Source organism: Scomber scombrus, chromosome 22, assembly GCF_963691925.1.
Source record: "Scomber scombrus chromosome 22, fScoSco1.1, whole genome shotgun sequence".
Lineage (NCBI taxonomy): Eukaryota > Metazoa > Chordata > Actinopteri > Scombriformes > Scombridae > Scomber > Scomber scombrus.
The window spans coordinates 287,348-350,431 of NC_084991.1; the positions used below are offsets into that span (position 1 = coordinate 287,348).

General features: G+C 39.3%; 2 protein-coding genes across 5 annotated transcripts in view; both read left to right on the top strand.

Moving 5' to 3' along the window:
• Positions 1-9,263, top strand: part of lemd3 (LEM domain containing 3) — a 23,445-nt gene extending 14,182 nt beyond the window's left edge. Inside the window, exons 8-13 of the mRNA XM_062443758.1 lie at positions 1,264-1,366; positions 3,727-3,905; positions 4,618-4,699; positions 4,805-4,910; positions 5,006-5,084; positions 6,772-9,263. Of these exons, the coding sequence (XP_062299742.1) occupies positions 1,264-1,366; positions 3,727-3,905; positions 4,618-4,699; positions 4,805-4,910; positions 5,006-5,084; positions 6,772-6,950 (728 nt within the window). The 3' untranslated portion in view covers positions 6,951-9,263. The remainder of the gene's footprint in view (positions 1-1,263; positions 1,367-3,726; positions 3,906-4,617; positions 4,700-4,804; positions 4,911-5,005; positions 5,085-6,771) is intronic.
• A 1,920-nt stretch (positions 9,264-11,183) lies between these two features.
• Positions 11,184-32,289, top strand: msrb3 (methionine sulfoxide reductase B3). 4 transcript variants are annotated; one of them, XM_062443384.1, is made up of 7 exons: positions 11,184-11,415; positions 18,877-18,992; positions 26,379-26,487; positions 26,700-26,777; positions 27,297-27,325; positions 31,011-31,108; positions 31,677-32,289. In XM_062443384.1, exons 2-7 carry the CDS (start codon positions 18,893-18,895, stop codon positions 31,854-31,856), a joined length of 594 nt encoding a protein of 197 aa, XP_062299368.1. In that variant the 5' UTR covers positions 11,184-11,415; positions 18,877-18,892; the 3' UTR covers positions 31,857-32,289. The 4 variants fall into 4 exon arrangements, with proteins under 4 accessions (XP_062299368.1, XP_062299369.1, XP_062299367.1 ...); XM_062443385.1 differs by lacking the exon at positions 18,877-18,992 and adding an exon at positions 22,990-23,139; XM_062443386.1 differs by lacking the exon at positions 11,184-11,415 and adding an exon at positions 22,990-23,139.
• Positions 32,290-63,084: the final 30,795 nt, after the last annotated feature.

The following is a 63,084-nucleotide window of genomic DNA, read 5'->3' on the forward strand; positions in this document are numbered from 1 at the left end:
AACTGAGAACTTAAACTATGGACCTAACGTGTTAGATTACTCGTTATATCAAAAAAGTAATCTAAGTCTGACGAGATATCTTACCACGAGATCTTTCGAGATTAAAAAGTGATGATATTTCTCGTCAAGGTGAATGTTAGCAATATTAAGGGCACACACAAAAAAAAGAAATAAAAAAAGTTTTTCTATTGCCTTCTTTTTATAATGTCACGTGTGACCATTAACCATGTTACAGCTATTTTAGGAAATTAAGGAAAAATGCAGAGGAGGAAAATGAAACTGAAACTAAGAGCTTAGGCTCCTCAGTCAACTGTTGGGTTTGTGATAATTACATAAAACTTTATTTTTCTCATTAACTGCATTTGTTCGTGCTGCTTTCTGTTCGTTGACTTTCTCGACCACCACCACCCACTCTCGCTCTCATGCTCTGTCTCTTTTTCTCTCACTCTTTTTAAAAAGAGTTGGTAAGCCGACAACAAAACCGAACCACCTAACTGTATACAATGAGTTGCTGTCCCATGAGTGGTTGATTCGATAATATTTGCTTTAAAGCTGCAGTATTTAGTTATGAGAAAAAAGTGGACTTAGCCAGAAAATTAGAACGAGTACAACTTCCAGGTCCCTCCTTCTGCCTCTCTGCTGCACTACATCCCTGCCTTCAAAGCCCCTCCCCACAGAGGAACCTGCCATGTGCCATGCCCGCACATGAAGGCTTGTCACCACAGTAACAGAGGAAGACTGTTCGATCAAGTGAAAGCACAGCAGGCGCTGTGTGGGGGAGGGGCGCTGCTGAGTGACAGTACACGCTGTGCGGGGGAGGGGGGGGCTGCCAGCAGTTAGTGTACGAGCGTCATTGACACTCCTGCCGACTCTGATTGATTGTTTTGATCCGGGAGCGGTGGATTCTTGCACATCACATTACGACCACTGGAAGGACCCAAAGACAGTGGATTTTGTCACAGTTTATCTGTATCTTATTCTACTGTCAGAACATAATGAACATTTTAGCAAATATAACACAGAAATAGTTACAGACTGCAGCTTTAACAAGCAGGTGCACATGTGTTTCTGATAAAGTGGCCACTGAAAGTGTAAAGTTATGGACATGTATCCAGTATGTACTGTGTATCATACGTGATTATGTACATGAGGTCCAAATGATTTGTGCTAGTCAATCACTTACTTGGAGGTTGTCTTTTGGGTGCTGTATTTTCTCCTTATGCTGTAAACCTTCATTACTCTAACTGTGCTGCTGTCTTTCAGATGTGTTGAGGAGCCACAGTGAGGCTTGCCAAGAGAACCAGGACCTGCAGCCCTACCTGCCGATCCCCCATGTCAGGGACTCCCTGGTACAGCCTCAGGACCGGTCAGTACACAGCTGATCTTAAATATTTCACATTAGAACATTTAAAAAGGTTAAGAAAATATATTAGGGTGTGAAATTAACAGCTGCTGTAGCACATATGTATTTTAACATCACCTACACCACTGGCTGGTGATTTTTTCTTTTCTTTTTTCAAACCAACTTATTTAGAAATAAATATCTGACAAACATCCAAAGCTTACGTCTATAATGACTATGGTACAAATGTGTATTAGTTATTTTGAACAGCTAAAGAGGTGTAGCTTATGAAATGAAGGTGGTGGCTTTTAAGGACTTAACCGTACATCTCATACTACCATAACTATACAGGGAAACTTTCCACAGTGACTCTGTTCAGACATAACAGGACTGTTACAGAGAGAAACAAGTCTTATGCCATGTTTGGTACCTTGTACACAAAGGGATACTGCAAAAGTCCCATTTCCTTCTTCTGTGGTAGCGTCACTGTTTGAGAACAGTAGGAATCAGCTTTCAGCAGTAATCAAGGCTGAATCACTGATGGATTTTGAAACTTTTTATCAGGTGAATGACTTTGTTTATCATCTAATCTGTTTAGTGCTGCAGCTCCCTGAATAAATTCTCATTCATCTCATCAAATGAAATCTGACACATAGAATTGTGCAGCCCATTTTTTCCAGTCCAGTTGCACGCAAGTAATGAAAATGACATTAAGCTGTGACTGCAGTTTTTCCCACAGCATTAGATTGTATTTGTGGTGACAGCTGGCCGGCCCCCCCCCTCCCTTGTCGGCCAGTTCTTTATCAATATTCTTACCAGTTCTTTTTTTAAATGATCATTTTAAAAGGGATAAATTGACAGGATTAGAATTCATATTTCAAATGCAACTAAATACTGTTTCTTGAGCAGCAGCATTAGTTTTTACAACAGCAAAGTCACTATATAAACTCAATAATATATCACTGGAAACAGATCTAAAATGTTAAAAACAAACAGTATTCCTGACATCAACATGTCGAGTGAAGTTTAGAAAAAAGAACACATCATTCAGTATCAGTCAGTCCTCCTGTCCTCTGTCCTCCCTCTGGTGCTGCTGTGATTCACTGCTGCAGGTACCACTGGTAGAGAGGAGAGGCTGATTTGTCAAAAATAGACTGTAGTGGAGAGCTGCTTCTGGGGTGCTTCTGGTGGGATCACAAGAATTTACTATAGTGGCCACAATTAGCAAACATAAACCGACAACATACAGAAAGCTTTCAGTTTGTTGATAACAATTCGCTATTAGCTTAACCAGTGTGCTGTGTGTTGTTTAAAACATACTAAAAGACTGCGGATAAAACAGTTTTCTACATGTTTATATTTTATATTTGAGTTATGTTCACTGCTGTGTTTGCTCCATGTATGAGTGTTTGTGTGGAGCATGTACTGAGTATGCATACCTGTCCCTGGGCAAAGAGCAGAGGAGAGGACATAGAAGCAGCATGTTCATCAATAAAATAGCACATCAATATGCTAAACACTGGACTGTCATTTAAATCTTGTATTTCACATCATTACTTTACTCTAGTTGGGTATATCAATCATTTTAGTAAATATTTAGACTAAAAGCAGTTGGAATGGAAGGAAGTTGAAAATGTATATATCTCAGCTGTTTGCATGTCTTGTTCTCCTCCACTGCACCAAAAGGAGAACAATCCTCAATGAAAACACATTTAATACGTTCATTTGATATAATAAGAACTCCCCCCTCCAACTTAAAACTGGCTAATTGACAATATTTTACTGTTTATTACACTGAATGAATCGCATTGCGCTTAAAGGGACAGTTTGGAAGTGGGGTTTTCCAGTTTGAGGAAACAGACAAGACTACTGGTACATAAGCTAAGCAGTATGCTGCTGTGTAAGTGTATGCTAAATTTACAAAATCATCACTGCATTGCCTTTTCTCTCAGACAGCCCTTTCCTTTGGTACTACATCCAAACCAACCATAGAAAATACGGCAGCACCCAAACAGCAAATCTGAAGTGTAATGCATAGGAATACTGAAGTGTATGGTTGAGAAAATAAATGTAGTGCCAAAGAAAAGGGCTGTTTGATGGAAAGGTGAAAATGTTTCAAATTTAGTGTTCACTTAAATTAATATGGGTTTTTTTTGTGGGTGGGGGTTGGTCTTTTTTAGGTGGCTAAAGTACATTGCTTATCTTCTGTGCCTATACTGTGCCTAGAACTCCCTCATACACCCCCACTTCAAAAAATTGAACTATCCCTTTTAAGAAATTTGTATTAACTGAAAAATGGATTTTCAGAAGAAGGCCTATAATCTCTTTGCAGACTTTTGAGAAAGATGTGTCAGTAGTTCTGATTTCTTTTTTTTTTTTTACAGGAAGAAAATGAAGATGATTTGGGAGAGGGCTGTGAACTTCCTGTCGGCCAACGAGTCTAGAATTCAAACAGAGAATCAGAGGATTGGTGGAGGAGACTTCCTTGTCTGGAGGTGGATCCAGCCTTCTCTCAGTTGTGACAAGACCTCCCTGATCCCCTCCAAAGTCTGGCAGGGAAAAGGTACAACAAACTAAACAAAGAATGATTTACTTCCAGATTTCCTGGCTGTAAATGTCTACTAAAAAGCTACTTTACTTCCACAGTCCCTATACCTTTTTAGTTTTCAAGTCCTGGTTCATCAAAGTTTTTTTTTCAGATTTTCAACCAGCATTTATTTCAATGTGTGTACTATATGAAGATGAACAATGTTTACTTTTCCTCCATGTTGCCCGCTCTCAGAGTGGCACAAAAAATCATCCAGGAGACATTTGGAGATATGCCTTAGACTACAAATGATGTTTCTTTCAGTAGTGATCCCTTCAAGGACCCAAAACCCTACTGTCCCATGCTACGCTACAGATAGGGAAAAGCAGACACAAAATATCATACTATTAAATGCTTAGAAAAATTAGTATAACAAACCCAAACAAACAATTAGCTTTACAGTTTTGTGTTGGTGCAGAGAAATGATGCCACAGTTGTCTGCTAACTTTGTCTTTGGTACTCTGCTGGATGTGAACGTTGGTAAAGTCAGTCTGACTGCACGCAATGTATTCTGGTTGTTGCAGGATTCCGTCAATCATAGGGCTCAAAATTCAAAAATAATTGCAAATTTTTACTGCATAAGCGAACTAGTTTAAATAAATTTGTCGTATTCACAGTGGTGATGAACTAGCTGTTTGTTCTGATATGATCATCAACTCATTGAGATTTTGTCTTTTGTCCTCTTTAGCTTTCCCTCTGGACCGTAGGAATTCACCTCCCAACAGCCTGACACCATGTCTGAAGATCAGGAACATGTTCGACCCAGTCATGTGAGCACCTGTCCCTACTGCTTCTGTGATGAGCTGCTAGGAACTACCAAACATAGTTTTCCCCCTGATTCTCTGTTCATAACCTGTGCATTTGTGTGCTCTCAGGGAGGTTGGGGAGAATTGGGACCTAGCCATCCATGAGGCAATCCTAGAGAAGTGCAGTGACAACGACGGCATTGTCCATATTGCTGTTGACAAGAATTCGCGAGAGGTATACTCAGTCCTATGAGTGATGGGTATATTTTGTCTTACCTTCATGCTGTTAGCTGTAATAATTTCACACTGCCTCTTGCTCTCTCTCCGCAGGGCTGTGTTTATGTCAAGTGTCTCTCTGCAGAGCACTCAGGGAAAGCCTTCAAGGCACTTCATGGCTCCTGGTTTGATGGTAATTGACACACCTAATAACTCTTACATTATGACCACTTCAGCAGTAACCAAAGAATACAAAAACAAGGGACTGTGTTGGTACAGGTAAGAACAGGTAAGAACATGATCTAAGATCCAGGTAGTTTCATTGAGATAGTTCATCTCTGATTTGTCCAGTGAAATGATTGCTCTATGACAATGCATAGACACATATATTTACCTTAAACCAAAACAGCATTACAATTTCTACCATACATCTACCTTTACATTGAAATTGATGATCCTGTAAAGGAAAAATCTCCTCTCTCTCACTCTCACTCTCACTCTCACTCTCTCTCTCACTCTCTCTCTCTCTCTCTCTCTCTCTCTTTCGCTTTCTCTCTCTCACTCTCTCTCTCTCTCTCTCTCTCTCTCTCTCTCACTCTCACTCTCACTCTCATTCTCACTCTCACTCTCTCTCTCTCTCTCTCTCTCTTTCGCTTTCGCTTTCTCTCTCTCTCACTCTCTCTCTCTCTCTCTCTCTCTCTCTCTCTCTCTCTCTCTCTCTCTCTCTCACACTTGTCTTACTTTTTTTCCTGTGCTCCTCACTGTATTTTCTATCTTTTCTTGTTTCTTTATCTGTTCTCTTTCATGTATCTTTTCTCCTTTTGTCTAACTTTGAAGTCAGGAACATAAACCACAGTAGAGCACAAAATTGAATATTAAATACATTCAACTGGGGTTTTATATGCAATCAGTTTATCATCTAGAAATGTACCTAAGAGAATTTTGAGATTGTTGAAGCTGCAATAGAAGGGGATGTTTTGTTAGTCAGAATCCTGATTAGTGTCCCTGTAGTGTCCCCCTCAGGGGAAACCATAAACTTTGATGTGATGGTTAGTAGGGCTGGGCCAAAACCTCTCAACCCGATATAGCTCATTTCAGTGTGTGCAGGGCACACACAGAAGGCACAGCTCTTTCCCCAGTGAGCTGCCTTTGCTTTTTTGCACTGAATCGACCAAAGCCAGCGTAAGGTGGCTCCTGTGTGTGCCTTTACACAGCACAGCAGCGTTCCGGATTCAGAGGCTTGATGTGTAAAGCTGTATTCTGACCAAATCAGAGAGGAGTGTTACAGGGTTGAGCGGAGGTGTGTGGGTGGTTTTATTTGTGCCATAGAATGTAACCTGGGAAACAATCAGAAAATAACATATTTATTGATCTGATTCACCGGCTTTCTTGCTGCCTGTGCTCCCTCTCTTTATTCAGTCTCTATCTTGCTCAACCACAGCTGGTAACACAACAGCGTCAGCTCCCTGTTCCTTCAGAGCAGAAAAGAGTTGTGCGACCATTAAAAAGCAAAACGCAGCAGAGACTCATGCTGAGCTCTCTACTGTTTTGCTCATTCATAGCCGCCATCTCGTGGCTTCTCTCTTCTCCTGTCTGGAGGCGGGGCTGAGCCCTCAGACAGCAGTTGTTATGAAGAATAGTAATTTAACAATGTAGTCCACACAAAAGATGGAGAGACAAAACATGATGAGATATACTGCTGTAACGAGTGTGATTTGCATCACAACAATATTAATGATACAGAAAAATATGAAATGATAGACATTTCTCTGGCCACGATATATTTCATCATTATCACACAGCCCTAATGGTTAGCTGCATGTATTATCTTCGAACACTAGTGATTGATCAGTGACAGGCTATTGCTTTTGGTTTGACAGGTAAGCTGGTGACAGTGAAGTATCTGCGTTTGGACCGGTACCACCAGCGCTTCCCACAGGCCCAGGGCTGCAGCACACCCCTGAAGGCCTCCAGCCTCCACTTCAATACCACCAGCACCACAAACACTACGCCCCACCTGCAGTACCATGGCTCAGCCAACTCCTCTGGCTTCTCATGAGATCATCATTAGCATTAGATTTAGCATTGTCCTCTGTGCCCTCCCAGCATGACAGTAACAGTCTGCTGCTGCTCCTTCAATGCTTTTTACGGGAAAAACTTGAGTCTGTGTCACGGGAGAGCTTTTTTTGTTTTTGTTTTTTTCAAAATAGGATCTTTTCCAGAGAATCTGTCAGTGGTGTGGTGTTTGTTTTCTACAATCTTTGTATTAGAAGTGTCATGGATTTAACAAGGAAGCAAAGTTCTTGTGGAATATTTAAGATGTGTTCAGAGACTCCAACTCTCCCTCCTTCTCTTCCACAGTCTAACTGATGCTATGATGGAGTTCATTTGGGCACTGTATGGAAATGGCTGCATGTATCAGAGGATGCCTCTGTGTAAGCTTTCAATACAACACAGTGTGGGTGATGAGTTCCTAGGGATGTTCAATGTGTACTCCCTGTTGTTGTTATTATTATTATGATTATTTTTATTTTAGTCAAGCGAGGAAGGCATGAGCAGACTTGAAGAGGGTGTGCTGTAAATACATGTGAATGGTAGCACAAGCTTTATCAATAATCAGCATTAAAAGCAAACCATAAGCTCACATTTTTCTTGCTCACTTATACAACAGAGTGCATCTGTATCCAGAGGCAAACACTCCCCAAAAGGCTGCAAAAGCACTGATACACACACACACACACACACACACACACACACACACACACACACACACACACACACACACACACACCCACCCACCCACACACACCCACTGGTAGAACCGAGCAACACTGAGGGTATTGACTCAGTCAATGTGTATGTTGTTTGTTCCATGTATGGCCTTTTTATCCTCTGGCTCTGTCCTTGATTTTGTTAGAGTCCAGCAGTGCTCCCCATTTCTCAGCTTTTGGGTGATATGACAGAGGGAGTGTAGCTTTTACAGTCACCTGAAGTTTTCTTCTTCAGTTATAATCCAATATATTCCCAAAATATGTTATTACCTATTATGTTTGTTATTTACCTCTTTCAAGTCGGGTCATTTTCACTGTTGGTATGTTTCCTCATTGAATTGCATTTCCAAACCTGTTCTGAACAAGTGGTGTATACTGTCATCTGTCAGTGTATGTGACAGATCAGAGGAGCACACAGACATCCGGATGTTTAATGTCCAGTTCACAATCTCTGCTCATCTCACTTTGTGAGACAGACGTTTTCTACCATGATGGAACCCGACTCAGTCGCTTGTGCTCTTTGATTTCCCCTCTTGTAATAATTCTCTTCACTCTTTGTGTTATAAGGAGTACTGTGAATCTGTTGACTGTTTGTAATACAAAACTCCATATATTCCAAGCTCTGCAAAGAGACTGTACTGAACTTAGGGATTCCTGATTGCTTGTGTGTTTTTTACAGCACATGGGTATTCAGAAAATGCTAAAAATCCACAAGTTGCCAGACATAATTCATTTTTAATGCAGTGAATTGAAAGTTGGATTCAGTATTTGCAGTGTGAAGTACAAATGATGCACATTTCAAATGTTCAAAACCTGGTGCAACACTTTGCAGCAGACAACCCAACTGTGCCTTAAATTTGTGCTTTTTAAAGACTGGCACTGCATTGCTGGGGAATGTACTTGGTGTAATAAATGGTTTAATGGGCAAGTAAGGCCTACCATACATGTAGTTTTTGTTAGAATTTGACATCCTCAGATTTGGTATTTTGTAGCAGTTTCCTTTGATATTAAACCAAATGCTCCTCTCTATTTATTATTTTTTTAATCAGCCATGGTGATGTACTATTTAATATCACTTGCCCTGTTACATATGTCATAACTTTTCTTTTCATCAAGGATCAACCTTACATCCGCTTCCAGACAATTGTCAGGATGTGTAAAACAAAATAAAGTGAACACTTTCAGAAATCAGCCAGTTGTTTTTGCTGTATTTGAGTGCATAACTGTTATTTATTTTTGTACGTCTCCAGCAGAAAGGTGCACCTGCAGCATCTCAGCTCACACAGACTGTAATGAGGCTGAATGTAAAAGTTGGTGTGATGTGACGACACTTATTCAGACAGCCTCACTTTTAAATGCCTCCCCCTGGATGCAATCTATTCCTCTAATGTATTTTATGTACACATTGTACATTGATATAATGGTAATATTATATGCAGCTTTATTTCCATTGCATTTTATGTTTGAATTGACCAGTACCCCTTACCTGCTTGCCAGAGGAGGGAAGTGTACAATAACAGCAGACATTTAAAAAGATTAAGATGTTTTAATGTTATTAGTCAATTGTACAAACAGCTCAAATTAAAGGTGTATTAGGGTTTTTAAAATTGTGTTTGTTGTGCTTTTTTGAATATTTCACATGGCTAACATTTTAGAAACTGTCTTCCGAGGTCTTATCTGTGATTTTTAGCTTGCATTCGTATACGTTGAGGCAGTTTTACTTTTTCAATTGATATCCATAGTTTATTTATTTCGTGTTTTTTTTAAGTAAGAATGGTGATATGCCCTCTGAGAAGTCACAGCAAGTTTTGTGAATACATCCTGACAACTAGATGTTTTTTTCTCAGTTAAAACATTCCAAAATAACTGAAGTCTAAATCTACCATTAACTAAGTATACGCAGTAATGATTAGTATTCATCACCATTAACATTTTATTTACTAAGTAGTGTGGTTGTAGCTGATGTTATCATGACATTTTAATTCATCCTGCTTCTTTTCACAATAAAATGCTTTTAGGTCTTTTTTATGTCATTTAGAATGTAATCTTTCCAAACTGTTGGAAATAACATTTGAGCTTGAGGTTTCTATGTAACTGCGAAATGGAAATATATTGGTGTAAGAGAAACAGAGTTAAGGTGCTAAACTTCCAGCTCTAAACATACTATTTATAATATCTTTTGTTTAAGAGCAGCATGTCAGCTGAAGAGAATTGGAACTAGTTGAAAAACAACTGAACATAAATCTTTTTTTCTGGATTTGACCAAACAAATTATACTATTATTTGCTATTATTTTCATTTGCAAGTGAAAATGACTTGCTGCTTTTAACATTAATGGAATTCAGTGTAGACCCCAAATTAATGTACAACTTTGTCTCTTCCCTGTATGATTATTTGTATCCATGTCTGAAGTTATTGGTAGTTCCTGTGAAAGACAATTAATCGTAATCTTTAAGATATGAAAATATTTTTTTTGTTTTTGATGAGGACCTTAAAACACCCAGTGGTTCTGATCTGACAATGAACTCAAACCGCTCTTTTCTCAATAACAAAAGGGGAAATGGACAGGTACCAATACCTTTCTTATCCCAATTATTTCTAGAGATAAAGATAATCAACATTTGATGGCTCTATACTGTTCTATGAGCTTCCTATAATGAGACACAACTTCCTGATTCCTGTTGAAGACTGCAATTCTTTAATCAATGCCATTCCTTAAGGATTGATCTTAAATGTATTAAGAGTTCTATAAAGTTTCTTTAGGTATACGCTCTATAAAGGTCAAAGAAAGTCATCAAACATTTTGACATCTTGTAAATTCTGTAATCTCCAGATATGTAGATATGTACAGTATATCATTCTTATTTTTTTGAGAATGCTGAAAAAACATCCATCCATTTATTTTTTCAGTGTGAAATAATACAATTTTAGTCTGATTTATGTTTTCACTAATGTGACGTTACAGTTTGTTTGTCTGCAATATGATTGGAAAATCACTAGACTATGTAGGCTAGTTAATATTATCATTTTGAGTTTAACTCACTGCATAGTTATTTTGCTTACAAACAATAAAGAAAGTGACAGGCTATTATAACATTATAGAAATATATTTGATAAAAACCCATGAGGTCAAATGAACTGCCTCTTTCTTTCATACTATCTGTAAGATTTTTAATTTAGATTTATTCATATGCTTATTTAATCGTTACCTTTAGAAATACTTTTTGTTTTTTTTAGATGTATTTTTTAATGTACATTATTTTCTCAATACTTACATAAGCCTGTATTTTTGAATATGTTATCAGCACTCCTACCCCGGTGCTGTACTATATTAATATAATTTGTATGCAATACCATTTTTGAATAAAGAAAAAAACAAAACAAAAACTATTACCGCGTTATTTTTCGCCACCCTTTTTCTGAGAACACCCGCCCCCACTCTGCCTCTGATTGGCTCTTACCCTGATATTTTTACCCTACCCCTAACCATTTCACTCATATGTCATTTCCTTATTCCTTAAACCTAACTAGAGTGCCAACGGCAATGAATACTAGCCAATCAGAGGCACGGAATGACGTGTCTTGGCGGAATGCGGGTGGGAAAACATAAGGCGTCCTGGCCATACTTGGAAATGTATTAGCTAGCTATGTGTTTGTTCCTGGTATCGATGACGTCCCGACCTGACACCGCCCGATTATCGCTCCTTACCCGACTGTCTGTCAACGTCGTGTTCCTGCAGCTGCTTTTGTCTGGTATGTCAATGTCTTTTGTATTTTGTGAACACATTTACGGTCATGAAGTGAATGATAGTTGCAGTTAGCGTCAGACGTGAAAATAATTGGGAACTGTTTTCAGAATTTTTTCTTTGTTGAGGAACAACGATACAATATGCCGTTACATTCATTTGGAATTAATTGGCATTCCAGAAAGGACTGGTAACGAGTCATAAAATGAGACAGATGTTACATCATAATAATAATGTCATAGGCTTAAATGATTGTTTTTGCATGCTGTCGAGTTTGCAAGCACACATTGGGAACAGGCAGGCGGCAGTGTACTAAAACGCAACATAGCACCAGAGCTGTACAAATATGGAGCCCTCTGTTTGGGATACTAGATATTCTACTCTGCGTTTCAAAGCGTCCCAGTTTGTGCCTCCTTTGCAGGCCCTAGTTTAGCAGGATATATTTGAGGAGGTTGGTAGAAATAACAAGGGGGCAGTTCTTTTAGAAATTCGTGCGCCAAGCATCCGCCGAACTGGAGGTAGTTATGATCGTCCCCCGGACTTTAGTTTGGAAGATTAGGGTTTTATATCTACGCTAAACAAATACTGTGCCTTTTGATATAAACACTACACTTTGTTTATATGTTCACATTTGACTACGTGGGCGCCTAGTTATGGTAAAAAATGGGGGTTCAATATTAGTGACATGCAATGGGAGGTGTGCCAGGAACATTTACATTAATAACACCGTAAAGTTTCATTTCCTGCAATAGAGCCTTCAATCATGATCAAAGCTGCTCATTCACTATAAAGCTCAGTTTATATTGCATTATATATGAAGATATTCGTTTTTATTATGCTATGTACTTTCAGCAGCGAGTGACAGATAAAATGTCTCATAATGCATATATTTCATAGTTTGTGTAGATGATTTGCAAAGCTACATGTATTTCAAATAATCAAGTAGTTTTGTTGACTAAACCTAACCAAACTGTGGCTATAAACCGAAAATAGCAATAATAATAATAATAATAATAATAATAATGATAATGATAAAAACAATAAAAGAATAAGTCAAAGTAGGGATGTGCAATAATGACCAAAAAAAAGATTTTAATATTTACTTGGATTTTGGTGACAACAATAATCAAGCGTTAATACGGACCAGGAAGAGAAAACAATAACAACATATGTAAACAAAAAATCTGGATCTTGCCATTATCGTGGTTTTTGAACCCGGGGTCAAGTGTGGATGTAAAACTCACCAGCTTGTCTGTACTTGGTGTTCAGGTAGCCCAGAAATTTTGTTAGATTTTCTTTTTGGTTAGCTCTGTGTCATCAGACTTCACTACAAAGACTTAAAAGTTGAACAAGGCCAACACAGGTTTTACATAAGAAACTGTTACAAGTGGCTCACCTGAAAGAGCATCCGTGAACCCCAGAAGTGGACCAAGTGCTGTGCTTACCACCTTCCTCAAAATCTTGCCATATTTGCACAAGGTGCCTGTGCTTTTTCTTGCTCAATAATTCTATCATGCGTGGTCTTGAGCCCAATCTTCCCCATCTTGTTGGTGACTCTGTGATCAGTTTATGCTCTGGAAACTTGAGCTGCTGTTGTGCATCAGCAAGTGCTTTCTTCTTTTTACAGCTGTTGGAAAAAGCTCCAACTACCTTCTTCCAAACTACCAAACTCAAACTCTATTCTAGGATCCTGAATGCTCTTTTCTGGAAAACATTGTGAGTCAATTGAACATTCAAAGTGTGTAAATGAAAATGAAAATGAAATGAAGCTATTATATTCATATTATATCATGTCATATTTATTTATCATGTTGTCATTTTCATATAATGACACTTTTACTTATCATTTACTTTTTGTTTAAACATCCTAACAAATAAAACATCTGTGTCACTTAAATTGCATTAGTAGAAGCTCACAAATTACTCAATAATGGCAATATGAAGCCTGTGTCCAAAACAATAAAAGCCTTTGCCAGCTGTCAATCCGTAGTGCACTGACAACATTAACCTGTCTGTTGTCATGCAAACCCTGTTGTATTCTCACAGTGACCATGATACCAGCACATCTCTCCACCATGCCCTCGGATTTACACATCAATGACCATGTGACATTGATTTTAATTTTTTTTTAAAATTTCTATAACATGTGACCCCCAGGGGGGCGCCACAAACACAGTTTACACACATTTAAACTTAATGGTACTAGGGATGCACCGATCCGCTTTTTTCAACTCTGATACCGATATCTGAGGTTTATAATCGGCAGATACCGATCCGATACTGATACAGAAAAACAGTGCTGAATTACCTAACAAATGGTATGTCTCATTGTGTAGAAAAGACTGGGATCATTATTTTGTGCATCAGACTTGACTTAAACATTTCTTTCCAATTTTTAAAAAACAAATAAACAGATATAAATGTACTGAGTTACTTATTTATTTAATAACTGCACCAGTACAACAATCTTAAACCAATAGCTTCTCTAGCTTGGTCAAACAACATGTAAAAAAAATATCCATCCATAAAAATGAAGTTCATTATCCTCTCTGTGATTTTTGTTGCCTGCACGCTATTAGGTGGAAATCTTTCACCTCTTTCCTTTATCTCCTTCAAAGTTAACTGCTTCATACTGCCTCCTTTTTATTTATTCAGTCCAATGAACTCAGTATGCTCCCTGGCGTGAAATCTCTGTAGGTGCTTGATTAAGTTGGTTGTGTTATAACTTGACGGTTTACCACTGCCCCTCGGAACATTTACTGCGCAGGTATTGCAGGTAGCCGTCGAGTTTGTAGTCTGAGGTAGTGTGAAAAAGTTACAGATAGCCGATCCTTTCGCTCGCTCCATTTTGAAAACAATGTGGGCTTCCGCTCACTGCGCATAGCATAGAGTTAGACTGAATAGACCGGGCCCATTGTCACCGATACCCGATCTAGAATTTTCTTCAATATCGGGACCGATACCAATATCGGATCAGTGCATCCCTAAATGGTACACTATATTGCCAAAAGTATTGGCTCACCTGCCTTGACTCGCATATGAATTTAAGTGACATCCCATTCTTAATCCATAGGGTTTAAGATGACGTCGGTCCACCCTTTGCAGCTATAACAGCTTCAACTCTTCTGGGAAGGCTTTCCACAAGGTTTAGGAGTGTGTTTATGGGAATTTTTGACCATTCTTCCAGAAGTGCATTTGTGAGGTCACACACTGATGTTGGACGAGAAGGCCTGGTTCTCAGCCTCCGCTCTAATTCATCCCAAAGGTATTCTATCGGGTTGAGGTCAGGACTCTGTGCAGGCCAGTCAAGTTCATCCACACCAAACTCTCTCATCCATGTCTTTATGGACCTTGCTTTGTGCACTGGTGCACAGTCATGTTGGAACAGGAAGGGGCCATCCCCAAACTGTTCCCACAAAGTTGGGAGCATGGAATTGCCCAAAATCTCTTGGTATGCTGAAGCATTCAGAGTTCCTTTCACTGGAACTAAAGGGCAAAGCCCAGCTCCTGAAAAACAACCCCTCATCATAATCCCCCCTTCCACCAACCTTTACACTTACACTCGCCAGATGGTGAAGCACGATTCGTCACTCCAGAGAACGTGTCTCCACTGCTCTAGAGTCCAGTGGCAGCGTGCTTTACACCACTGCATCCGACGCTTTGCATTGCACTTAGTGATGTATGGCTTGGATGGAGAGCTTCATGGAATGGAAACCCTTTCCATCAAGCTCTCTACACACTGTTATTTAGCTAATCTGAAGGCCACATTAATTTGGAGGTCTGTAGTGATTGACTCTGCAGAAAGTTGGCGACCTCTGCGCACTGCGCCTCAGAATTTGCTGACCCCGCTCCGTCATTTTACGTGGCCTACCACTTCGTGACTGAGTTGCTGTCGTTCCCAATCACTTCCACTTTGTTATAATACCACTGACAGTTGACTGTGGAATATTTAGGAGCGAGGAAATTTCAAGACTGGACTTGTTGCACAGGTGGCATCCTATCACAGTACCACGATGGAATTCACTGAGCTCCTGAGAGCAAAACAGTCTGCATGCCTTGGTGCTTGATTTTATACACCTGTGGCCATGGAAGTGATTGGAACACCTGATTTCAATTATTTGGATGGGTGAGTGAATACTTTTAGCAATATAGTGTATGTAGTGTAATGAGGGTGCTGAAGAACTGATGCCCTAATTCTAAAAGATTTTGGCTTCACTTTTGGGGCGCTGTCATAATGTCCATATACATCCATACAGTCAATGGTTTATGCTCATTTCAGCTCATGGCGATTAGAGCCACAAGAGAAGACTAATAATAATAATACTGATAATAATAACAATAATAATGTTGACGATGATGATGATTTTAAAAAAAGCATAAAAGCTGCAAGTAGTGATGATCGGGCCTTTGCACCTTTACACATGTTAGGGCGTGCCACAGGCGACTGGTTATATTGCAGTGTTTCCTCTAGGATTTTTTTCAGCAGTGGGGGCTAAGGGTTTTTTTGTACCTGGGTGGTGCATTATTCTAGTGGTCGGAGTTTAACAACAATACACACGTGGACAAAATTGTTGGTACCCCTCTGTTAATGAAAGAAAAGCCCACAATGGTTACTGAAATAACTGAAAAAAGTAATAATAAATAAAAATTTACTGAAAATTAACCAATGAAAATCAGACATTGCTTTTGAATTGTGGTTCAACAGAATAATTTTAAAAAACAAACTAATTAAACAGGCCTGGACAAAAATGATGGTACCCTTAACTTAATATTTTGTTGCACAACATTTTGAGGCAATTACTGCATGAGCAAACTGCTCCAGTTGTCTCAAGTTTGAAGGGTGCCTTCTCCAGACGGCATGTTTCAGCTCCTTTCACAGATGTTCAATAGGATTTAGATCAGGGCTCATAGAAGAGCCACTTCAGAATAGTCCAATGTCTTGCTCTTAGCCATTCTTGGGTGTTTTTAACTGTGTGTTTTGGGTCATTATCCTGTTGGAAGACCCATGACCTGCGACTGAGACCAAGATTTCTGACACTAGGCAGCACATTTCTCTCCAGAATGCCTTGATAGTCTTAGATTTCATTGTACCCTGCACAGATTCAAGACACCCTGTGCCAGATGCAGCAACGCAGCCCCAGAACATAACCAAGCCTCCTCCATGTTTCACAGTAGAGACAGTGTTCTTTTCTTGGTATGCTTCATTTTTGCATCTGTGAACTTGGAGCTGATGTGCCTTGCCAAAAAGCTCTAGCTTTGTGGCTTGTCAATATGCATTGTGGCAAATTCCAGTCTCGCTTTTTTATGATTTGCTTTCAACAGTGGTGTCCTCCTTGGTCGTCTCCCATGAAGTCCACTTTGGCTCAAACAATGATGGATGGTGCGATCTGACACTGATGTACCTTGACCTTGGAGTTCACCTTTAATTTCTTTGGAGGTTGTTCTGGGCTCTTTGGTTACCATTCGTATTATCCGTCTCTTCAATTTGTCATCAATTTTCCTCCTGCGGCCACGTCCAGGGAGGTTGGCTACAGTCCTGTGGACCTTAAACTTCTGAATAATATGTGCAACTGTAGTCACAGGAACATCAAGCTGCTTGGAGATGGTCTTATAGCCTTTACCTTTAACATGCTTGTCTATCATTTTTATTTCTAATCTCCTGAGACAACTCTGTCCTTTGCTTCCTGTGGTCCATGTTCAGTGTGGTACACACCATGTCACCAAACAGCACAGTGACTACTTGTCACCCTTTAAATAGCCAGACTTAATAGCCTGATTACAAGTTTGAAGACACCTGTGATGTTAATTAGAGGAAACACCTTAGTTTAACATTTCCCTATGGTCAAATTATTGTCAATCTTTTCTAGGGGTACCATCATTTTTGTCCAGGCTTGTTTCATTAGTTTGTTTTTTAAAATGATTCTGTTGAACCACAATTCAAAAGCAATGTCTGATTTTCATTGGTTAATTATCAGTACATTTTTATTTATTATTACTTTTGTCAGTTTCAAGTTATTTCAGTGACCATTGTGGGTTTTTCTTTCATTAACAGAGGGGTACCAACAATTTTGTCCACGTGTGTATGTAATTTTAAAAATACATTTATTTATACATAATAGATACCATAGACCCATAATTGGGCAAATTGTAACATTTTAGTTTAAATGTTCAAAAATGAACTAAAATGAGTTTGTAGGCTCAAGTGTGACAAATGTGAGGAAGATTGGACAATATACATTTGAGTTACAACAACTTTGATAATATGTATTGCACAGTTGAACAGAAATAACTATTACATCTGAAATACTGGTATTGCACAGTGCAATAACAAGTCAGGTGTGTGTTAGGTTTACTTGGAGCAGTGCTGGTTTGTACAGTCTGACAGCTGAAGGGAGGAAGGACCTGTGATATCACGCTTTCACACACTGTGTGAAGCAGTCTGTCGTTGAAGGAGCTCTCCAGTGTGGGAGAGTGTCCCACATGGGTTAGGAGTCGTTCTTCATCAGAGAAGACAGCTTGGTCGCCATTCTCCTTTCTTCCACCACCTTCACCAGGTCAAGGGGGCATCTCCGGACAGAGCTCAACTTCTTGATCAGTTTATCCAGTCTCTTCCTGTCTGCAGCTGAGATGCTACCCAGCAGACCACTTCATAAAAGACCACAGTGTCATAGAAAGTTCTAATGATAAAAATGACTGATTTCCTGTTGAACTTAGGGTATTGTTCCAAGAGGCTGTAGTTTCAGTCTGGGGATGATACATGTACCTACCAATTGTTGTTCATCTGCGTCAATTTCAATGGTGGGGGTTTTGACGTTGGGATTTTGTAGTGGGTGCTGTTGAGCCATTTTGCCAACATTCAAGCCCAAGATCCATATCATTTGTCACATTTTGCGACTTCTGATGTTTTTGTGAATATATCAAATCAATATACCTGCAAAGTTTTGTGAGTTTTTGAGCATCCTAAAGTGTGTTTGTAAAATGTTGTTGAAGGAGCAACATTTTAGACAAAGGTAGATTCATAGCATAGATTGACATCCCCACACTGTTGGAAACATTGCTATATAAGGCCAATCTTTTTCAAGCTGTTTATTACAAAGAGACATTGAGCATTTCCCTTTGGATTATAGCTGTCTTTTTCCATAGACAGCATTACATGACTAACATTTGGAGCACTTCTAAGGCTCGGATCAGTATGAAATTCTCCTAATAACTCTCTCTGGTTCTGATGAAAAGTCAAATGTGCACATACAGATTTCAGAGGAGGGGTTACCTGCGACTCTCAAAGTGCATTTGGGCGGATAAACACAATATAAATATAGGGAATTGGGGGGTAAACATTTTTTATTTCCACACATGGGCAGGTGTACATTCTGTCCTACAACCAAATAAACAATATGTCACACTAGTGGATATTTTCAGGGTTGCAGAATAATCCAGTGGCTATGATCGTCTTTCTCTCTTTCTTCAGTTTGACTGTGTATCTAATGGCTGTCCTCAGACGTGGGCTCTTCGTGGCCCTGCATCATGCACTTCGGCAAGGCAGGAGCTCAGTCTGCCACCCTTCACTGCCTGCTGCACTGCTAGGTAGAGTAACTTGCTAGCTTTAGCTTTTACCTGTAATACCCATAGCATAGCATAGCATAACATAGCATAGAATGTCATATGCTTACGGAACACTTTTATTTAGGCCCAAATCCTGCTGTGGCAATATGTCTGGGGAAATCTTAATGCTTGTTGCCCTGCAATGACTATGGTTTTGGAATCACAGATGTATTTCAGGCTTCCACATGCTCTTGGTAATGTTGTGTATGTCTTATCATATACCTAATGTTGGGTGATATATGGATTTCATTTTATTAATTCTAATTTTCATTAATGGATAATGTGTAAAATATCTTAAACATGGAAATTGTGGTTTTATAACAGGTGCAAGTAGGTCATTTTAACTGAGAGCACAGATCTTTCCCTCTCATGTGCCATCATTGTCAGCCATCTTAATTCATGACTTTAAGCCAGATGTGTTACCTTCACATTGCCGTGGTGCAAGATAAACAATAAATTAAATCAAATAGTGAGTGACGTGTCCATACACTGGAAGAAAATCTAAATTATATTTTTCTGTTCACTGTTGGGATGTTTTTGTCTCTTAAAAATTAAGAACACTAATTTCTCCAATGCAGGTGGTTACATGAGGCCGGTTACCGGTTTAAAAGGTATACCACGGTATGAAAAAGTCCCGGTTTCAAAACCCCTAAAATTTTCCGTCATACCGTTCCTGCAGTATGAGCAGGGTTTTTTTTTTATGTGACGTCTCGTCAGAGAGAAAGTGGAGGTCCCTCAGGTCGTGTGCAGCTGCAGTGTAAAGTACCCCTCCCCCCGCGCACCTCCAGTTGCTGTTACAAGCAGGTAGCTCTGCAGGCTGTATGATGGCTGAAGGAGGCGAGCCCCATGAACTTTTCCCCCCGTTTAAACGGACCAAGTCGGCTGTATGGGAATACTTCTGCTACCGTAAAAAGACAGACGGCCACGGCTTGGAGGAAGAAGGTTGTTTTATTCACTAAAAATAATTCATTTATGTCGTGACTTCAGTTGCAGGTTTAGCCTCAGTTAAAGGACTGCACTTATTTTTTATTTCTTTTATTTAGAAAGAATTCAGTTTTTTTTTAAAAATACATATTTACTAATGTTCCATCATGTTCTATATATTGTTTAAAAATAAAAGACTGTTCAATGGAAAAGTTTTCTTTTGTTTTTAAATACAGACATTTCAAAATAACACATTACTGCTGTAATCATGAAACCGTGATATTTTTGCCTAAGGTTATCATATCATAAGGTCAGAATCTAATACCGGCCCATGCCTAGTGTATACATATATTGAATGTATATGGAGAAGGCGACAGAACAGCCAATGTCTCCCTTCCAGCCATACTCACTATTCACCCCTATAGAGACTGGTGGAAAAACAACGAACAAACAAAATATAAATAGATAAAATGGGATGAAGGTTTTTGAGCCACAAGGAAGTAGGAGTATGATTAAGGGAGGTTTCCAGTGCAATCAATTATTTTGTAAGGCATCAGGGAGACATGAGCCTTCATTGCCATAACACCTGGAGCTTATTCCTAAAATAGAAATGATAGGACAAGGTTTTAAAGGAAATTTCAGCACCTTAAACATTGTGTCAGAAAATGAGATCATTAGTTTGCAAGCTTGGGGCAAGAACAGAACATGCGTATGATTGGCTGTAGACTTGGAGCATCACACACATTGCTCATAGCAGGATTTAAAAAAATATTTTGGCCTTGGTCCATTCATTCTCATGCATGATTTTGAACTGGATAACAGGGAGGTGTCTCACATGAGGAGACAAAGTTCACCCTGTTCATGACATTCTCTCACCAATCACCTGCTAGCTCCATCCCAAACCTTATCTCAATGGCTGTTAGAAGTGTGCTTTTAGATGTATTGGGAAAGGAGGGGAAATATGCGTGTACAAAGTCGCAAACATGAAATAGCTTGATCTGGACAAAGCATACTGAGTGACAAGGTCTGAGGAAGCAGACACAGTATATGTGCAGTCCAAGAGGAAAGAAACAACTGTAGATAGACATGCCAAAACACTTTGAGGTCTGAAAAGCACTCTTTTAAGAAGATGCTGAATGTTCCATGATAACTGTCGACACCTTACACCTATTCGATGTTCATAGAGTTCAGTTATGAAAGAGGACGTAGAAGGAAGAAAGTACATTGGCACTTTATTATTTTATTAAAGATTTTTTTCTGGCATAGACACCTTTAATTAGCAATAGAGAGACAGGAAATCATGGGAGAGGTGGGTGTGTGTGACATGCAGCAAAGGTCCGCCGGCCGGAATTCGAACCGGGCCCTGCTGCGTATGTGGCATGCGTTCTTAACCACTCGACCACCTGCACGCCCTACATTGGCACTTTAACTTGTGTGCAAGAAGGTGGCTTGCTTTGTTTCCATATTCGTAATCAAGGCCTTTGGTTCAGCTTTAACTCTAAGGTCGACTTGAGTCTGATTCCTCAACTGCTTGTAATATAACAAATCAGAACAGGTTGAGGTATACTCAAAGAAGTTCTTATCAGATGGTAAGCTTGTATTAAATAAACAAGAGGGATTGTTAAAGAACAAATCCTGATTGGCAGGGTGTGATCAGAGATTATTGTTCATCATCATTATCATTATGATTATTATAATTAAATTGTATCCGTCCTCAAATAACAGGAGGATTGGTACCACTTGTGTTTAAATGTTTAAAGTCCATGTAAAGTAAGAATAAATGTGTTCTGAGTTTGACATACCACAGAAAAGTGTTTTGTTCCAAATTTGGCAAATTTGAATAATTATAAAAATCGCCAAATATATAAAATTAGGCTTCAAAGTTGTGTAAAAATCTGCCTCTTTCTCTGCTCCCAAACGCTGTGGGAGTGCTCGCCGAGTTCTCTGAAACCCCGCCCCCTACCAAGTGTCACCTGTCAATCAAAGTCACCACCTCTACCCAAAACATGGACCCTACGTCTGAGAGCTTTCTGCTGCTAACTCGGCTGCTAACTCGATGGCTTACTCAGCTAACTGGCTAACTGTAGACTGTAGTAGTAGTAGTGTGCGCTGAATGTATTTATACCTCTACAGCAGCAGGGTCGGGTTTATGCCAATCACAGCCACGTTACGTAACACGGCTGTGATTTTCATACCCGCCCACTAAATCCTGAACACAGACATTTTGAAACACAGTTTGTGAAGCCTAGATCCACAATTCAAATCTAAATGGTTGAAATGCTTTTTACACATTTTTTAGAAATACATTTATGACCTATTTATTGTGTTTAGAAGAAAATGTCTGAATTCACTTTACACAAACTTTAAGTTCACAATAACAACTTGTGGGCCCCAGGAAGAGTAGCTATTACCATTTATAATAGCTAATGGGAATCCTAATAAAAAAATTAAGCTGAACAAAGCACTTTCAGTGTCTACAGAAAAGATGCAGCACTATGTTGGAAACACTGAACAGTGGTGTTAACAAGTGGAATTACTTCCCTCACAAATAATATCTAACCTTTTGTACACTGTTACCCTGCTAGTTAGACAGAGCTGCAGTCTCAGTTTAGCAACTTTGTACAGACTGCCAACCAAGATGTCACTCTGGTGTGCACAAATCATTTTTCACAAACACACTCTAATTTTCAATACATCAGTGAAATGCTGCACTGTAAGTTGTAACTGAAAGCTGTGCTCAAACAATGTGCATGATGATATTATTGGTTGGTTGAGTTTTTCTGTGTTCTCTGGCAAGGATTTTACTTCTGTTGTGACTTTAACTTTTAGTTGTCCCCAGCTGGATATTTGGGTTAGTCATCCATATACTGATTTTTTTCAAGGTGTGCGCTCATGTTCCTCATGCCTGTTAAACAGTGTCCTTCAAACTCTACATGAACCAGTGGGATCCTGAACAGAATCTGATGAACAGCATTTTATTCCACATATTGTGTCTAATGCTGTACAGTATCTTGACCTGTGTTGTCTCTCCTTCTGTCTGCTCCTCTTCATCCAGCCCAGTCCTTGGTTGTAGCCTTGCTGAGGGGTGTTTGGTTCTAGTGGTGGGTGGAGTACCTCTCTCCAGCAGCCATGTCGGGCTTCAATCTGCTGCATCTAATAACCAAGAGTCAGCCTGTAACTCTGAGGTCCTGCAGTCTTCCCACAGGTCCACTGACTGGGTGCTGTATGCCTGCTGTGCTCTGCTTCTCTAAAGTCTTAACACCTGGCTGGTGTGTCAGCATGTCTTTAATGTCCCAGTCTACCTGTGTTCAGAGTGATGAGCTGCTTTCACTTATTTACTTATATTTGGCCAGGGAAGCAGACCAAATTTTTGTGGTGAATAATGCTTGGGACATCCAAAATTTGACCAAATGTAAATAACCTCATTACTGTTAAGTAGAAAGCGGTTTGCATTTATGCCAGTGACTTTAGTCATTTGTACGTTATACTGCTATACTGCAGTTATAGTCTTCTTTACTCATTCTTCAAATTTTGTTCAATCAATTTTATTTTATACTTTTATTATATGTTGTGCTATATTTTAATCTCATGCTTATCATATACTATATAGTACCAGTCAAAAGTTAGACACACTTTCTCATTCAAGGGCCTTGAATGAGAAAGTGTGTCTTAACTTTTGACTGGTTCTGTAAGTCTAAATAGAAAGGTTATTCTTAAATCACCTTATCACTGTATCAGTGTATCATCGTATACAGCCCCATGCATTTTAAAATCCCTCTCAGTGTAAATATATTTATCACAGTATCATCCTCTCCTCATACTCTGAAAAACAGAAAAAAAATACTCAGAAAAACAGAGCTTTTTAAATGTTTTTAAGTGAATGCAATACGCTTCCGTAGTTATAGTACAGAGTCACACGTTGAAACGTGTGACCATTTTGGGACCATAATGTAAAAATCGCGGCATTGCGCGTGTAGGGAGCCCGTCCATTTTCACTAGATAACAACAACATTGCTTCTTCAATCATCAACCATGGCTGATATCACTTCCTCTTTTCTCTCATATGTCCCTGAGGCTCCTGAGGCTCTTCCATTTCCTGCGACACACATCAGCTGACAAAAAAACACATAAATTAACTGTTGAATCTAGTAAACCAGTAACTTTATGCTGGGAAAGCCAGCTATGCTAATAGGGGCTATATGTCAGTGACGTCGGGAGAATCTCAACTCTGATAGGCTGTCGCAGCACAGCGTCATGCGATGTCGCCGCAAAAGTTCAAAATGTTCAAGTCGCCCAGTGCGAATTCGCGTCTAAACGCGTCTTTGCATTGACTTTACATGTAATCTCGACACGCGACATCCCAACATCGTGTTTGGTCTGAACACCCCTTTAGATAACTTAGAATAGATTTTCCCAGGATCACATTTGTATCTGGAGGGAAGTCACTTACACAGCAGACTAAATGCTTTAAATGAATGCACAACATTAACAGAATAATGCATAAAAGGTTAATGAACAATTTCCATTATACTCTCCCCATGAAATCAGCATCTGAAGGCAGCAGGACAGATACATTGAAAAATCTGTAGCGTCTGATGAGTGAAGTAGCGCACTGTTCACTGTTTACCTTCATTAAATCTCATGTGGCTCCTATACAATAAGTGCAAACACACTTCAACACACATCAGACTGGTTTGTTATAACCGACTATTCTGACTCTTTATGTTGGAGAGATGAATGCATCACTGTTTTTTTTAAGCAAAAGTGTCATTTCATGTTTGGTTCCTTAAATGCATGACAGTGCAAGACATTAGTTACAATACAATGTGAACAATAACTACAGAAGCATCAAATACTGAGATCATATAGCCGTAAATTGTTTAACCAACTTCACCCACACAGTCTGTGAACTGGTCATTGCACTGCATGATGAGATAAGATAAGCCTTTATTTATTCACAAGGGGGATATTCAGGGTGTGGAAACAGCTCCATGACAAGAAGTAAAGAAATATGAATACAAAATCAAATTATTTGACAGTTATAATTTCTCAAATGTATCCTCATCGCAGGGGACAGCTACAGCTAGACATGCTGCTTTGCTCCTGCTTAGCAGTGACCTGTGACACCTCAAACCAACTGTGTTGTGCGACTGAAAGCGTGACTAGACATCAAAGAGAAAGCTGTATTTTTCAGTCTCTCTGTGTTCAGCACATTTGTAACCTCTAACTGAATCTGTGTGGTTTGGAGTTTAGTTTTTCTCCTTTGTTGCTGTTTGTACTGCCTACTGTCACAAAGCTGAAATGTCAGGTGCTAACAGAATAATCAAATGATTCACTGCTTGGCTTCCTTACAGCTTGCTCACACTGAGTGCTTTTGTTAAACTAATTTCCTCTTAGGTTCTTTCTGTGTTGTTTTTTGGATGAAAACTTTTGTTTGTTATGCTTGCCCTTGTGTGATGTTTTATTTATTTGTTTATTTAATTTCCTGACAAAATAATCAGGGAGGATTCTTTTATATCTGAGGAGTGGCAATGTCAGAGCTAAGAAGTTGATGCAGGAACTGTGGAACTGCTTCAAGATCTGCATGACTAGGATAATCATGTAAAAAAAAGATCTAGAACTGCTTCCCACTATCCACTTTATTCTGAACAGCTGGCAATAGGCATGGGTCGGTATGAGATTCTGATGGTATGATAACCTTAGACAAAAATATCACAGTTTCACAGTATTATGATTACAGCTCTAAAATGTGTTATTTTGAAATGTCTGTAATTAAAAACACAAAAACGTCTGACTTTTTACGGTAGCAGAAGTATTCCCATACAGCCGACTTGGTCCGTTTAAACGGGGGGAAAAGTTCATGGGGCTCGCCTCCTTCAGCCATCATACAGCCTGCAGAGCTACCTGCTTGTAACAGCAACTGGAGGTGTGCGGGGGGAGGGGTACTTTACACTGCAGCTGCACACGACCTGAGGGACCTCCACTTTCTCTCTGACGAGACATCACATAAAAAAAAAACCCTGCTCATACTGCAGGAACGGTATGACGGAAAATTTTAGGGGTTTTGAAACCGGGACTTTTTCATACCGTGGTATACCTTTAAACCGGTAACCGGCCCATGCCTAGCTGGCAATAACACATACACAACTTGGAAAACCCCCATTAATAAAAGGTTCATATCTCTAGAGCTTTGTTCTTATAAGGGTTTTGGAAAAAACTGAATCTGAAATCTGTTCCAAAACCATTTTCAGAGTTGGTGTTTAAATAAAGTGGAATAATGGATTATCTCCAATATCCCCAGACGAAGATAAAAGAAAAGTCTTTATTTATTTTGAAGATTGGACCTTAATAATGGCTAGTATAAAAGTAACATGCAGCTCTATTTTTTCTGGTGCCATCAGAAGACCTGCATAATTAATGTTTGTCCTCTGCCTCATCCTTAAGGACCATGTCGGACTAAGAAGACATGGCCAGTGAGCTTCTCTCAGGAAGAGATAAAGAAACGCCTGACACCAATACAGTATCATGTTACCCAGGAGAGAGGAACTGAGAGGTAGGAAGATGCACTTTGAAATTTATTTGTCATAATTTTTGAAGTGATTTCTACATTTATGTTAATATCACACTATCACCATGGTATTTGTTAACACTGCACTCTATGCAGTCCCTGATTTTACCCTTTAACAGGGTGTAATAATAATACATCAACATATATATAATACAAAAATATTTGGCCATATTTACTAATGCAGTGTTTTTCTGCAGTGCCTTCAGAGGAGAGTTCACACATCATAAAGATGATGGGACCTATGCTTGTGTTGTCTGTGGGGCTCCGCTATTCAGGTAATAGCTGAACAAATGCAGGCCTGACATTAGTTTACAGAAAGAAATGTTGGCTGGCAGAGCAACATGTAAAGAATCAGCAGCTGGAAGGATCAGTTAGAATGTAAACACTGTAAAAATCTGTTTTGAATGAAAAACAGTTTTTTTTGCCAGATGTTGGGAACAACTGTAGTACTCTAATACACTATAAAAGAATAAATAAGTATATATAAGTAAATATAAGGTAGTATTTTTATGAACTGTATTAACATAATATTAAAGCATAGTTTTTTAAGTTCAGTTTACATAATTTTTATGAAACATTGTGCCCTTTTGTGATAAACAATCAATTTGTAAACCTTTTTTTTTTTTTTTTTTTTACATCAGGCTCATCTTAACAAACCCTGTACAATCAGTTGTAACATGTTCAGAATCCTCTGGCACTGTGCTTTCACAAACAAGAATTCTTGTTTTATGCCATGAGTCAAGTTAAAGAGCAAAGTAATTTATCTAACAGACATTCTCTTCTCCTTTTTATAGCTCAAAAACTAAATTTGACTCAGGATCAGGTAAGTTGAACCACAGTATTCTGTAACCCCAACATCCAGAGGATGCAGCTGGGTAGCATTCTGGTTCAGTCACTGATGCTGGATGCCACCCTAGCAAGCAGTGCTTTATTACATTACAAATAAAAGTCATGCATGAAATATCATACTGAAGAAAAGTATTATACTAAGTCTTATCTGCTTGGTTTAGTTAAAGTATTACAGTAAAAGAACATAAGTATTATGAGTGATGTAGTTAGAGTATTGCAGTCAACTGGGATGCGGGGGCGGATGGCCCTTTGTCGTCCCACCCCCCCCCACACACACACACACACACACACCTCCAATGTTCTGAGTCACACAATCACAGCCAAACTAAGAACAAACAACAATTAAAGCTGCGAGCAGCGTTGGGTGGGACCTCGCGCCCCTGCCCACGTCAGGCCGCGGCGAAGCGGAAAGGATTCCGTCAGGTGCATTCAGACCCGGGCATTTATCGGACACTGCAATAAGTAGATATATGTTACACATACACATACACACACACACATACATACATACATACATACATACATACATACATACACACACACTCTGACTCACACATACAGACTCATACATGCACACACACACACGCACACTCTCTTTCTCTCTCTGCATCTGTCTGTGTAGACATTTAGACTGAGCAACTGAAATGAACCTCCAACACTTTGATGAGTCAAACAGGAGAGGAACTTATTTCCAGTGAAACCTGTAGATATGTTTGTAGTTCATGCTCATGTAATTCGTGTTTGATCTAGACTTTGACAGCAATGTCAGTGAAATAGTTGACAGACTGCACAGATATCTAAAATCATAATAATACAGTCAATAAACTTGAACTAGAAACAGAAAACTGAGGCACCTTTTCCTTATCAGGTATCATGACAAGTTTTCTCCACTGGGTGGCACACTAAGACCACAAATGAACGTGGCTGAGCCAGCTTCACACACACACACAGTTATTGCCATGGTAACGACTGCAGAGCATGACAACAGAGCATGCACAGACAGAATGGAGATTCGGGATTGAATGGGAGAGGAACAGGGTGCACATGTGGGGCCGCAGATCAAAAAGTATAAAACATAGCCAGACCAAATTACACACATCTATAGATGAGACTTGTGGCTACATTTTGACGTTTGAATGGAGTCTATAACTGAAAGTATGCAGGAATAATATATATATTTTGAAAAGCCTGAAAAATCGTTGAAAATCATAAATTTAAAGGCAAACTGAGCACTTCCTGTTGGATTTAGATCAGTGGTGTCAGCGTGTGATTTGTAGGTCTTGATAAGACAAAAAAATGAGTTTTGGTTTGATCTTTCTACGACATTCCTATCAGGTGTAGTGGCCCTTTTACTGTTTCTAGGTGGTGCTAAAGAGCCCATTTTGGCACTTTTGGGGTTAATTTTTCCATTTTATTAAATTTATGGCCAGACCTGATGTGCGTGGTGAATTTGGTCTGTCCTGGAGCATGTTTAGGTGGTCAAATTTAGGGTCAAAGTGGCATTAGACTCTCCTCCCATTCATTGTCTATGGGAGCGTTTTGGCGAGGGTTTTTGGGCAATTGACCTTTGAGGGCTTCTAAAATCCAGACCGGACGAGTAATGAAAAAGTTGTTCAGAACTTTTGTGCAGCATGGTGTGCTAAGTCAGCTATTTATGTTTGAAGCCGCCACGATGAATGCCCTAGAGAGTTTGATGTTGTTTGTTTTTCCATTTTATCGAATTTTTCGCCAGACCTGATGTGCGTTCCAAATTTGGTGAGTTTTGTAGCAGGTTTAGGGGGTCAAATTAAGGCTCAAAGAGGCGGTAGAATAATTTAAAAAAAGACATAAAATATGGGGCTGGTGTGGGCTGCGGATGTTGGGCAGATGGCCTGGGGGAGTGGCTGTGGGCGGGTGGGGGACGCTCGGGGGCTCTTCATGTCTGCGTTCCGTGCCCCCCTCGCCTCTCTCCTCCCTCCCCAGAGTGCTTGCGGGCTGCCATGCCATGGGGCGGAGAAAGCCTGAGTTATTTCCCTGCACGGGGTTTAAGGCACTTAGAGGAGCCATCACCATCACCACCATTAGCCTAAACTGTTTGAATAATTATGCTATAACACTATCCCCCCTATCGACTGATATATTATTATATATGACATCATTAGATTATTAATAGTGAGCATCAGTGTTAAAGCAGCATGTTATTGTTATAGCTGCTGGAGGTGGAGCTAATTTACACTGCTTTATATACAGTTAGTTAGTTTAGTCCAATGGTTCCCAACCTAGGGCTCGGGCTTAGAGGGAAAAGTCACTATTCGGTGGGGCTGTTAAAGAGGAATATCACATTTCTTAAAACTATGTCACCTATGTAGTAGAAATGTACAATTATTTTTAAATTGGGGCCCTATGACTAGATACAACTGATAAAAAAGCTGTAGAATCCCCTATCGCTCTAAATCATATCTAAATACTACAACACCCAGAGGGCGTTTCTGATCCCACCCAAAGCTACTGATCGTGTTTATGGGACACGTGGCGAAGAGCTTGCCAGCATAGTGGCCAGTTAGCAGAGACAAAGCTAGGGATCAGCATTATATCTCTTTACTGAGGTTTATTTTCATTTACAAAACCTTTTTCCAAATCTAGGGCAGATATATCATATTGATGCTGAGTTATGCAAAGTTAGGCAGGTCATTGCAAATTTACCGAGAGCTGCACACCAGTCAGTATGCTGCCAGAGCACATCAGAATGTAATATTATAAGCAGATACAAAAAAACGAGTCCATGCAAACTGCATATTAAGAGAGATAATTGCAAATCATTATCAGGCAGCTTAATGGCCAGGCTAGATCATATCTGAAAGAGTTCATAGTACCCTATTACCCAACTAAACACTGTGCTCCCAGCATGCAGGCCTACTTGTGGTTCCTAGTATCTCTAAAAGTAGAATGGGAGGCAGAGCCTTGAACTGCCAGGCTTGTCTTTTTTGGCACTACAGACAATGGACAAATTAAAGGAAAAACCTGAATAAATGTGTGGAGAAACATAATGACTGCAATTGCTTCCACAAAGGTGCACCGCATGGCAAAATCAAGCAATTAACATTCATTCATGCGCCCTGGTATTTATAAAAATGCTGAGCAGGCCCAATTGATTCTGATTTTGTATCAAGATGACAAGGGGAAAAGATCTAAGTGACTTTGAAAGAGGGTTGATTGTTGGGGCACAGAGGAGCAGGAGGTTTAGTCACAAAGACTGCTCAACTGGCTGCTTTTTCAGTAGGAAGAGTAACTAAAGTGACAAGCATTTAGATCTATGGTAAAGACATCAGTAAAGGGGTTGGAAATGTAATTGAATTGATGCTCATTATATATCATTACATAATGTGTTTCCAAAATGTTTAGGGCCAAGCACAATAACTTCAATAACTTTGCAGGTCATCCAGGTCTTTATGTCCTTAAGGCATGCTTTGAGTTTAGTTAACTGATTGGTTGATTGGTCCAAGCACAGAACATTGCAGAACCCCATTTCTAACTTATGCATGCATGGAGGATTCATCGTTAACATGTACAAACTAAAATCAAAAGTTTGTGTAGGCCCCAATACTGTCACTGTCCTCCATATGTCACTTTGTATGTCTGCTAACACGTTCCTAACATTATCCTCTCATGTTCATGATCAGGTTGGCCATCCTTCTTTGACCTGGTGAAAGAGGAGTCCATCACTCTTTCAGATGATTTTTCCTATGGGATGCACAGAGTGGAGACCACCTGCAGCCAGGTACACCTATAAACACTCAATACCTGCAACAAAGCACAATAAAAACCCTGTATGAGCATTTCTTTGCTGACCTGTTGTTAGCTGCTTTACACTTAGAGATTCAATCTAATGCTTTCCTGCAGTATTGTAAACAATAACAAAAAAACAGAAAAAGAAAAATGATATGAAATCAAATGTGAATCAAAAATAGAAACAGAAATAAGTCATTGTATATAATGAAGACAGTTTAATCCTGTTATTGTATCTAAGTGATTCGTAAACATTTTTTAGTTTTGCATCTCCTTAAGAGGGTAATTAATTATTACCCTCTTAATTATTACCCCTAATTAAGGAGATGCAAAACTAAAAAATGTTTCAATCATATTTTACAGCATTTTTGCTTGACTAAAAGCTGATTATACTCAGCTATGCTGGCTGCTGCTTGATGTCTTACCTAAGCTCTCTCAAGCACTCCAACCCCTTTCACCAAAGGTGGCTTTTCTGGATCCAGCAAAAAGTCTGCTCCTTACGTTGTTCCATGTAGAACATGTTCAAGTCGTTATTAAAATGCCAAGATTTTGTGTTTTAGTGTGGAGCTCATCTGGGACACTTGTTTGATGATGGACCAAAACCCACAGGAAAACGCTACTGCATCAACTCGGCCTCACTTGCTTTCCAGCCCAAAGACACAGCCTCCTCCACCTCCAGCTCTACAGCTACAGGTGAAGCTGCCAGCAGTTCAGTGAGCAACGGGAAGACAGAGTTTTGAAAGAATGACCAAGCAAGACTGATGGCTGTTGTCTGTGTAGGAAGTCCAACAATTTACACACATCAAACAGTTAGATGCTTTATTCACAAGGTACAGATAACAGTATGTAGTTATATTGAGAGGAAGGAAGGAGCTCAGGCCTCATAGAACAAATATTCTTTGGTGTAAAATCAATCACTAGTAGGCAAGGAGCACACTTCCAATGCAGTAATTTTGTTGACACAGTCAAAGCTGTAAGACACACTGTATCAGCTGATTGCCTTAAAGGGATCTTTCAATATTTGTCACTCTGAGTGTTTTTCTCCATTATGATATTTGGTCCAAGGGGAGTAGGAAGAGGATCTGATATTCTCTGTTCTTCATTTTTCAAATAACATTTTTGTTGCTGGAATCTGCATTTCTCAACTGTTTCCAATAGAGGAGGCGAATAAAATGTGATCATCGCTGAGCATGGACATGCCCCTTAACAGAAATATAACACTCATGTTGACAAATACCATTTTCCCTTATTTCCCTTTTACTTTTTTAGCTGGATGAAGTGCTTTGTAGTAGATGCACACACAAAGTTTAGAGATTTTGATATTATAACTTAAAATATTTTATTAGAGTATATTTTTGAAGTGATGTTTGATACTGAGAGGTTGATTTGATGGAAGTGTTCCTGTCAGCAGTGATGGATTGTACTGTGACAGATGGTAGTGTGAACATGTTATGTGTAATATGTATGTTATGCTTTTTTGGTCACTTTCTGTACTTGTTCCTTTAGTTCTTTGCATTATGAAACTGTTTTAGTTTTTCTTCACAGCTTGCAAAAAAACCCGAAATTGATTAATAAAATATCTTAAAAGAGAAATGACTTTCTTGTTCAGTTGACTTGAAAAATGTTAATATGTATATGTGACAAAACAATCTCACCTCAAAGTCCACTTTACAGTTTCCTTAGGGCTTAACTTCATCATTGAACTGGCTCAGGTCTCATCATGTGACCTAAAAGTGTGGCCTAATAGTTTCTAATATGCTGTTGTGGAAATCAGATATTAAATAGGTTGGTTTTGCATCATAACATCATCTGTGGTCAATTAATGCTGCAATTTAGACTCACCCAAACCCAATTTACACAACAGCTTCAGTCTAAAAAACTCCAATTGAAATCATAACTAATGGGGCTCTTCCACTTTACAGTTCTAGCACTACTCGGCTCGACTCGACTCGACTCGACTCGACTCTGGTGAGGTTCCAAGCGAGCCGAGCCGATACTAAATGTGATGTCAACAGACCGCCGGCCACTGATTGGTCAGATTCGTCACTGGAAGAGTCATGAGCGTAACTTTCCACAAAGAATCTAAACCTGACATTTTTAAATACCGGCAACAATAGTTACAGCGAGTTTCACGCGAGTTAACGTGGCTCCTATGCTCAAAACTACACTGTGGTCCTTCGACGAGGTGCAGATGTTCCTGTGTCACAGCAGTTTCGCTCAGCCGTGCATATGGAGGAGGTATTATAGAAGTAATGGAAAACGGCGTACCTGGTACCAAACCTTGTCGAGTCGAGCTGAGTAGCGCTAGAACTGTATAATGGAAAAGCCCCATAATAATCAGTAAAATTTCACCTGCTTATTGTTGCATGTGAAGGTGCATAGATAACAGACAGAGTCGGGCTGTGTCTCTCAGTAACGTGTATTCACCGGCTGTGCACATAACAGTGTTACACCAAACAAGTACATATACATCCGTGCCCCCAGGGGGAGCTGTTGGCAGCATAACATTACCCTACAACACTTATGTAGATGCTAACGATTCCAGTCCCTCTGCTGATACCAGTGGAAGCACCAGTTCTGTTCCATTGGCTCACTAACAAGGTGATGAACAGCAGGGAGGTAACCCAATGAGTCCACCTGTGGGGCCCATCTGATCTGTACCAACTTAACAAAGAACGTAACAAAGAATGCACCGATCTTGGCCTACCTTGCTTGAATATCTAAAGCCAGTTTTTGGTAAAGAGATAGTTGCTTTCATATTTCAAAATGTAAAGCTGAAGGAAGCTTTATGTTATATGTTATGTAAGTTTATGAGAGGATCCCTTCCCTCACATTCTGCCGTTATTCCTCAACAGGTGAATACCTGCTATTTCCGGGGTTTCCACTGGGCACGTATGCGCTGTTTTGCTCAATTCTCTGCACTACCCCACTGGGGGCATTTCAGAAGAACAGTTTACCCTGGCTTGGGCAAGTAATACACCTTTTAAATTAAGTTTTAGGGCCCTATTTTAATGATCTATAGCGCATGGCGTGAAGCATGTGGCGCAAGTGCCTTTGGGGCGTATCCAAATCCACTTTTGCTATTTTAACGGCGGAAAAATGGTCACTGCGCCAGGCGCATGGTTTAAAAGGGATGGACTTAAGTCCCCTCATTAATCATAGGCGTGTTTTGGGCGTAACACGCGGTAAACCCATCAGAGTGTCATCTCCTATTTCCTTTAATATCCAGGATCGCTGTCACTTTGGCAGATTGCTATTATAACGGCGCATTTACTCAGCAATGCATTTTAATAATAAAACATGAGTTACTTTTACTGAAAAGAAAGTTGGCTGATGAGCTGCTAACCTCACATTTAATTCATATAAAGGAAGAATATGGAGATATAACCCACCAGTCTGATGAGTGTAGAGGTGTGTGTGGTTATACTGCAGCAGCCTGGTGTCATCAGCTGATTTAATAAACAGTAAGGCTGTGTGTAATGGCACTGTGCTCTGTGCAGCATCTCAGAGGCTACAGACTTATCAACATATCAGTCCTTTAGTGTAACCAGCTGTGTATAAGAGACACTGTAAGAATCATCCACATTCATTAACATATTAATACAGAGGTTTTAACCACATTTGTTCAGCCTGTCTTATTGATAAAATCACTAAGGCAGAGGAGCGTCTTTCCTCCAGAAGCAGACGTTGTTCTAAGACCCATTCTCCACAAAAACACAAACAACTCACTCTGTGCTGCATATTTTTCACGTCTCCTCTCATCAGGTCACTGTGCATGCAGCTGCACCACACAGACATCGTGGTGCTTCATTTTTGTTTATTTATCTTTTAATTACAACTTTGGTTCTTTTTAAAAAAGGTTTTGTTCAGTCATGGAGTAACAGGTAAACTCAGCAGGGTTTTAATTATTGAAAGTATCTAAACCTGATCCATGTCATCTCAAGAACATGTGTTAAATATTGTTCATAAAATGTTTTAATCAGGTTTTAATACGGTTGCCCCCCCCAAAAAAAACAGTTCATTAAATGAGCTCATTCTCATTTAATTTGTAATTATTTTTTTTTACAATTAATTAAATCTGATAATATGACATGTATTTTTAATATGTTGATGTTGTTGCTCGTAGGCGCAGGGTGAGAAAATGACAACTGGCTGCTGGGGGAAACTAACAAAGACACATGCGCCAAGCCCGCCATCCGCTTTGCGCCGACTGCAAGATGGGGCCCTTACTGTTAATACAGTAATTGCGGCAACCCAATCAAATCTGAACGAGTAGCTCTGAACTGAGAATTCAGAACGAACTGTTGACATTACTGCCAAAATTGTAAATTGAAAAAGTTATTCAGAACATTTAGGATAATGGTCTATACTCTTCTTGTGTAGCAAGTGCACAGTTTTAGGCAAGAGCAGTTAATGATATTTGAGAGATATGCGAACAAACTGTGCTGGTTAAACCGATAACACAAAAGGTGCCTCAAACCACCTGTTGAACACACATAAATGTGTAAAACCAGATTTTAAGCTGCTTTTCCCTAATTGTCCAGAGCCAGTATGTTTTACACAACCACAGCTTGCTGGTTAAGTCAATAACACAAAAGCTTCCTATATGTAGCCTAACTGTTTATCTGAGTTTTCCACGTATCTTAAAATTTGGCAAATTCTTGTTAATGTAGCTGTTGGCTGAGACAAACTAGTCCCTCCTCTCATTTGCAGCAGCAAACTGAACAGAATGGAGGGCTTGACCAAGTGCAGTCAAGAGTGATGCACATCAGGCAGGGTCATTTGCGCACCTCACCTGACCTCACCTAACATCACCTGACCTTTGGCCCTTTGGTTTGGGTTTGCCTAGGTACCATGACACGTGTGTCTTGAGATCATTTGTGTTGTTATTTGGTGCTATATAAATAAAATGTAATTGAATATCCCACACAGAAACTGAGAAACATTCATTTGATTTGTAAAACTATGAAAGCAGTAGATTAACGGGAGAACTGACCAATGGGGAGCACAGTGGGAGAAAGGGTTAAAAATAGACCGAAAAAATCTTAAAATTGCTTGTGTCGGAGGTAGTGGTGGCCGTGATATTGCTACTGAAGGTCGGTTTTATTGTGAGGAAATGTCAAAATGATCTGTATCTTTAAACATATCACCAAAGGACATGAAGGTGCTTGTAGTCTAAGGCCCATTCCCAATTCCCTTCCCTTAGCCATACCACTAATTTTGGAGTACCCTCCATTGAAAGTGGTTCCTCAAAATGGATGTCACAAGCAGTAGGAGTTGAGAGTAGGAAATGGGACACCACTCGTTTCGTCATCAGTAGCTGAAGGAGCTATTTCATTAGTTTGATTAGTTTATTATTATTTTTGTTTTGTGTTGTTTTATTTTTATGTATTTATTTTTGTGGGTAAACACTAGGGGTACCAGACAGTAGGGGATATAGGTAGCCAGGGGCCTGTTTCAGGAAGCAGGTTTAACTAACTCTGAGTTTAAACCTTAACACTAGGTTGACCGACTCTGAGATGTCAAACTCAGAGTTTTCGGTTTCAGAACAGCTGATAACAGTTAGTTCAATCAACTCTGAGTCAAAGTAACTCTGAGTGAAGCTCGTGCATGAGGAGATACCAAGCCCTCATCAATGGAGCACAGATAACATGATTCACCATGACAACAAAGGGCTCAGTCCTCCTACTTCTCCCCAGTGGAGTTAGAAATATTAATGAATGCAGATGATGAGAATACTTAAGAAAAAAAAGAAATACAGTAGCAGCAGCAAAAGAACATGAGCTGACGTGGCAGAAAATGACCAACCGAGTCAATGTGTGAGTATTAATGAAAAAAAGTTTTGTCTCGAGTGTTCCACTTATTAAACATTTATATTCTGTGTATGTGTTTGTGTGTGACACATTTAATATTCATGCAGACCCAACAGGTACAAAACGCAGGCCTACTTGGCAGCAACTGAATATGAAATATATAAAAATATAGCTCAAACAAGTCAGGTATAATTTCATTACAAGCAGCTGTGATGTTGTTTAGCCTGCCCTCATTAAACAACATTCAGTGGTACATTCAACATGTGATATATTTCAGTACTTAGTGAAATCTTCTAAGCAAAAAAGAGAGTCAATTTTTCAGCCATCCCAACACTGCCAGTATCTGTTTAATATTGTATATTTGAAAGCCTAAATGCCTTTATACATACAACACTACCAAAGTGTAAACGTTTCAGTGCAAGAGTCACATTTCTTTTTTTTTTTTTTTTTTAAAGATTTATGTTTGGGCACTTTCACCTTAATTTAACATTAGCTGGTATAGAGGTTGACAGGAAACAGGGAGAGAAAAGGAGTGGAAAGACCTGCAGGAATCGAACCAGGGATACTGTCATTATGAGGCATGCGCAGTAACCACTTGGCTATCAATAACTTTAAAACATTACATCTCTGACAGCCTGACAGACGGTTGCCTTGGTAACATGCTCAGCGTCACAGATGTTACATATAAAACTGCCATTGGCAAAGAAAAAAACAAAGTGCAACACAAAAAACTTGTTCTGAACTGAGAGCATGTCCACGATGTGTCGTACAGACGATACGAGGGCTGAGAATATTGTTCAGATAAATGATCGATTGTACAGAAAAACGGAAACACTCAAACAGAACATCATCAGAGATAAAACATCCCAGCAGGTCTGATCACCCTCTGACGGAGATTTCTGCTTCGTATTTGTGCTTCAATATTAACTAACTCTTTAAGAAATGTCTGACAGCTCCTTCAGTCTGCAGGCTTCAGTAAAAAGGAAGAGAAACTCTGGGTTAGTTGAAGAAAACCTGCCAGCGAGCAGGTTCACGGAGTATGTTGCCATGGTAACTGACTCGGAGTTAAGCTGAACTGGCTTTGTGAAACCGAAAAACCAGAGTTTCCCTCATCTTAGGGTTAACTAACTCAGAGTTTTCACTAAACCTGCTTTCTGAAACGGGCCCCTTGTGTTAGAGGCAGGTGATGCACTGGGAATGGGAAATGTTTTTTTACCAGTAGGACAAAGCAGAGTTTTTGAAAATGTTTTTTTTTTGCTGTTGAAAGCTGAAAATAAACCTTCTGGACGGAGCTACTGGCCTGGAAAATGAATTATTTGACTGCCTGAGTAAGCCTGACTAACCTGGTGCATTTGTGGTCCTTTGTGAGTGGATTTTGAATTTTATTGAATTTTGATATTTTTTGAAGGAGCTCTTATTTTTGTCTTTTTTGCCTTTTGAACAAATTCAGCCACAACATTAGCCGACAATGGCTTACAACAAAACACATCAACGACAAGGCTGTACCTGTATCCATTATTTCCCTTACATATTCAAACAGATTTGAGATTTTTTGGGATGATTATTTGCGAAAATATTCTTACTCTCCCCCTCCAATATAAATGATTGCTTGCCTTTATACTGATTTTGTGGTGTTTGTGTTATTTATGGTCATTCAGTGTGAATGGTTTTTACTGTAAATGTTTCCTCATCCTTGTGTGAAGTTTGATTTAACAAACATTTGACAAACAGACAAAACTGACTAATGTTAAAGTCCAGGAGAGAAAGTTGGCTGGCACCACACATTGAAAACAAACAAAAGAGATCTCTAAAAGTTAAACTCACAAACTGCGTGTCATTGGTGAAGAAATAGTAAGAGATACCATTGGTACTGTAGGTGCAAGGATCTACTCTTCTGGGACCCCACATAAGTAAAGGGGTAGAGAAAGACACATTATTGCTCCACTATCTTTGCTCTTAATATATTATTATTTATTTTACTGTTTTTTTGCATCTGACTACTTCTGTATGATTTCTTGGACAAACCTCATTAATGTCAAATGTACATCTCCTTAAGGAGATTTATGCTTTTATTTTTCTTTACTGTAGCATGCTTTATTGATTTTATATACATTTTGAAGCATTCAAATTTCTAGGCTAAGTTTGTTCGAATGTTTGAAAATTCATATCTCAATAACTAAATGTGAAAATGAAGAAAATGCTTAACATGTTAAAATATGGGACCAACAGCACCACCATGTGGTCAGTTATTACATCTTTTACAGTTTGGCTAATAATTCATGAACCGTGAGGCCCATCAAAGCAATATTCTCCACCACTATAATAATCTCCGCCATTTTGTATTTTTTCATAAACTCATATTTTGTTTCTGTTGGACCATATTTCATCTTATCTTCACAAAACTTACCATATGTATATATTTACTACATACCATATGTGGATGACTTCGAACAAAGCTTTTTGTAGCAAATTATTTTTTTGGTATTACTTACTGTTTGTATGTAATTAATTATCAAACTTTTGAAGGTGTTGTCTGATGCATTTAATGGACCATAACCCTCCAATACTGAATTGGATTACAACCAAATTTTGGTATGTACTGTATTTAGTTGACCCCAAACAAACCATACGCTGTCACCATACTATTCATACTCAACTGATTAATTGATTGATTGATTGATTAAAAAAAAAAAGTTTGTTTTATTAGGACTTCATTTCATTTCGATACAGATATAATCGTGTCCAGTTTTATACTTGTGAAGGAATAACAGACAACACAAGGATATAACACCCACACATGCAAAAAAGAAGAGAAAAACACAAAAAACACAAATTAACCGAAAACTAAAAACCTCTACCCACACCACCCACTCCCACCTTCACTTCCCGAATTGGTCAACTTAAATGGACAAATGTGTCAAAGCATGTAAAGTGTATATTGCACATAATTAGCATCCATGGCCGTAGTTACCATTGAGGACACCAAGGTCATGTCCTCGGTATTTTTTTCTTGAAGTTTTGTTTAATTGTGAAGTGAAAATAGCCGACGAGACAATTATCCTTGCATCAACGGACCGTCATGTGACACGTACTTGAAGATTCCGCTGCCATGTCAAAACGAAAGTATCCGGCTATAGCCAGCGGTGGAGTGAAGCCTTGAAATCGCCAGAAATATGTTGTCTACATTTGTGAATTGGACTTGACCCGATTTTGTAAACTGTTCATTCATTGGATGAGCCCTTTTCTCCCTTTCCCAGCAGGCCGTGCTCCATTCCACATTTTAAGAACAAACAAAGAAAATAATATATTGCATTTATAATTTTTAAATATGCAACCATGGAAGTTGTACAATACTGAAATAGGAGTTGATTTAAGTTGCAAAATTGGAAATGATAAGAAAAAACTGGACCACAAGAATGACCATGATTGAGAAATGCACAGCAAGAAAGCAGTATAAATACATCATGGATTCAACCAAACTCATATAAATTGTAGTTTCCTTTTTGACCTCGGTATTTGAAAAATCCTGGCTACGGCCTTGTTAGCATCATTAAATCTTTCTGGTCTCTTTAAACATTCTGGCAGTGTGAGTGGTCAGCTGAAAGCAAATATCTTAGTAATGGACTGGAGAGGCTGCCATGTAATATAAAACTTTGTGGTCGAACCTCTAAGAGAAAATGTTATCTTTTCCAGTTTAAGGAAAGACATCAGATCAATTTGCCAAGTGTGTTCTGGTGGGGGCTTGGACGACTTCCAGTCTAAGAGGATACATCTACGGGCAATCAAAGAGGCAAAAGATAAACTCTAGATAGTTCAGGGGAACTCCATAAATGGCAATAAGTGGGCAGGGTGCAATATCAGTACTTAGGACTTCAGACATGATCTTGAAGAAGTTTTTCCAAAAACCAAAAAGTCAGCTTCGAGCATGACCAGAAGGTATGGGCAAGGTGAGATGGGACAGAGGCACATGTATTACAGGCTTCGCTAGTGCCAGGATAGTATTTCGCTTAAGTGCATCCTATGTAGCACTTTGAACTGTATTAGACTGAAGACGGGCACAGGATGAGGGGTGGTTGACTTGTAGTTTTGACTTGTCCCACCAGGGGTCCTGAAACTGGACTTCCCATTCTTGTTTGATCCTGGCAAGTGAAAAAGAGTCAGATTGGAGAATTTGTGTGTATAGCTTAGATGTCCACCCTTTCATTTTTTCTGGTTTATCTAGAATATTTGGTGAGTTATCATCGTGCAGATGTGGTAATGTAGTGCAATGGTCCGAAACTGCGAACCTGGAGATATGGAAAAAATGGTTTTGGGGGAAGTCATATTTGTGGGACAGACTTTCAAAGTCCAAAAATGTGCCATTAAAAAACAGATCTCTGAATAATGTGATGCCTTTGTCATTCCAAAGTGTAAATGCAGAGTCAAGCTTGCAAGGCGACATTTTGTGGTTATTGCATAATGGGCCAAAGAGAGTAAGATCGTATAATTTGAAGTGTTTGTGAAACTGTGTCTATATTTTCAAAGTTGACAAAACCACTGGGTTTGGAGTGTGATTTACTGCTGAAATTCGTAGAGGGGAACACATCAAGGCTATGAGTGAGGATGTGTGGCAGGAAATGGACTCCATTTTACACCAGTCTAACTCCTTCTCATATCACCAGCTGAGTATTTTTTGTATATTTGCCGCCCTGTAGTAGAACATAAAGTTAGTTAGGCCCAGTCCGCCTTCCTGCCTTTCCGCCTGCAGAGCGCATTTCTTTATTCTTGCTACTTTTCCTACCCACAAAAATGGAAGGATAATTTTATCAAGTTGTTAAAAAAACATTTTTGTCTGAAAGAGAGGGAGGCACTGAAAAAGAAACAAAAATCTCAGCAAGACATTCATTTGTATGGTTTGCACAGCCAATGACAGTGGTAATTTGGACCATTTTTGTAGGTCAGCTTTCACCTGATTTGCTTATCAAAATTGTTTTCATATAGCCCTTGAAATGAGTCTCTAATGTTAATCCCTAGATAATGAAAGCTCTCTGATGATAGATGGAAGGATATCTGTCGCTGTGTAAGCTGTTTGGATAAAGGATTTATTGGGAAGCACACCGATTTCTAGAAGTTCATTTTGTAGACTGAAAAAGCACCGAAGTCTTCTAGTACCTGAGTTATTCTACTGGCACAAGTAACAGGGTCTGTTATGTAGAGTAAAAGATCATCTGCATATAGGGAGACACAATTCTCCTTAATTCCTCGTCTTATACCCTGCAGATGTGTTGATGTTCTCAGCTTTCTGGCTAGGGGTTCCATGACTAGCGCAAACAACAGTGGTGACAACGGACAGCCTTGACGAGTCTACGGAACAGTGGAAAATATGTTGAGTACTGACTATTTGTGTGGACACGAGCTTGAGTTGATGTATAAAGCAGGCGCACCCAGGAGATAAATTCTTCGCCAAATCCAAATTTTCTCAGCAATTTAAAGAAGTAATTCCAGCCTGTCAAGGGCTTTTTCCGCATCTAGACAGAGCATTACTTCAGGATTTGTTGCTTTAGATGGAGCAGAAATTATATTTAACAGACGGCGTATATCAGAAATGAGTGAGGGGAGGCATGTTTTCAACATTCTCGCCAGGATTTTTACTAGTATTTTTATATCAACATTTAGGAGAGAAATAGGTTTATAGGAGCTGCATTCTGAAGAATTAAGAAGAAAACTACGAACATATTCTTGCATCTGGCCCATTGTCTATCAATTTCAGATATTTTATCAATTATATGTCTTTGTTTCTATCTGCGCAGGCTATTATAGTAAGAAGAGTAGCTTTTAAGGCTTCCCAAAGTAATGACGTATTCGTCTCATTTGAATTGTTTAAACTTAAAAATTCTTCTATTGCTTTAGTTATTGAAGTGCAGACATTATTATTAGACAGTAGTAATGTGTTAAGTCTCGATTGTGGATTCGCAGCTGCTGGAGAGTCAAACCTAGTCAAGCAGTAGAGGGGAATGGTCTGATATGATTATGGCTGCATATTCAGAAGAGTGTACAGATGGCAATAAAGCCCTATCAATAACAAAATAATCTATCCTTGAGTAAGAGTGGTGTACATGTGAAAAAAATGAGTAGGCCTTGGTGTCTTGATGTAAAAATCTCCAGGGATCACAACTTCCATAGTCCTCCATAAATGATTTCAGTATCGTGGCCATTTTTGAGAGAGTGGTTACCCTGGAGCTGGAGCGATCCAGCTTGGTATATCCATAACACAATTCAGGTCTCCTCCAAAAAATAAATAATGTGTATCCATATGTGGGATTGAGGATAAAAGTGTGGTCATGAATTTGGCATCGTCAAAGTTGGGAGCATAAACAAAGACTAGTATAAATGGTATATGAAAGAGTCTGCCTGAGACAATGATGAAGCGCCCATTACAATCTGGTATTATTTTTTCAGGAATAAACTGTAGTTTCTTAGAAATCAAAATAGCTGTCCCCCTGGCCTTTGAGTTTAATAATGAATGAAATACCTGACCCACCGATGGCCGCATAAGCCTTGTATGATCACGATTGATTGATTGACTGACTGACTGACTGACTGACTGATTGACTGACTGATTTATATAACTTGGTTACCAAATCATTGAAGGTGTGGCCTGATGCACTTCATGGGCTATAACTCTTCAATGCTTAGTTGGATTGCAACCAAATTTCGGAATGTTTTACATATAGGCAACTTGCACACGTGTAAAATGTGATACAGTTTTATCAACTGGGGCACAACTGTAATTGTATAACATGATTTTTCCACAATTCTGTTGTCTTGAATTAAATCAAACTTGGTACACAAGTTCTGCATGAGAATGTGCATATATACACACAGACATATTACACACAAATAGTTGAACCTTGTGGCTGTTACTGAAGCACAACAATATTACTGTTAACTGTCATATATCTTGAATAGTGCTCCAAGTCAACAAAGTTTACAGATGGAATATTGAACAGGGCTGTACCATTCGATACAATTTCCCCATTAGGTGGCATTACAAGAAATTAATTACAATACATTTTTAAAAAGCTTGCAGTGGCTGCAGTGGTAGCAGCAGTGCAGCTAACAGCTTGCAGCTCTGACCAGTGGCGGCTCCTGACAAATTTCTCAGGGGGGGCAACTGTTCTGATGATGACTAAGGTGACCTGTTCAATGGGAAAATTAATAGGCAGCAAGACAATTGCCACATCTTGTTATTTTCTGGTCAACTTACATAGCAATACCAAATGTAACAGCTACAGGGAAAAGTTACATCCAGGAGTCTTCAACAAATAAAATGATCTTGGCTCTACAGATGAAGATCATCAGAGAGATAAACTGTGAATCAGTTTACCTTCAAATATCTTTGAACATGGACGGATACGCTTGCTTTACCATTAATTACGAAGGGGACTACATATAAGTCATAGACATTAAAAGTATTTATTTACAGTTCTTTAAAGTATTTTTTAAAATGACAAATAGTTTATATAAATCCAAATAAAGGGGTTGAGGATTCAAATTGCTCAATATGGCACAAACAATACTCTGTATTTGCAGAAACAAACAGTAAAAACAGTAAATGTACAGATTGCCATATCAGTAACAACATTTTGAAGATTTTTTGCAGCTTAATTATCTTTAAGTGCAAATGAAAGTGCCCACATTCAACAGTGAACTATAAATACAAATATAATCTCTGGCCAATTGTATAGATTTGCAAAAATGAACATGAACAAAAATAAACAGATGAACATATTACCTGAAAGCAGCATTTGAATGAAAAAAATAACTATTAAAAACCAACATCAACAGTTAATAGATTTTGTGTGTGTGTGTGTGTGTGTGTGTGTGTGTGTGTGTGTGTGTGTGTGTGTGTGACAGAGAGAGAGAGAGACAGAGTATAAATGAGAGTGTCACTACACTACATCACTTGTATTGAAATTTAGCTTGTCTCTCTTTCAAAGCAGCAAAGTGATCAATAACCCTCTCATTGAAATCAGGCATGTTCCTGACTAGCTCCCTCTCCATTGAGAGCATGGCCAGTGCATTCAGACGTTCCTGGCCCATTGCATTGCGCAGGAACGTCTTGATTCGCTGGGGCGGCTGTGGCTCAGGAGGTAGAGTGGTCCCGGCTCCTCCAGTCTACATGTCGATGTGTCCTTGGGCAAGACACTTAACCCCTAATTGCTCCCGTTGCTGTGCCAACGGTGTATGAATGCGAGTGAATGGGTAGCTTCTTCCTGATGTGCAGGTTGGCACCCTGCATGGTAGCCCCTGCCATCAGTGTATGAATGTGTGTGAATGTGTGTGAATGGGGTGAATGAGTTGTAGTGTAAAGCGCTTTGAGTGGTCGAAAAGACTAGAAAGGCGCTATATAAGTACAGTCCATTTACCATTCTCTTCAGCGTTGAGAAACACTGCTCAGCTTCAGCCGTTGTCATGCGAGTGGTAATGAGAATGTTCAACAGAGCCACAGTCTCAGAAAATGTCTTCTGGAGGTTGTATATCTGCAGAACCTGGTACAGTGCCAAAGCACCACAGCAGCCCTTGAATTCTGGATTCTCATAGATGAGAGACAGTTCTGTCCTGAGCTTTGCCTTGTTCAGCATGGGATATGCCCTCACAGTGGCATTCAGAGCCTCGACAGGAAATGTATGGCAGTGCTGCTCAAACATCTCTGCCTGTAGCAGTGTGGCACTCACAAGGTGGTCGCTGAAGGAGAACCTTTGTTTGGCGTGAACCAGGATTGTGTTGCAGATCTCCCTTGACAGCCTCTGCTTCTCCTCTTCTCCCAAGGCCCTCCTTGGTCTTGTGGTTCCTGAGGCTACTTCCTGCTGCTGTTGAGGGGAGTCTCTGAGGGCAAGCCGACCAACAATGTTAGTACATAAAAATATGAGTGCCTGGTAGCATTTAGAAAAGTAAAGAAAATGCTCATTTCAAAACACTAATATTTATCTAGCTATTAGTAATAATAGTATCTAGCTTTACTCTATGCATATACAGTCACCAGCCACTTAATTAGATACACCTGTGCAATCAAATTCAATCTAATACAACAGCCTCACAACTTCTGCTTTCACAAAGCTTATACATATTCAGTTTTGACATTGTCAGAAAAGTGATAATTCTACTTTATCTTTATTATTGATGTTGCAGTGGGTGGTGGTGGTGTACTGAATTGCATTATCTTGAAAAGTGTTTTTAATATTTTGTATGTTAATGGAGTGGACAAAATATTAGGAACACCAGTCAATATAATGCACTTTAATACTCCACAATCACCCACTATGACCTCAGTAATAAACAAAATAGAATTATCACCTTATTGACATCAACAAAAACTGAAAATGTATAAATGGCATTAATGTAGATTTTATAGCAGAGCTGTTGTATTGGATTGAATTAAGTTACACATGTGTATCTAATAAAGTGGCCAGTGAGTGTATTTCTTTATGACAAGGTTCAGTATTGAGAAGGATTGAACAATATTATTTTATCTTACCTTATTGCTTGCACACTGCTTGTGAAGCTCTGGAGAGCATGCTTGATGAAGACTGCATCAATGTCCTTCTTCTGCAGCTGCTGGTACAGCATGTCAACGTGAGGCATGATCTGATGAAACAGCTGCAGGAACAACTGGAAGTCCTCATCCTGCAGCATCCTCAGGAAGCCAGATGCCTCCCCTCACTGTGGTGCTGTCAAATGAACCCGATGTCCTGATGGATTCAAAGCACGTCATCAAGGTTCTCGTGCACAGTGTTGACGATCCTGCTGTTGAAGTTCCATCTTGTGGATGAAGCTCTTGGCAGCCTTCTTTCAACAATCTGGTCGAGGGTGCTGGTGCGTTTTGGTGACCGGGTAAAAAAAGTGGCAGGTCCGAAAAGAAAACTCTTACTGCTGGCACGTGAGAAGTGGCCTGCTGCATGATCAGATTCAGCTGGTGTGCATAGCAATGCACATAATGGGCATTTGTTAAATGCACACGCACCTTCTGCTGCACACCAGCCAGCTCTCCCCTCATCACACTGGCTCCAGCATATGCTTGCGCAATGAGTTTCTCTCTGTCACCTTCGGAAAAAAGACCGTTCAGTCTGTCCAGAAGCACGCTAGCAATCGACTCAGATGTTGCATCCATAACAGACAAGAAACGCTCCTGCACCGCATGGTTTGAGTCGATGTATCTTAACACAAGCACCAGCTGCGTCTGTGTTGACACGTCGGTTGTCTCATCCATTTGGATGAACACATTTAGCGGACTTTACCTCCTCTGTGATATGTCCCCTGATTACTGCTAGCATGCTTTCCATTTATGCACAGTCTTTGACGTGCCCCTTGAAAACTGTGGCAGTTTTCAGGTGCTCCTCAAACGCCTCATCCAGCGATGTCACCAAGTCAACCAATGCCAATGTGACTAGCGCCGTGTCTACGCGGGCTAAACTCACGTTACGTATGACGAAAGCACGTTAGGGCGAGCCCTCCCGGAACCCATAGAGAATGCATTGTAACGACTGAAATGTTAAAAAAAACTGATTTTACATGAGAGTCAATGAGAGCCATCTGGGCGATTTTCAACCTGACTGAAGTCGCCCAAAATGGGCGGTACTTCATGGAGCACTGCCCTGCACTGATTGGACAATGACATATAGAGCAGCACAAAACTGTCTAGAACTTTCACAGCCACTGTAACACTGTGGAAGAATATGAAAAAATCCCTACTTTTTCACATTTGGTGGGGTGTCGCCCAATCGCCCTTATGAAAAAAACCGCCCTTGGCTCTGACATTTTCTTTTAGTTATTGTTATTGCTGCTGTTGTTTTTTTATTTGTGGTCTTCAAAAACAAAATTGTTATTATGATCATTAATATTATTTATTAGGATTGCATTATATTTTTTTGATGACATAATGTTGATTTAATTTATTAAAATTCCAATGTGTATTCATGAGTATTTATTTATTTTATTTTTTTTACAGATTTTTTACAGCCAGCAGTACAGCCATTTAATTTAGTATTAAATGTTTCAACAATGTAAACTCTTTACAACATATTCTCACTTTTAACGAACAAGTAACATGTATAGAGAAATGCAACAATAACAGAAGACCATGACTGTTTGGATGATATTCTAAGATTACCTGTACGTACATTCATGGTATGGAGAAACTTTGAAATGCTTTGGAAGTCTTGAAACCAGCAGATGGAGCCCTCTCCCAGCCACCTGCAACACAGCAGGGCCCTACAGAGTGCCTGAGGAGCTGGGGTATTACTTTAAAAAGAATAAAGGAGTACTAAGGTCAAGTTCTGCTCAGCATTTATTTGAGAAGTTATGTTTATAACTTTTCATAAAATGTGAGGTTATTTAATGTCTGTACATCCCATCAACAATTCTATATCACAGCAATATAGTTAGTAAATTAATCTCACAACAAAAATGTTAGACAGTTAGAACATTTCTAGTTATAATCTAAACCATTTCAGAAGTCATTGTTAAATCTTGTGAGATCCCTGCAAAATGTACCTTTTAGCAGTAATCTCTTCAGTGTGCTGACAAAAAGCCTTTGGGAGACACTTCTGTGTTGAAATGTGACCTCTAACCTTGGTGGGTGTGGTAGCTGGATTCCACTGCAAATCAGCTGCACTGCTTCAGAGGTCACTCAGTTTCCTCTGTACCTCAGGAAGTGAACACACCACTTTGTGACAGAAAGCACACTTTGTGCCTGTGCTGCTGAGTGGAGGACAATCACTACTGTAAGGTTTTAAACATAATCATATTGCAGTTGCCGTACAGTTGGTTTTTAGAAGTTTTCTGCATGAATTCTTGTCATCTTCACCTGAACTCGGTGTTTCAGTGGAGAGAAATTATACTGTATAAGCTTCACTCACTGCAATGTCTGCACCACCCATCATGGGTCACAATGTGAATTGTCTTCCTCAGTCTCCCTCTTTGATACAATTTGTTTAATTCATTAATATTTTTAATATTCTAATAATATACAAGTTAATGCTCAAATATAGCATATTATTAATACATGTATGTAATATGTACCTGTACACTGTATACATAGATATATGCATTGCCAATGCCACTATCAACATGTGGTTGTTATATATTCTGTCCACTAGGGGGACTTCCAACATTATCAGTAAACGTGAGACCTTTTTTGTTAAGAAATAATTAAGTTTAGGCACAAAAAGAATAACGTTGGCTAAAACATAAATGTTAAATATATTTTCTTCATATTCGGTTATAGTTATCAAAGTATGCACTTTCCATGTCAGTATGTGCTTGTTTACATCAATATGTGACGTGTTATTTGGTTGGGATGCACTTCAAGTTTAAATGATAGCGTGAGTAGCAGCTCTGTATCCAAACCCCATACTGCGGGCTGCAGCACCAATAACTCAGGCTCAAGTTTTTTACTGTGGGGCTGCTTTTGTTAGATTTTTCCACAGAAATTTAAAAACTTTCCACACATCACTTGAATGGTCAGGAGTGGTGATGTCCATGGGTGCATTACTTTCTGCTATTTGCTATTTCTGATAATTGTGACATTACAATTAGCACATTGAACATGAGGTTGTGATTCAGATGGACTCAAACTTATCATTGTTCATCAGACGCAGGGTTCCCACCAGTGTATTGCCTGGTGGCCTGCTGGGCCTGAGTGAAATGCCCCTGGGGCCTAAGCATTGTTTTTTTTTTTTTAAAGAAATATATTTTAACAAATGTTTCCAAACTAAAATGTAGTATTGTAGCTCCTTTAAGCAATAGCTCAGTATGGTCTATAGAGTGAGAGAGAGCATGTGTGTACTGGAACAACCTGCCTACCATTGGAGAGCCAGCTGAACAGGCAAAGAGCAGGAGAGATTCTGCTGAAAACAAACACCAAGACCCGGGGAGAGATATGAGAGCAGCTGCTCACTAATGGCTACATGTGTTTACAGCAGAGAGCAGGAGGGAGGACAGATGTCTCCATTAACATTAGCCAACACATTTATAAAAAATAAAAACAAAAAAACATTAGAATAGTAATTTCAGCATTTGATTAGTATCTTCTTTTTTTTTTTTTTACCGTTCAAATGATGTTCGACTCCTGAAATTCATTCCAACAGCCATAATGTGAACAGCCTGGTCAAAGGTCACATTAAGTAGGGTCAGCGCTGTGCCTCCAAATTAGAATATCACAGAAGCAATGCAGATCTTGAGTACAATGCAGGCCAAGTAATGAATTGTTGGAGATGACAAACAAAAATCCATGTTCAGTTTGAAGAAGGATCAGTGGATCCATGATTCACTGCTCCTGTCACCCTAGACCAACAACAGCACCCCAAGAGACCCATCTGTTCAGCTCTTGAAATTTGCAGACAACACAACAATCATCTGTCTCACCAGAGGTTGAACAGCTTGCCCTGTGGTGTGGCCAAAAAACCTGGAGCAGAACACACTCAAAACTGTGGAGAAGATAGTGGACTTCAGGTTAAGCTCCCAACACTGCCATACTGCTACAATACCATATCACACTATACACAGCAATGTGTCAGCTGTGGAGACAACGTGTTCTCATTCCCAGGTTGTCAAATACTGTCGCTTTGTCAGGCATCCTTGGCATCTGATACCTATGTACTAGGTGCCCTTTAGTGTCTGCTTTCAACTAACTCTGAAGTAAACCCATCCACAACAATATTACATGCCCAGCAACTGCTCCAGCCATCCATTTGCTCCAATATTAACCCGCCTGTATACAACACTTTGAGTATCAGTACAGTGGGTGCTGAAGGACTCACCAACTCATTTTCCTCATTGTCCACTGTCAATTCCCATGTTCAGATTTTCTTTTAATGACATCTTTAACATTTCTCAATACAACAACTTGATAACTCAACAATACAGTAGGTTAATGTTAAGGCCATTAGTTTTCATTATTTCTGCTTAAACGTTTTTTGACAGTTTTGGATAGTGGAAGGTTACATTATCCACGATCCTCAGCCAACATTACTATGAAGACAAAGACAGTCTGCTTTGTGTTATGTTAACAAACTTATATTTACTATTATATCAGCTTTATCACTTTGCATTACTGAATTTATTCCAAACTGAATCAGATTTGTATGTGCAGCTTGGTTTATGGGTTCTGGGTTCAAACCCACTGACTTAAGTGGTGAGTCTGAATTGCTTGTAGGTATGAATGTGAGTGTGAATGGTTATTTGTCTGTATATGTTTGCCCTGATGGACTAACCAGGGTGTACCCAACCTCTCGCCCAATGTCAGGTGAGATTGGCTCCAGCCACCCTACCCATTTAAATTTGGATTGGGATTGTTGTGATTGTGGCAGATCAACATCAATTTAAAATGGAATGAAACCCACCAACAGCAGAAAACCCAAAACGGTAGTCAAAATCAGCTGACAACACAATGCCCCAAACCATGAACTTAACACACTTTGCACTAAATTACATCAAATCTTGTACCATGGCCATATTAACGGGAAAGAAGACAGAGTGATAAAGCTGGACTTTACATTTCACGACTCATTTCCTTTTCATTATTATTTCTCATTTAATACTTAATTCTTTGTCTATAGCACATTCCATATTTCTTTTGACGTAAATATTTTGGTTTTATATCCCATTTCAATACTATTACAATCCATTCTGTAAATAGATTTTAAAATTTCTAATTTTAATATTACTTTGTTTAATTCATTAATATTATTACCTTACTTTTATCTTCTGTGTTGTGTTGTGTTTTGTTTAATGATATTAAAGATATCATCTAAAAAAATCTTCACATCTTCACTGTCTGTGAGAAAAATACTACCAGGCAGCAGATCCTCTGGTCTGTGTCCATGGTTTTTCAAGTCCTACTGTTTTATTAAAATTATTATCTTATCTTAATTGTGATCTTTCCCTGACCATGACCATTTTGTAGTTGCCGAAAGCAAAAAGTGAACGTTTTTAAAATGTTGCATCCATAGTTCCAACATCCAATCCAAGCATGGGTCACTAGTCATCCCAATTCTTATCACGATCTCTGTCTGATCTGCCTTAAAACCAATTAGATATTATAAGATAAAATGTTTGTGTAATATATTTCTTTTAAATCAGTATTCTGCAGCTGCAAATGAGCAGGTCATGCATGCTTGCATGAATTCAAAGGAAATGTATGATGCTTGATGCAGGATCATACAGTATGATGATGGTCACGTTCTGCCAGCTGTCCTTGGAACTATGGCTGCAAAGATGGTAGTATGGAACCCAGCTGGTCAGGGCATTCTTGGTGGTATGAGAGGGAGCAGAGGATGGAGATGGGATGCTTGTGTTTGAGATATCCTGCAGCTTATCTTTTCCTATTACCAACTGTTAAATGTCTATCAAATGCACCTGGGCCATGGGTGTTGAAGGATCTCAACATGGTGGTGCCCCTGTAAGACCCTTTTAGTAATGGATCTAAGGCGAAGGAAAGTTCCTTTGAGGAAGTGAAAAATATAATCTCAACTAGATCATACACAGCTCAACAGTTCTGTTCATGGCAAGAGTCACTGCAATATAAAACCTTAAAGACTAATACCTCAGAGCACCCTACACTCACCCTATCTATGTTTTAGTTCTAACTCTATACTAGAGAGAAAGAAAGAATATTTCACACCAGCACACATATGCTTGCATGCACACATGCTTGCACACAGACAGACACAAACACGCATGCACGTGCATGCACACATGCATGCACGCACTCACGCACGCTTCAGAGGATATTATCCTAACCGGTGACGTATCCTAACCTTAACCATAAACCTACTATCTGGAAAGATTATGTAGTTGTCCAGGTACCCAAATCCAACTGCCATAAAGCTTTTGGTGACTTCAGATCTGTACCTCTGACCTCAGACTTAATGAAAATCTTTGAAGAACTTGTCAGATCTGAAATTCTATTGCAAACCGAACATACCTTGGATCCTATGCAATTTGCATATAGGCCTCACAGGGGGAGTGTAAGACGCCACACTTACTCTGCTAATATGCTTTTTAAACACCTGGATTTTAACGGTACACATGCCAGACTTTTATTTGTGGATTTTTCTTCGGCTTTCAACACAATCCAACCTCACATTTTAACCAGAAGGCTCTTAGAACAATTTGATTTAAGTGATCTGGTGGGTTGGATTCTTGATTTCTTGACCAACAGGACACAAAGGGTAAGTAAACGGTATCCTCTCAGACCCTAAGTATACATCCACAGGTTCACCTAAAGGCTGTGGGCTGTCACCATTATTATACATTCTTTATATAAATATGTGCCAAAGCAGGCATGCAAACAGAATCATCATCATGTACGCAGATGACTCAGTTATTGTCAGCCTGCTTCAAGAGAATGAGAGCGGCCACGGCCCGGTTATTGATGACTTTGTACAATGGTGTGATGAGTCTCACCTCCAATTGAATATTCTAAAAAAGAAAGATATGGTCATTGATTTTAGGAGGAAACCTCGTATGCACCAAGACACCTTAATCAAGGGTCAGACCATTGAGCTTGTGCAATCTTATAAATACCTTGGGACTGTCGTTGATGAAAAGTTGAACTTGAACTGGAAGCTAACTGTGAAGTTGTGTGTAAAAAGGGTCATCAGCGTCTGCATTGTTTAAGGAAACTTGTGCACTTTCACATTGAATGAACCATAATGAATATGTTTTATCCTGCTTTTATTGAATGTATTTGATCTTAAAAGAAACACATCCTTAAAAGAAAGAATGCCCTTAACCAGATAGTTAAGTGGTCTTCTCGACTGATTGTCGAGTCACAGCTTCGTTTGGCCTCCCTGTATACCAGACAGTTGCAGCGGATTGCTTCTTCTATTTTAAACGATTATTCCCTCTTACACAGCGAGTTCCAGCTTCTTCCCTCCAGGCGGAGGTTTTTAGTCCCTAAAGGAAAAACCAGACGCTATAGAAACAGCATTGTTACTGCTGCTATTATTGAATTGAACAAGCTGTAGCGACACGTTGCACATAAAAAGACACATATTGCACAGCAACTTTATACATTTATTGATCTATTTATTTGGTTTTAAACTTGCTTTACCTCGGTTTTATCAAGAGAGCTCTTAATTGTTTTTTATTTATTTTATTGAGACAGTTTCCCAGCATTGATGCTTTTTCTCTTTTCTGTGTCCTGACTGGTGGTGCCTTGGGTACATCTTTATGTCTCTTAGGTTGAATTTGTTGTCTCTACTGTACACTTGTTTTGTTTATTGTATAAATGGAGGACATCAACTCACTGCAAAACAAATCTACCTACGGGTATCAATAAAGTAACCAGAACCTGAACCTGAAACCACCACATACCTAACCCTAACCCTTACCCTAACCTTAACATAAACCTAAACTTAACTTGACTTTAAACCATGGGGCTCTTTACCCTAAAATTAATGGTTAATGTCAAGGAGCCTTTCTTTTTGTTCTCATATGGAAGGTGATTCTCCACAACATGACTGTGTGAACAGATATACATCCCTACAGCATTAGGAATAGCTGGACCACACACACACACACACACACACACACACACACACACACACACACACACACACACACACACACACACACACACACACACTCTCTCTCTCAAAATACACACAACTTATATTTTTATCTCTATATTTGATTTGTTCATTTCTTTTGTGAGGGTGGGGAAAGCACAGAGACAGCTCTGCTCACTACATTTATCTCAGACAGGAACTGAGTTGAGAGTCAGCTGCAGGATCTAAATGTCCTGGAAAGAGTTAGCATGAGGAGAAAGAAACTGTGTCTGCTCTATTTACGTAATTGGCTTAAGGACACCACTGTAGTGCAATGGCCTGAAAATCTGTCGGAAAATAATGTAATCTGAGAGTAGATAGAAATAGAAATACTTAAACAGTCTGAAGTGTTTGGCAGATGGCCTCTCAGTGCTGTGCACCATAAATGCATCACATATGTGCTGCTGCTTTGACAAAGCCTGGGAGGAACATGTCTGGTTGGGAAATAGTTAAAACTATTCCTTTTAGCAAAGCTGCATTGGAACATGTTATTCTCAAATTAAAGGGTAAGTCTGACATTATTTTCTTATCGTCAATAAATCCAATTAAAAACACCAAAACTAACAATGTGCTAGTCCTTCTCTCAATACCCTGTCAGTGGCCAGTGTTTTTTGATTGTATTTACATACTTTTCTATCAAATACATGACTGAAAAAATACACAAATAAGGTGAATAGGCACTTTCACATCAAAGTACTATCCAACTACACTCCTTTGTGACAGAGATAGATAAAATAGTGGGGAAAGTGATATGAGCAAGACAGTGAAAAAGACCATCAAGCCACATTTGTAGGCCAGTGTTTTTTTTGTAGTTTCTTAGCAAACATTACTTAAACAGAAGCAGTGACGTGCGGTGAGGTCAGTGTCTGGGTAGGCAGTGGGCATTCAAAAAACTAAACCCCACCCAAATATACACATAAAATGTTGTACCCAATATCGTGTCAGTAAGCTCAATAAGCTGCTTTAAATATCTGAAATACAGGACCATGCTGGTGTAAATAACACATGTAAGAGCTTGTTTGTCTGGTTTAGCTATTATGAAAGCTTATACACGAAAGCTGAGAATACAATTATTATACAATAAAATCTTGGTGTAATTACAAGGTAGAAATTAACAACACAGTGGCATTTGTTGAAATATGAGAAATTTAATTGAAATATATATCAAATAATTATTAATTTGCAAATAATGACTACAATAACAACACTAGTCTCATTGCAAGTGGCTTTAGCTACATCATTTATAAAGTGCACAAAAATCAATAATAACTGTCAACAATGCATAGATGTGTATGATGTGTATATGAGCAATTAATATAAGTACAAAACTGACATAGAAAAAAAACCACAGGACTATTTCAGAAATCAACATTCAGCCAAAGAATCAGAAATACTAAAATAACATGAATGCAAACCTTCATTGCAGATGTGTAAATATGTACAATAAATGCCCTTGTGGGCTTTGTATACATTTGTAAAAAAAGAAAAACAAAAGAACAATATATGCTGCAGACTTTGTATAGATTTATAAATAGTAACAATAAATGCCCTTGTGGGCTTTGTATACATTTGTTAAAACTTTTTTTTTTTAAAGAACAATATATGCTGCAGGATTTGTATAGATTTGTAAAAAAGAACAATATATACAGGATTATAAACTGTGAAACTGATTGGATTATCAACTATTAGTATTAAAAGTGTGAAATGAAAAACCAGTGTAGATTAACTTGAGATGATTCCTCAGCGTGGCAGGCTCTGCTGGAGTGATTGTCGTCTCTGAGGCACACAGCAGTATTCTACACTAAAGAAACAGGCGAATTAAAACACTGTGTAGAAAAAGACAGTTGTATACAACCTAATTATACAAAATGTCTTAAATGAAACCATTACCTTTACTTGAAGATGAAGTCCATCCGGAGATCTTTCTCCACAAATCTCTCGATGACAGGCGTTCTGCCTCAATGGAAATGACAGCCAAGGATGATAAGCGCTCTTCTCCAGTCCTGTTTCGGCTGTAGGTCTTGATTCTTTTCAGGGCTGAAAAAGATCTCTCCACTGAGGCTGTAGTGGCTGGAAGTGTTAAGATGAGAGACAGCAGTTTGGTTGCTTCTAGCACAGTCACCACCAAATCGTTTGTGTGCAAAAACTTAAGGAGCTGTGCGGGGGTTGTGCACTGCTCACAAATCAACTGTGAACTGTACAGTCCAGTCAAGTCTGCCTTTAGCCTGATAAAGTCGAAGTGCTTTGCGTATGCCTCTTCCAAGCTCTTCAGTGACTGGTCATCAAAGCTGCTGGACATCTTGTCAAATCTGCGGATCTATCAGGCCCAACAGTTGACACTTCTCCTCAAACTTGGCATAGAACGACTCAAAATCCCCTCTCTGACGGCGTAGAACAGTCATTGTGTCATTGATCCTTTGACAGCAAAAAGCAATGTCCATGGACTTGTTTTGGAGAACAGAAAAAAAGTCCATCAGTGAGGTTAAAAATGTCTCCATACACCATCAAGAGGAAACAGGTGGACGTTTTTGACAGCCAGGCATCATACCCCACAGACATCTTGTGTGTTTGATCATCCCATGCAACAGGATTTTCCGTAATGAGACAGAACATGTGCTTAAGCTCGGCATAGTAAAGGTTTACAGCTTGGACCAACCTTGAATGTGAACTCCATCTCGTTGGAGCGGCCCGAGGTATCCTGTGTTTCACAACTGCATCCAAGAACTGCGTGCGCTTCACATACTTGCTAAAGAAAGATGCCAAGCCCTCGATGGTCTTGAAAAAAACGTTGCAATCAGTGATAGACTTTGCTGAATAGGATAGCACAAGATTCAATTTGTGTGCATAACAGTGGATAAAAAAAGCTTCGGGAACAACTTGCTTTATCTTTGCTTGAACTCCATTCAGCTGAGATGCCATCACAGCGGCCCCGTCATACGTTTGAGCAACGAGTTTAGTAGTGCAGTTGTAGGACTCCAAAATGGCCAATATATGATCAGTTATAGCAGCTGCTTTGCAGTCACTGTTAACGTCAGTAAAGCCCAAAAAAGCCTCTTTTACCTCACATTGGTTGACGTACCTCAATATGACGGAGAGATGAGCTTTGTTCGTGGCATCAGTTGTCTCATCCACTTGCACAGACACAAAAGGGGCTGCATTTACCTCCACTTGAATATCATGACGGAGAGTGTCACTCACTGCCTGGATAAGGTCGTTCTAGATCCGGTTAGACGTGCCAGTAAAAACCGTGGAAACTTGCAAATGGGTTTCCAATCGTTCATCTTTCTCGGCAAGGACGTTCAATAGTTCCACATAGTTGCCTCGGTTACTGGAGCCCTCACTCTCATCATTCCTCCGAAATGCTAGCTCCTGCTTAGCCAAGAAATACGTAGCACGTTTTAAGTCCTTGAGGATCTCTCGGTTTTCCCGCACCTTGACGTTGTGCACGGAGACTTGCAGTCGATTAGCTTCGTTTAAAGCGAGGCTGATCGGAGTGCATTTTCCGAAAGTTTTGAGCGCAATTAGATGTTGAATATGTGCTGGACCGCTCATGCTTAGTCATAGCAGTAGGAAGGTTGTTCAAGTCACTGTAGCCAGGACCTACCCACATGTTATCAATCTCTTTTGAGAAGATAAGACAAGGGAAGCAGAAAAGTTTGCTGCTAGCATCGCATCCACATAGCCACTCTTTGCGAGAGTACCACTTTCGGCCCCTTACACTGGTGAAGGTCACGGAGAGGAGGTGTACATCTGCCTTGCTGGATGATTAGCATTTTCTGCTGGTAATCCAGCATGCTGACATTTTTCAAACGCTCAATAGTGGACATTATATCGGACTCGAAAGTGACAGTGCAAATATCTGACATATATATCTGATTGTAACAATTTCACATTTTCTCCGCCCTGATTGGCTCCCGCTCCCCAAATAAGCAGTGCTTTTCCTCGGCCATAGACGTTTGATTAAACCACCGAGTACGCATGCGCAACCTCGAAGATGCCCACCGTTGAAAGCAATGAAGACGAAAAGCAGAGCTTTCACCATCATTTCGATAAAGGCAAGCTTACAAGACATGCGCGGCTGTTCGATCATAGATTCAAGGACTTTTAAAGTGAAATTTGAGGCAAAATTATCATGAAAGTATGCAAATAAACTACAAATTGTGACAAGATTGAGTCTGTAAACAATTTTAATTAAATGTCACGTTGTTTTGGATTTTTGGCCAGGGTAGGCACTGCCCTACCCTGCCTACCCTGACCGCACGTCATTGAACAGAAGTATATAGTGCATTTTGGGGACTATTTTTAACAATTGATTAAATCCACGTTTGGTGCTCTAGTGAATATTTCTGGCAGCAGGACAGTATTTGTGGGATTAAGTCATGATAAACTGCACTATTAAGAGAGGAGAATACACTAGATTCTACTGGAAATACCACAAATTACGCTATAACCCCCCAAAGCTTAAACAAATTGCCTCAAAAATTTCCCATTTATAGATAAGTCCATAAAAACTCACACCTTCTACAAAGACAACAACACTATCAGCACCGGCTATTCAGGGTCATGGTGGAAGTCAAATGAAATTCTCCATTACAGTCACCATCTATCCATACTCCATTATGGCATAACCCCATGTTTCTGGTCTGAACAAACTCTTTATTTTCTCAATCTGGATTGAGAGAGGAATAACAATCCGGGGACAGCTGCTCAATGGTGGCCTTTGCCTACATACAAAACAGCGACAACAACAAAAACAACAACAACAACAACAACAACAACAACATAAATTAAAAAAAACAAAAAAAAACACCCAAAAACCAGTATATCCAGATAAAAGAAGTCATAAAGCACATCGACATTACAAATTGGTAGATATAAATTGGTAGGTTATTTATGTCTACAGTCCAAATGGACCGATATTTATTGGCAAAGCATAAACAATACTACATTTAATATGACATACAATTCCAAAACCAGAGGCCTGAGCAGGCTATCTGATAGACCAGTTCAGTTTGGGGGGCGCAGACTAATTCCTGTATTGGCAAAGGGGTGATAATTTGTTGGGGTCAAGTCTTCATGGGGGCAGAGAGCAGAGGGGGGAGGGAGGGGAGAGCCTGTTGGATGAAGCTGTCCTTCAGTCTTTAGGTGCAGGCCTGAAGGGGTGTGGAATCTCTTCCCAGATGACAAGAGACTGAAGAAGCTGTGTGAGGGGTGGGTTGGGTCACGTCAATGCTGAGTGCTTTGAAGGCCAGGCGCATGTTATAGATGTCCAGAAGGGAGGGGAGTGAGGCACCAATGATCTTCTCTGCTGCCTTCACTATGCGCTGGAAGGCTCTCTAGTTGGAGGCTCTCCTCAGTTTGCGGAGGAAATAGAGGCACTGCTGAGCTTTCTTGGCCAGTGATGTTGTGTTGTTGGTCCAGGAGAGGATGATATTTTTGATTGTTTGTTTGTTTTGTTTTGCTGTTGTGTTGCTTTGTTGTACTGTACTTTATACTGTATGACTCTATATTCAAAAATAAACTAAAACAGCAGGGAATTTGGGAGGACAGTACCTGGTGGAGAGAGGAAAACAAGACAGTACCAAAGACAAAAACACACACACACACACACTACGGCACATAACACAGTGCCATTAGTGTCCATTAAGTAATGTGTGTCAGTATTTTAATCAGGTTGGTTATGTATCCCTTAAACTCTGCTGTACCTGTTGCCTCATCTACAATAGAGATTTATGTCATGTTGACAAGCACGGGTCAAACACACACAAAAGTATTTTGATTGGAAGTCTAAAATTTGTAATGCTACTAAACATATCAGTCTGAGTTTGGAGAAATGTGTATAAAGCGAAGCTCAACACATCTATCATGGAAATGGTTTGCTTTTCAGTGCTGCTGTGTGGAGCGGGGCACACAACATTCCCCCCATCTGATGTGAATATTTTCTTCCAGCTTTTGTAGATAGAAGTGAGGTTCTATCTATGGTTAAAACATGCTGCAGAGCATCCTGGTGGTGGAGTAGTTAGAGCACGTGCCACGTAATTGCAGCATCCCTGGTTCCAATCCTACCAGGGACCTATGCTGCAGGTATAGTGACTCTATTCCAGGCATATATATAATATATAACTGGAATAGTTTTAGAGCATTTTTCTGATAATATTGTGGTACAAATTTGTATGAGCTATATTTATTCATACTATTGTTGCACACTTGAATTATGGTACAAATTTGCAGATGTTACCTGCTGGGATAACATTTTATTTGAATCCTCCCACTAAACATTTATATTTAGTAAATTAACAATTAATTAATAGTTCAGATAGTGGAATAAGAAGACTTTCTGTTAATACATGTATTTTTAAAAAATTGTATACTTCTTCAATTTTCAGAATTTAATGTAATTATTTATTTCTTATTAATATGTATATAAACTGAGCCAACACCACCCACTGATGAAGACCATGAAATGTAGATGAAATTCAGGGAGAAGTCTAGTAAATGAACCTTGATTTTGTTGTTTGTTGTTGTTGTTTTGTCAAGCTAAGGTCAAACATGTGTTCATGAGTCTATAAAAACATATTTTATAAAAAATGTATTTATAAAAACACATATCACAACATTATACTGTGTTATTAATCATTTTCAGTTTAAACACCTACTGGTTTTAGAGAGGTTATTAAATTGTTGGCAAATACATTACCACACACTTTAAAATGTCCTTGTCTGTTAACAACATTCTAAGAGCATATAACAGTATAAATACTGCATACAGTATATTGCTAGAAAATACTAATATGGGATACTTGATTTGATGATATTGTATATATTGTACATATAATTATAACAATATTATCAATGACAGAAGGAGCAACTATAAAAGTGTTAATTGTAATACTAATTCTGATATATGTACGTCAGCTAATTAAGGTGAAAGCTTGACTTAAGCAGTATAACCACTGTCCTGTGTATCCATGCTGACAATAATATTCACTCTGTCAGACACACACACACACACACACACACACACACACACACACACACACACACACACACACACACACACACACACACACACACACACACACACACACACACACACACACAAAGCTTTCCATTTCAGTGGAATAACACATGTATTTCCTCTTTTAATTATGCTTCAGTTGGCTTAAACAGAGCTGTGTGCCCAGCAGATGCATACACATGAAACTACCCTGTAGGTAATGGATCTGTGCAGCCATTGATTGTATAGGTTTGATGCTGACGCCACTCTGTCTGTAGGGGAGGGATTTGCACAGACACCCCTTCTTTGGGGGTCTGAGGGCTTTTTTTAATGAATGAAGTGAATACCAGCTCTGAATTACACACACACTCTCTCTCTCAGTAAATGGACTGTCTCTGTAGGAGGAAGTTTTGCAGTTTTGAAAAAAAAAAGTTTTGTATAACAAATTGCATTTTGATGATATTGCTGTTAAATTACATAAAGATCAGCATGTGGCTGATATGCACTTGGTATTTAGCTACTTTTGCTTGCAGCAGCTAGTGTTAAGCAGTGAGAGCATGGAGAGTAGGCTGCAGGATCGTGGGAAAGGTCCTCCACGTAGGGCACTTTATTCTTTGTGTCTGTTGTTCTTGTGTAATTGATCTCACTCCACGTCCACAGCAGAGTGCTTCAAAGCCCCATGTTTTTTATGGCTGCACCATTTCATCAAGCAGGGATATTCTACATGTACTGTGCATAGTTTTACACAGATTTCTCAAAATCCTGACATATTTGGTATCTTTCAAAACTTTAGAATCTCCACTAGACTTAGTGGGTTTCTAAAATGCAAGATGAAGGCTTCCGTATGGAGAATAACTCTCCTCATAGCCTAGTGTATGCACAGTATGATGAGGAAAGAGGAGAATGCATGCAAACCCAGCAAACTATTTTGTGAGGGTTACAGAAATATTAACAGACAGGAACCTGAGGGGAATATTACAGGAATGTTACATGTTTGCTGAGTAGCCACGTTCTGGATTCATCCTTCATGGACATGTTTGAAACAATTCATGGCTCAGGTTTTACTTTCATCCTGTTTGTGTTTAACCATTCTGAACAGAGAGACACTATTCTTATAGGTTAACAGATTAACCTTAAAGTGTTCTGAATGATTGCAAGGTTTGTGGATAAACTTGGAAACAAACAACTGTATAAAAGGGCAGTAATATGAAAAATGCATTGAAGTTAAACTTTTTCCTAGAGAGTGAAAATTTCAGGTGGTGTAAAAACGTAAGAATGTTACTATTTTATCCAAACTACATATTGTGTTTATGTTGAACTTTGTATCAAGAGTGGCTAATCCAAAAAACATTTGAAGTTATTTTTGTTACACCTACAAGTAGGCTGAGTAAATTGTATAATTAGACCTACATTTTATTAAGCCGTGCAATATAAAGGCTGAAAAATGACGCTTGTGTGAAGTTAAAAAATTCAAATAGCAGTGGCTACGAGCAATTACTTGTCTCGATCTACCCAGTATTAATCAATACGACGTTATATTTAACAGAGATGAACTCTGAATGGCTGT

Bases quoted from the DNA above. Each gene is read 5' to 3' on its own strand.
- msrb3 (XM_062443383.1), top strand. From the start codon at position 11,310: ATGTGTTTGTTCCTGGTATCGATGACGTCCCGACCTGACACCGCCCGA. The intron at 27,326-31,010 runs GTAAGTTGAACC...GTTCATGATCAG, and splicing joins TAAATTTGACTCAGGATCAG to GTTGGCCATCCTTCTTTGAC. The intron at 31,109-31,676 runs GTACACCTATAA...TTTGTGTTTTAG, and splicing joins TGGAGACCACCTGCAGCCAG to TGTGGAGCTCATCTGGGACA.